The sequence below is a fragment of the Lichenostomus cassidix genome, chromosome 1 (assembly GCF_008360975.1).
Source record: "Lichenostomus cassidix isolate B80296 chromosome 1, HeHo_3.0, whole genome shotgun sequence".
In the NCBI taxonomy this organism is placed as follows: domain Eukaryota; kingdom Metazoa; phylum Chordata; class Aves; order Passeriformes; family Meliphagidae; genus Lichenostomus; species Lichenostomus cassidix.
The window spans coordinates 4,466,959-4,523,478 of record NC_139479.1 but is presented as its reverse complement, the minus strand read 5'-3'; the positions used below and the strand labels follow the sequence as shown (position 1 = coordinate 4,523,478).

The following is a 56,520-nucleotide window of genomic DNA, read 5'->3' as shown; positions in this document are numbered from 1 at the left end:
CTCCAGCTCCATCCAGCCTGGCCTTGGACACTTCCAGGGACGGAGCAGCAACAGCTTCTCTGGGCACCCTGTGCCTCACACAAAGAATTTCTTCCCACTGTCTAATCTAAACCTACTCTGCTCTAGTTTGAAGCCACTTCCCCTTGTCCTGTCCCTCCTCAAAGGGACTGGCCTTGCTGGCAGTGCAGATGGGAGCCTGAAGATCATTCCTGCAGATCAAAATGCTCCTACTGTGCACCAAGGGAAATGGCAGAAGGATTTGGCTGCAGATCCTCCTCTAATGCCTCCTGGGATTCCTCCTCCTCCTCCTCCTCCTCTGGGGAGGAAGGGAGAGCCCCACAGCACAGAGCAACCCTGGCTGTGCTGCCAGTGCCCTGGCAGTGAAAATACAGCAGCAGTTGAGATAGGGGAGCATTTGCCACACACACAGAGCTAATCCAGGCTCTTCTATCTCCTCTGGAGTACCTGGTGTGTTTGCAGAGAAGCTCATTTTCCAGGCAATTTATTGGAGACACCAACCTGCAGCTCCAGGGAGACTGCATGGTGTAAATGCACATTCAGAGGGTGAATTCTGATGGTGAAATGAACTTTTCTGGTGGTGAAACAAACTTTTTGCTGAGCTCTGAAGAGGACAGGGCTCAAAAATAAAGTTAAGAAGAAGAACAGGAAAATCCCATCTGGCAAATAGGCTTTGATATTGACCCCAGTGCATGGAGAGCAAATCCATCCACGATGCACAGCACAGGGTTCAGTTCTTTTTTGAAAGAAGGTCCCAGGGGTTGTTACTCACTTTTACAGTCTGCAAACACCATTCTCACTCTGCAAACTCCGAGTTCCTCCTGTAAGTCACGCCATCCCACCTCTCTCTCCATGTACAATGTGTCTCTCAGAACGATTATTGTCTCCCTAGTTAAATGTTAACAACTGGGATGAGAAAAGACCTTTGTCCTAGAGATAAACTCAGAGGTGTTACAAGGTTGTTGCACTGGAAATAATGGACTAAATTTCAGTATTGGAAGTAGTAAACACTCTGAGTTAGCCTGCATAGCTCATGTTTGAAAGAAAGAGCTGTACCATCCTAATTGGTACAGGCCTTTAATATTAATCAGCTTGTAACCTTTTCAGTTTAATTTTATGTATTTTCATGCAAAAGACGCCTGAATCTGTAGAACACCTACGTGGAGCCATGTGAATGTCTGCAATTCAGTGCAGTTCAAAACTGTGGGTGCCACTGAGTGTTCCCAATTTTCTCCTCAGTAAAAATCGTTTGATAAACACATGAATAGAAATGTAGGCTTAGAAATGCATTTTTTTTTCTGCCTTTTGGATGTGGTTGCCAGTGGATGAAGCTGGCTGACCTGTTGTAAGTCAGTGTTTCATGGAGGTGTTTAGCACTGTACATCTATCAGGCAGCACCTGGTGCATCCTGTGTGGGTGGAAAAGGAGCCTGAAGCAGAGGTCAATGAATAAATCACCATCCAGGGTGAAGGAATGACACACCTGGCAGGATAAAATGTACTGTAAATAAAGGGGAGATTCCTGTGCTTTTTGTCCACTGCAAACCAGGATCTCCCAGCTCTGGATGACTCAGCCTTGGCTCAACAACCCTAAAATGGGTGATGTGTCCTCTGCAAGCAAAGGAGCTGGGAAAAGTCACTGCCCCTGGAGATTTGCCCTTGGCAACACACACAGCAGGCAGGAGGAGGAGGATCAAAGTCTTGACTGAGAGGGAGAAAAAATTACAGCCTGGAAGAAATGAAATCGTCCTTTATGACACACACAGTGCCCTGGTGAACTTCCAGAAGTACACGGTGTTTTGGACCTGTTACCCTATAACCTTTAGGAACATACTTCTGCAGCTCTTTCCCAAGATACGAAATCACCTCCCTGGACCTGCTGGACAGTCCTGGAGTCACCCTGGGAGTCCAGTTGCCCTGGGCAGCACTGTGGAGTGGTGGGAGGGCAGCCCATGCCTTTGCTGCCCACCACATCCCACAGGGTCCAGAGGAGAGATCCCAGCCACAGCCAGGGCTGTTTCAAAGCCTGGCAGGGAAAAGTGGTGCAAAACACTTCTACTTGGGTTTGGTTTTTAATATAACATTGCCTGAAATGAATAATTTTTTTTTTGGAAGGGAAATAATAGCTCAAACACATAAGCATTGCTCTGAATGCTCATTTCATTTAGCTGAGGCTTGTTCAGTAAAGAAAATGAAATTCTGAGCTTTCAGATTTGTACTGAATTTTATTTTTTCTCATCAAAAGGGAAATCTTCCTAGAGAGGTGGTCAGTGCCCCAAACCTGATGGTGTTTAAGATGGATTTGGTCAATGCCCCTAAGAACAAGCTGTAACTTTTGGGGGACACTGGGGGACAAATTGGCTTCCAGGGCTTACCCAGGGCAGCTGCTAACTGGGCATTCCAGAAGGCAGGCTTAGGCAGACAAATTTGAGGAGGATTTATGTGTTTTTGTGTTGATTTTCTCATGCCATTTTCCAGCCTGGAGTGTGTCCCAGCTGTCCTGTGTCCAGAACACCATCAGAAAAAGCTCTTTTTCATATCAAATGACATAGAGGTGCTCCAAGTCCCTGTCAGCTTGGAGCTTTGGGGCAGAGGATGTGCCAGCTCTGCCAGCCAGGCAGTAACTGTGCTTCCACACAGTTTGGAAAACAGAGATTTTTCCTCGGAGACTTTATAGCAAACGTTGGCTGTGACAACACTGGTTTACACTTTCCAAACCCTCCTGGTTTCTAAGTTTGTCTTGCAACAGAGCCAAGAGTGGTGTTACAAAAATGTCTACAGATAGCTGGTTTATGTGTGTGCTTGTGCCTGAGTACACCTGTGATTCCTGACCATGTGCCAAAATAGCCAGAAAGCCTTTTTTTGTGTGTGTGTGTGAGTTTGACTCCTCACTAACCAGGAGCTAGATCTGCTTCACCATGAGGTCTGACCTGCTGGTGACAGTTCCATCATTTACAAGGACAGCTAATATGTGGGTTTGGCCAGAGGTTTTTATTCACTGATAATGGGAACTGTTGGGTTTTGCATCCAAAAGCCACAAGGTGCTTTATAAATGTGGGTCTCCCTGTTTGGAAGAAGAGGGAAGCCTTGGCTTGTGACTCACCCTAGGAGGGATTTGAAGCCAATGGCAGATAGAGGGTTTTTATTAAGTCTTGCTGGGTTTTTGTGCTATCACAGCATTCATGCACAGACCTCCAATGCCCCATCTTTTCAGAGCCCAAACTACACCTCTGCTTAAGCACTACCCCGGAGATGAGAGAGATATCACCTGCTGCTCTACCATCTTGCCTAGAAAAGGAACATCCAAACTCTTTTTAAACACCCTTCAGAAAGTCTTTCCTACATTTTGCTTATTCACAAGGGTGGCTCAGAAGGGCAGCAGCTGCCTGGTGTCCTCTGGACCACAGCCTGGAGCTGGGAAGTGTCTGATTCCAGAACAGTGATTTCCTAGATTTGGGATTCAGAGCAGCAGCCAGATGGTCCTACATGAGGCTGTCCTTGGGCATAAATCCTAGGCAGTGTGCTCCTAATCCCACAGACCAGCCACCAAGGTAAGACTTGTTCTTCAGGTGTTTCCAGAGAAAAGGGGTAGTTTGCAGTAAAAACCTGCAGTTTAAAACTGGAAAATTGCACAGTGCATGACAATGTCAATCCTGGCAGGCTCATACTCCCACATGGAGCAGATGCTGCTGTTATTGCTGCTCTGAGATGAGCAGTTTCCATGTACAGATACTCCTGTGGCATTACATGACCTGTGCATAAGCAGACACTAAATTTCCCTTGTAAATTGGTTGCTGTGGGGGTACTCACATTTTTAAAAAGCTGTTTTCTTCCCAAGACACGCAGCCCTAGTTTGATCTGATTATCAAACCGTACTGAAAAAACGAAGAGAGTAATGGGCTGTGGGATCTCACAGCTTTAAAAAAAAAAATTAAAATCCCAGAGCTCATCATTAGTTTCCCAGGCTAAATGGTGTGGAACTGTTATAACCCATTTCATGTTCAGCTTTGATCACAACTCCAGGAGTAGCAATGCAAGGCTGGGATGGATGTGGAACTGTCATGATGCTGGAAATCCCAACAGGTCACAAAAAGTCCTTTGTAAGACACCCACTGTAAACTGAAACAACACTGAGATCTAATATCCACTGTTATTCATTGCAATAGGGGGAGAAAAGATTAAATCACACTTGAGACATCTGTCTCCCTGCCTCAAAAAACTTCATTCTCATGCTAAGTCTAGTTTTAAAATGTCACCTTGGAAATGAGTGACATTTTAATGGGCTGATTGCCAAGATTCTCGAATCCTTTAATTAGCATATGAATCACAATGTTAAATATTGTGGGAAAAGCATAAGAAACTAGAATGATGAGAGAATGCCTTCCATCTCCCTTGGTTAAACATATCTTGGGAGGACTGTCTCCTAGAAATCTAATATTACAAAGACAAATGAGATTTAAAAATACTGTGGTATTCCCATTTATGCCATTAGCTGGTTGTGATTGCAGGGTTTTTTTTTTTACAGCTGCCTATGAATAGCAGCCTGGGTGTTGCCTGTTCTTTCAATAACCCTCACAGCACCGTGAAAACATCACCACAGTCACCACTGCAGCCCTCAGGATGGGTTGCATTCCCTTTCCCCACATTTCTGATGCAGCTCCAAGACATTCAGAGGGATTTCACCAATGCCTTCTGTTCACCTCTCTCCAGTAAACTGATTTTTGGTTGCTCCTAAAAATGGCAGAGCCAAAAAAAGCCATCAATTCCCCAAAATCCCTGCACTTCAGTTAGAGAAAGCAAGGAGGCTGCAGTGTGCTAGCAGCTCCTCTGTGCCAGGGCCCATGACTGGGCTGGTGGGAGTTAAGCACGTGGATAAATACTTGCTGGATTAGGGTTTGTGGTTAGAGAAAATCCTTCCAGCTGAAGCAAAACTTCCTATTAGGATCTAACCCTTAAGAAGTTTTAGTGGGAGGAGGGTGCAGCCAGGTTTGCACAGAAGGTTTTCTCATCCAATGTGAGGAGCTCAGTGCAGGACTTGGCAAGGCTTGGGCAATTGTTTATGGATCCTGCACAGCTCATCTGCTCTGGGAACTGATTTGGGACGGAAATCCGTTTGAAAGGAGATGTTAAATTCGAGTTACTTGTGCAAAAGTAGTGAAGGATTTCACAGCAGAACAATCTGGGTCACAACAGACTTTGGATTATAAGATTTAGTAAAGAGAAAGGGCACAAACCACATAATTCAGGTTCAACTTTCAAGCATCAGAAGTTTGAGGTGAATCAAAACTAGGGTGTAGTTCATCCATTCATGAAGATGTCTGTGAGTTGGACCTGAACTTATGCTTGGATCTTCCCATTTCCTTTGGGATCTGTTCAAATCCAGGGATCAGAGCCTTTCCCAGTTTGCAGCAGAAAGCCCAAAACCACAGACAAAGCTGCTTAAAGGAGAAGGCACCAGCAAAAACTAGCTGTGAGTCTGTCCTGGCTCTCTGGAAACTTGCAGGTAGGAACAGGGTAGAGGGATGGAAGTTTAGAAGTAATTTTGATCTCCCTGAGAGGTTGGAGAGTAACTGAAATAATACACTTTTGTGCAAATGAAAGAGACCAAACCTGGGAAATGGCACTGGGGGAGAAACAAGACTTGAACTCAGAATTAAGGTGCAGAAACAACAGAATGAATCTGAATTTCCAGAGCAGGAGGCAACCATGCCATAGTAACACCTGAAATCTCAGGGAAGACAATCTTTCTCAGCTGGGAGACACCAGGGGTACAGCTGGTGAACACCATGGCTGTGGCTTGACTTTCATGGTCACAAGGATGGTGGATTTATTTCCAGCCTTCCCTTTGGTGAGGCTGTGCCCAGGAATCAATCACAGCATTGTTCTGCTCACACAGCTGCAACTCCCAGGCAGAGCTTGGCTCCCAAACCATTACAAAACCATCAATGGGATTGAAGCTCTTCTGCTGCTGCACTCATGATGTACCACAGGAATAATTCTAAAGCTTCTCCTCTAAATAAAACCATCCCTCCCCTCTCCTGTGCAGCCCCTTACCTTGTATTCATGGTGGGAGCATTGGTCTTTAGGAACACAGACAGTCCTCATGTGAACACACACACTAAATGAAACAATAGCAACACCCATTTCTGTAGAAGAATATATTATTTAGCAGATCAGTTTAAAAGTAAAAAAAAAAAAAATCTGTACATCTTTGAAGGTGTCTCTTGTTGGGGTTTTTTTGTGTCAACAAGGATAAAAATGTGTTTGCACCATGGTTTTTTCAGCTTTGTGTTCCCTTCTTTGCTCATGCTGAAGGATCCCATGGTGTCCAGTTGTCCCAGGCCACAACTGACCCTGCAAACTCACTAAGGTTTCTTCTGATTTCTTCTAGTGTAGGAAAAAAAAAGAAAATTGCATCCATTATGCTGGGCTTCTGAATGTACTGTGAACACTACAAAATTCAGAGAATAATACAGAGAAATGTGTCATTAGGGCCTACTAGGCAAACAAAAATGTATGCCAGGACCCTTGTCAGTGTATAAGCATCTGGTGAGCTATGCTGTAATTAGCATACTGCTGTCATTAGCATCCTGCTGTAATTAGCATACTGCTGTACACATGGAGAGAGGATCTTGACTAATTCAGCTCCTGGTGCCAGTGCATCATTTCCCAGAAAAGGCTCCTTAGCTAAACTCTGATTTGTCTCTACAGACTGCAGGCGGCTTGGTCACCAAAAAGGCAGATCTGCTGAAGGTTGGAGCTGTGCAGTGTCCACAGGGAGAATCCTGCTGGGAGCGCAAGAATCCTGCCAGGAGGCTGTGGTGGGAATGCTGGAGCACAGGGATCCACAGGAGGCTGTGGTGGGAATGCTGGAGCACAGGGATCCACAGGAGGATGGGTGGGAATGCTGGAGCACAGGGATCCTCAGGAGGCTCTGTGGGAATGCTGGAGCACAGGGATCCTCAGGAGGCTCTGTGGGAATCACACAACCCAACACACAACCCCAACAACACACAACCCAACACACAACCACAAACAACGGAGCACAGGGATCCACAGGAGGCTGTGGTGGGAGCACAGGGATCCACAGGAGGCTGGGTGGCAATGCCAGAGTCCGGGAAGCCCACAGTGTCCGACAGCAGCAGCACCTCAATGAGGAGGCTGCAGGCTGTGGATCCATCCCTTCCACCTTTCCCTGCATGGTCCCACTTGGATTTTAACGTAGCCACCACGTCTGCTCAGCAAACACAGCATTTCTCAACACCAGAGCAGCCTCAGGGCTCATGTGTTTTTGTTCAAAGGCTGTTTGCTCTCACTTTTCTGTACTGCTGGTCGTCAAACCTTCACTTTTCTGTTTCTGCAGCTGGAATGAGGAGCAAAGCAGGATTAATACCCCTGACTCACACTCAGAGCACTGCTCTCCAGTGCTGCTGTGAGTCCCACGCTCTGCTCTCCACAAGGCATGTGCAACATTTCCTGGGAAATAATAGGCAGCAGCTTGGAATATCACAGGCATTGTTTCATCCAAACAGCTCTGGATGAATGTCCTGAGTGAACAGAACTCAGTCTTTGTCATCATCTCCTGTTCTGGGCTCTCAGATTATTAATTAAATCCTCTTGTTTCAGGATATTTTTGAAATCAAGCAGCTCCTATTTTTCCAAGACCTCTTGTGCCAATTCACTGCAATTAAAGCTCCATCAGTTTGTATAAAAATGCTGTTTTGACAGCTTCTGTTAACCAGAAATAAAATCTCAGCTCAACTTGAAAGAGGAATAAGACTCAGAAAGTTTGGCAGTCATATTTGAGTTCTTTTGCCCTCGTTTGAGAAATGCTCCTCTCTAAACTGAAAAACGCCTAAAAGACTTTGTTCTCCTTTAAAACTTAGAGTCCTCAAAGTCTGAGCTCTTTGATCAATAAGCCTCAGTGCTTGAATGCTGAGGGGCTTTTCCTCCTCAGCACTTGGAGGAGATGGGAGCTACAGCAAAGCTCCTATTCCACTCATGGATGATTGAGTGAAAGAACCTTCATTACCCATGAATCAAGCAGTATCAGCACCACTGCTGCTCCAGGGCATTTCCCAATTTATTTTAATGATGGAGTGGCTGAGAGTACCCTGTGATAGTACCTACATGATGAATTTTGTCATGTCAGAAAACCCCTGCTCTGTGATGCCATTTGGGCAGGTTTCACTGTGGGTCTCAGCAGGGAAAATGGCACTGAGAGAGGTGTGCAAAGAAGGGCTGCAGGGCTATTGTCACAAGCTGCAGGGAGCTGGACCTGCACCCTGACTGCTGCCCTGGGCACTGGGCTCTGCCCCACCAGCCTCCTCAGGCAATTCAGACATGCTGAGAGACAGCAAACATGGTCACAGTGAATTCCCACCTCCCCTGAGCCTTACGTGTCAAAAGGAGACATGGTCTCTAAATGAAGATCCCCAATGGGCCATAAAATGGCCTCACTGGTTGTGAGTTTAATCCTCCTAAGTGCTTTGCATGACAGGGTAATTCCTCATAAAATCCAAGCACATACTTGATGACACACACATGACTGGAAGCTCCTTCCCAGAAAATAAACTCATGCACTGGTGCTGCAGAGCCATGAACTGCCCAGCCCCAGTTTTGCTGCAGTGTAACCCAGGCAAACTCCTTCCCAAAGGAAAGCAGATCCCTCCAGAGAGAGCTTTTTGCTGATCTGCTCCCCTCAGGGGTTATCCCTGGGGTTTCTGCCTTCCTGCTGTTTCAGAATTCAGTTGCTGCTTAATTAAAATGTTTGGTTTATTCAATCATAATGTTTACTGTATCAAGGAGATAATTAGAGTTTACCTCTTTCATAGCATCATCTATCTGTTTTAACCCCTCGTAGTGGTCTCTGGATTCCCACAGAGGCTGGAGCATCACCTCCTCCACTTCTGGGAATAGCTAGGTGGGAACAAGAGAAAGAATATCAACATTTCCCTTTGCATTCATCAACTTGCTGCATTATTTCATTGCACATGCTGAAAACGGGGTGTGGAAGGTACATCCCCATTTCCCTGCATAACCAAACACCTGGTGGGACAAACACTGCAGCTCTGCTCTCCCCCTCTTTGGTTTCTGGCCTGGGTGACTGTACCTTTGTCACTGTTTCAAACATGGGGATGAGGACAAACTTCAGGAATCCGATCTGTGCTGTTGGTTTGGTGACTTTGTCGCGGTCCATGAACGGAGCCACCGGCAGCCCCTCGGATTTCTCCCGGTCGCTCTGGAACAAACCAGAGAGAGTCAATATTAATCTTGGCTAGAGGGCTGTGAGGAGAATCATGCACCAGGCAGATCAGCAGCCCTCAGATGCAGATCACAGAGGTGTTTGAAGATAGCACAGAGAGGAGAGATGTGCTTCCCTCAGGCCAAGGGATCTGCTTTGTTGAGAGCAACAATATTCTCTTTGAATAAAGAGAATTCTGTTCAGTGATTTCTGCTCAACACCAGAGTGAAAGGGTTCACCTCCAGTGAGCACTTTGCAATCAGGCACTTTGCAATGTATCCCAATTCCCCTTGCAAGCCCACTGGACTCGTGAGGTGAAATATTTCAGAGCATTCAGAAAGCTGGTAATGGCTCTTGCTGCTCTGAAAGAGAAGGAATAGTTCTGTGATTTCCTCATCATTCCCCAGAGAGTCATTATTTTCAGGTATCCAACCAGAAATTACATCTCCTTTTTTACTAATGATTAAAAGAAAAAAATGAGTTGCACCCATTTGCTTTCTGAGCAGGTTCTGTTGCTGGCTTCCTCGTTTGACTTTCTGAATTAGAAACTTTCCATGGAATCACAGAATGGTTTGGGTTGGAAAGGACCTTAAAAATCAACCAGTTCCAACCCCCTGCCATGGGCAGGGAAACTTCCACAAAACCAGGCAGTTCAGAGCTAGAATTAGACTGAGCTGTCAGAGAGCAGAGCATCTGTAGCTGAGGTGGGATTTAGGAAGAGCAGAAAATTGTGAAATTGTGCAATTGCATCTCTCCCTCACTCTCACCTGCATAAAATACTCCTCCAGCAAGCAATCTACCCAGGGCTCTGCTACTTCCATCGGGCGGACCTCGTTGGAGATGTCACAGCATTTTATCAGCACCATCTTCAGCTGAAAGAGGACAACACTTTAATGCTGCAGTCCTAAAGCCAACCCTTTCCCCCCATCCACAACCTTATAATGCAGTGGGAGGCAATGTTTTCAACCAGAAAGGACAATTTCAGGATTAAACCAGAGGTCTTAAATGATGTGGATCATTTCACCCTCTCTCAGTTGCTCTGTGTAAATCATTATCTCCTCTCTGCCTCAGTTTCCCTGTCTGCAGCACTGGGATGTCACAGTGGGATTTGCCCTTATCTGCTGCATGAAGAGATTCAGTCACAAGTGACCATTACATTCTTTTTGTGGAGCACTTGGAGGCAGCTGGGAAAAGATTTCCCTGGAAGTCAAAGACAACTGCACAGGGAAGTAGGGAAGACTGGAGTTTGTACTCTTGTGGATACCTTTTACCCCACAGAAAATGGGACTCCAGGATTCCTAAAGCTGGAATAATCCACTTAATAGAGAGCACTTCCAAATTGTAATTAATTTTTGGTGGGGCAGAGAATGTAGGAAGGATTCTTTTTTTGCTAATATATATTGAATCTTGGTTTTTAAACAAACAAAAGTTAATCTACAAGCTTCCACTTCATGCATAGAAAATAAAGATCCATAAAACCTCCTTACACAGGTCATGTGTTCTTCATTTGTGTAATCAAAATTTTCCATTTTTTCCTTGAAAGAGTCCAGTATTTCTGCATGTCTCGCCATGTCTGTAGCCAGGATTAATGTAATTATCCCCTAGAAAAGAAAACATGTTCACATGTTAGCTTGACATTCTTTACAAAGTCTGCTATTGAAGAGCCACTGCATTGTTCATGCACTGAATTGTTCATGCTGGAAAGGGAAGTTTCTGACTTGAAACTGCCAGGAAACTGGAAGAAGGTTATAAAGAGTTTGTGGTACATGAAGATCGTGGTATTATGTGATATTGCAGAGACACTGAGGTTTTTCCTTTCTGATTGACTAATTGTAGAAAAGCAAACTGTACAACAGGATGTTAAAAGCCACACTCTAGCGGCCAAGATCCACTTTCATCTCCTTGGAAAGGCACTGTGGGTTTTGCTGCTGACTCTCAGTGGCCCTGAGAAGAGACAAAAATCATGATATGGAAGTCAGCTGTGCCCATCCTCTTTGGATTAAGGGCTTTGAAACACTTGGGTGTGGCCAAGGAGCTCTGTGTCCTCCTGCTCTAAAGAGTTTATGATAGGAAATTGCATAGTTAAAGTTGTGGGTTTTCATACAGAACAATCCGTTGTGGTCCCATGCCAGTTTCCCACATGCTGGCAGAATCAGGATCTCCAACCAGCCCTTATACTGGTCTGCTCTTCATCTGGTGTGTAAGGAAGGTGTAATGTGGAAATTAAGACTGAATTTTGGCCCTCAGACCTCTCATGGGAATTTTAACATTGTTCAGTGCCTCAGAGATAACTGTGATGACTCCCAGTGCACCAGAGCCTTTTCCAGCAGTTCCACAAGTCCTCTCCTGTTGTAAATCTTTTCCCTTTTTGAAGCCCCTCTTAAAATTAATACAGTGCTCCCTTAAAGCATAAACTTCTGCCGTGAGAGCTTAATCCTTCCCCAGCCAGAGCTAATTGGCTCCTTCAACAACACAAATATCTACCATCAAAATGTCCCAGCCTTTAACAGCCAGGATGTACTCATTATTCCTCAGCAACGCATTCCAGGGAGTGCTGCTGGGGAAATTTTCCAAGAATCCCTCTCGGATCCTTCCAGCACAAGGGGATTTTTTAGCCCAACCCTCGAGGGAAAGTGAGTCACTCTTCATTGTGGAGCAGGGAAGTCTGCGTGTGTTTGTACCATCGTGTACAGGAACAGCACTCCTGTTGCTGTTGAGCCGCTAGCAGAGAAGAAATCCCTGGATTCTCAGCGTGGCATAGAAAAAGGAAACTTTATTGTTTTGATTTCAGCTTATATAGACTTTTCAGAGGTCACCCAGATTGGTCAGTCAGAAACCTCCCCCTAGGCCTGATTGGCCAGGCCTGAACTGTCCAAATCTCGAGACACTGTTCTAACAACATCCAAACTTTACCTTCGTTTATAAAACACAGAAGAAGTTCTCATGGGAAAGACCTGTGCTAACCACACACTCCCACCTGTCTTATCTGCTTGAACTGCTCCTGGTCGACGTTGGAGAAGATGTTGAACTCGGGCTGGGAGAAGATCTGGAAAGCCACGGCGCAGTGGTGGTTCTCCAGCGGGGAGATGTCGTTGTAGCGCACAGCCAGCTCCGTCCGCGCGTTGATCTGGTAGCTGAGGGCGGGAGAGCCGTGAGCCAAACCCTCCTGCAGACACCCGCCAGCTGCTCCAAACCTGCTGCTTGATCTTAGTTATGGTCTTTTCAGTGCTTATGCAGTTAGCTGCGGCTTTGGTTTTTTGGGTTGTTGGTGGGAAATCAGGTTTTCAGAGAAAATAGGTATTTACTGAATATAATCTCAGGCACTGATTCTCCTCTCAGTGGATAAATATTCCCCTAAAAGGTTTTTCTCCCCTTCTTTAAATTTTACCACATCTCTGTAGCTTAAAATGGCTAGATCAAAACCAGTGATCAAAACATCTGTTTGGGTTTAATTCAACCCCCACTAATGGCAAAGGCAGAGATTCTCACTGATCCCAGTCTGAGCTGGGTTCTGCCCTTATTTAATGAATGGTTACAAATAAATTAGATTCTCCCTTTTTCACTTGCACACAGAAGTGTCTGTGGGTCAACAGCAATAATTTCCTCACATGGTAATAAATAAAATAATAGGCACTTTATGATTTATAATTATGAAATAATGTGTAAACTAAATCCCTCCTTGCATTTTAGTGTAATTATTCCATTATGATAATTTATTGCTCTGTTACCAGCTGTAAAGAATTTTACCTTGTTTTCTCAGGAGTTGTGGGGGAGCAGCGCTGGAATAGAAATCTGAAAAATCCCATTTTCCTTACAGAACCAAGGAGAGCTGGCAAACCCCAACCCAGACCTGAGCTCTGCCTTGGCCCATGTGTGAGTGAACAGCAGAGCCTTGGGAAAAGGTCGTGGCCAGCTCAGGCTGTGAGAAGGAAAACCTGATCTACCAAAAAATGCCAACCAGTATTACTTTCCCAAAAAATTTTAAGGGAAGAGAAAGCAAGAGAACAGACTTACGTATTGTTATAGCCTGGATGGTCCAAGTCGTGGCACACTGCTGCAGTCATGAGAATCAAAATGTCAATCTGGGAGAATTTCTCCTGTAAAATACAAAACATGAGTGTAGTAGTATGATTTCTACTTCCCCTGTCTCCATAAATGAAAAGAAATAAAGAAACCAGACGTATTAACTTTTTTAGAGAAATGCACATCAGAGCAAAATGAAGCATTTTGCCATAGATGAATTTACTTGAGCCAAGAAAGAGAAATCTGCCTTCCCTTCCAGTAAAAATGACTCAGATGTGCCTTTGTTGCATTAAATAAGAGCAGCTCAGAGGAGGCAATTTTCTTGAAACTTGCCATTACTGCAGAGAACATATAAAAGCACTGAGACATTAGAACAGTCTCTTACAAGTCATTTGAGCACCCTGATTAGTTAAGGGAGGGCTGGAGGATGCCCCAGTTACCATTGCATTCTGCATTAACTAAAGTTAGGAAAAGAAAGAGAAAAATTAAATATTGTGTTCCCACAGCTTTTGAATAGCATGAACTTATATTAAAGCAAATCTTTCTTTATACTGCTACAGGCAAGAAAACAGAGTTAGGCCAGTAATTAATATGTTTAACCATGGAGAAGAAAAGGTTTTTTTTAAAGTGAATAAAAGCAGTTTTGTAAAGATATGAAACGAATATATGAGCGCAGATTATCCAGAGAGTGAAATGAGTTGCTGCCTATAGTTTTGGACAAAATAAAGGTTAAATGATTGTTATGCATGCAACATGACAGGCTAGAGGTAGAAGCACAGACACAAGCACACATTTGGAGAAAACCTCTTGTGGGAACATTTTGTGTCCCAGATGAAGAACACACCCACAGACTATGGTCTGTGGAGGGGTTTGGCTGTCATTCCTAGATGTTTCACTCCATCAGTGTACAAATTCTGGGTATTCAGGAGAGGAATTTACCTCCCCAGCAGCCTCAGGAAGCTGTGCAGGTGCTTGGGGTCAGGAATGGGATGGCTGGGTGGGCAGCCAGAGGTGGAAATGTGTGCCCAGGGAATGAACACATGCAGCCTCCTCAAAGGCCACCACTTGCCAGGAGGCTGGTGGGCTGTTTTGCAAGAGAAGTGGCCCAGGTTTCATTTCAGGATGGAAATGCAGGGAGGGTCATACCTGGAGGCTGCAGAGCGAGATCATGCTGTACATCATCTGCGTCACGCAGAAGCAGTGCCGGAAATTGTGGAAAGGGTTGTTTCTGTAATTGTCGTGGATACACAGCTGCAGAGAGAGGGAGTGAGGCAGTCAGAGATGGGAAAGTGTTTACCAAGCACTGCATGTCCTTAAAGGAATCCTGTGGAGCCCAGGATTACTCTCTGCTGGGACAGAGTGACAGCACAAGGCCCCTGACACTTTCTGCCTTCCCGGGTGAGATTTCTGTGTTCCAAGAATTCCTCAGCAGGTAAAACTCACAGAAATTCCCTCTCCTACCAGCCAGCGATGGGCAAACATCCCAGCACAGCTGCAGCTCAGTCTGAAGCCAGGACTCTCTGCTTTCATCCTGAATTTACATTTCAAACCTTGCAGTGGCTAAATGGTGACTTTGGGGAGTGTAAAGAGCTCAGAGCTCCCTGTTCCCCTCTCCTGCTGAAGGCAAGCTGCACCTCTGAAATCCTGAAGGCTGAAATGTGGCTGTTATTTCATTAGCCAGTGCTCAGAGGTGGCACTCTGGGATGTGTTGCTTGGCAGAGGCAAGATGTGAAGCACACCAGGCTGGAGCACACCTGGGTGGGTTTCCTGTGCCAGGCAGCCTGGGAGAGATTGAGCTGTTATGGGAGCCATTGTTGTGTGGTTTAGCTTTTTACAGCTGCTGGCTCTGTGCCCTCATTCCCCTGCCAGGGTAAAGCCTGTTTTTCCCTGTGTCCTGCCTGCTGCCAGCCAGGCTGGCACGGCTGGGTTAGCACACGCCATGGTCATTATTCCAATGCTCCTTTGGTTTCCTGCCCTGCACAAGGCAGCCAAGAGCCAGCAGCACTGCTGGACCCTTCTGAATCCTCCTCCCTAGGCTGGACCCCAGAGAATCTTCATGCACATGCCTCTGTTACTGAGCTTGAATTAATGACATGGACAGAATTCCCATTCCCTTTTCCAGCTAAATAGTAATTTACTTAATGAGTCCTCATGCCCCATCTCAATCAAACCCTTTAACCCAGGACTAGGATTAAAGACTTCCTAGACCTCTAGGAAACCTCAAAGCTCTAGATAAGCTCAAAAGAACTGTGGCATTTCAATGCTTATTCAAAATTTGGGGGAGATTCTTCACAAAAGCTGTTCAGATTATTCTGCAGCAAGGATTTCAGAAACGCATTCCATTATTTTCAAATGGCTAAGGAATGGTGTGAGATGGTTGTCAGCCAGGCTCACAGGTGGTGAGTACCTCACAGCCTACACGTGGGCACCCGTGGCACTGCACAGAACTGCAGGGATGTAATCTATACATGTAATATATACACTCAGCACCAGAGCCCAGAGCATCCCAGGGGACCCCTGACTCAGAGCACTGCAGGGATGGAGTGACAGGGTTGCATTAGTCATTCCTTCCTCCTGTTTCTGGAAGGTTTCTGCAGCCAGTGCACGTGGGAGCAAGAAAGCCAGGATAAGCATGAGGTGGCTTTTCCTCACCCACTGCAGCTCAAAGTGATGCCCATTCTGTGCCTGGGGAAGTATCACACTTTGAAGCAGAGCCCTTGGGGCTGTTTTTAATCATCTTTCTTTCTTCCAGGCTGGTGTTTAAGAAAGGAAACCTGGCCCTGTCTTACCTCTGTATAAAGCACACACCAAACTGCCCTTGCTGCTCAGAGGGAGGCTGTCTGAAATGTTAGTGCTGACAAATTGCTTGGAGACACAAGCTAGGAGAAGCTGCCTGCAGCAGTGTGTGTGGGTGGCCTGTTGGTGTGTGTTGACATATCACCTTGCTTCCCATGTTTTCTGGCTGTGAAACAGGAGGAGGAGATCTTCTGTTCTATCTACTCTGTGTTACCCTTGTTTGCATTGGGTTTTATCCCACCCCTTGTCTTCAGCTGCTTTGTAAGGTCAACACCACCAAGCTTTTTGTGTGTCTTCTTGGGAGAGAGATTTACCAGCTTTTGATCATTTTTGGTACCTCCTTTAATGCAGTCACACTGTTTTTCTAAAAAGGCTTCACCAGTGCTGGGAATAAGTTTCAGGTGAGCTTTCTGCCTTCTGTGGTGACACTTTATCCCTTATTTTAGGCTCTGCTCAGCCTTGTGCCTCGTTGGCTTCCTCCTGCAGCAGTGACAGCCCCATGTGCCTCCTGTAATTCAACATGTGATGAACCCAATGTTTTCTTTGTCTTTTCCAGCCACTTCCTGATTTTGTGGAATTTTTGGAAGTCTACATCCATTGTGTAAAACGGTGCCCTCTATTCTCTGCAAACTCCTCAGGTAATTAGAAGAGATTAATGAGATATAAGCCTTTAATACAGGAATCCTATGAAACATCTGTATAATGAATTCACACTGTGATGTTTTTAATTATTGACTCAATCAATTTGTCAGACACATTTTCACTAGTTATAATTCTTCAGGCTATCCCTGGATCCTTTTTAAACAATGGGTAAAATATTTACTGTTCTACAGTCCTCTAGGAACCTGATGGGCTTTTTTCCTAAGAAAGCCAATACATCCTTCAGCTTTTTAGCAAACACTTTCTTATCCTCTCCCTTGGACCTGAAAACTCATTGCTTTATAAATATTCCAGTGTTTCTTCCTTAGACATCTCACTTTTGGTATGATCTCATCTTTCTCACATTTTGCATCTCTGCAACATTCTCACATCAAAGACTGAAGCAAAGAAAGTTACCTTCTCAGCAATTCCTTTTCCTTCCTGACTTGTTCTTTTACTCCCTGTGATTTAGTACATTGAATGATTATTGCACATATTGGCACTTTTTAGCTATATCTGAAAACACTTGTCTTGCCTCCAGTTACAGTAGGTACCAAGAGCATTCAGCAGGAATGAACTGCTTTCAGTAATAGAAACCTCAGCAAATGAATGCAAAACAGTTAAAAAAAAGGAGTCATTTGTGACCACAAGAATGCAAACGTTTTCTGAAGTACTTAAATTTTAAGAATTTGTATAGACTGACTGCTTTCATTGGGATTACTCATGCAAGTTGTGTCAATCCCATGACTAAATGCCTTGTTTGTTGATTTTTGAATGTGAAAAATTGCAAACACCCATAACTTGAAATACTCACCAACCATCTCTTTAACGTGATAGGATTGATGTTGAAGTCTTTCACCAGCCCAAGGTCGTGGTACATGTGCTCCAAACAGCTCAGCATCTGCAGCCAGGAACAGGCAGGTTATTGCTGGCTCTGTAAATATCCCTTCAGGACACCCTGTGACATGAATTTCCCCCTTGCGAGCATCAAATAATGGCAGAGCCCTCTTTAGATGAAAGAAAGATGTTCAGAGATTGCATGATTAAAGGCAGTGCAAGAGGAGAGGCAGAGAGGGTCTGAAAGCTTTTTTGAAGCAGACACACTGCTGACGGCACAGGTTTTGTGCAGGGCTTTGAATATCACACCAGCACTCTTCAGTAATTGTGTATCACAGCAATTCCTGCTCACACAAAAAAAAGGGATTGCCATTTTTCTAATTCAGCTGGGATGTGTTCTAATGCTCAGTGAAATCAGTGGGAGATTTCCCTGGCTCTACAGAAATGGATCAGGCTCTAGGTGGATAGAAAATGACAGCAGAAAATAAGAGATTGTGGCTAGCACAGTTTTTCCCATGAGAAGTTTTCTTGTGTTTTGTAAATAAAGATAAAGTTTGGATGTTTTGGAACAGTGTCCCAGAACTTGGGCAGTACAGGCCTGGCCAATCAGGCCTGGGGGAAGGCTTCTGACTGACCAATCTGGGTGACTTTTGAGAACTCTATATATGTGATGAAATCAAAACAATAAAGGTCATTCCTTCTTGCCACTGAGAACCAATGCATTCATTACTCTGCTAGCTGCTCAACAGCGACAAGAGATCCCTAAAGAAACATTTATTTCAGGCATGTGTCAATACCTTCTTTCTGTATGACTTCTTGTGAGTTCCTCCCTCCACTAAGCTCAGGTATCTAGTTTAAAAGATTTCCCATTACAGCCCCACCAAACTGCAGTAGTTTTGTGATCATCTCATGGACACTGTAACTATGAGTCCCAAAAATGCAAGGGCAGGCAGCTCTTCTGAGACAACACCTGCTCTGAAGTAGGAAGGGGGTTGCAGGTAATTTAGCACCACCCCTCACATTTAATCATTGGGATTTGAAAGAGTTGGAAACAAAAGATATTGATAATCTCAGATGTTTGGGATCTTAGCTTCCACCACTCAGAAATGAACAGGGTTATCTATTGATAATCTCAGCTTCCACCACTCACAAATGAACAGGTTTCCTGGAGTTCAGGAGTTCAGGGATCTGCATTCCCATTTCTGAAGGACAAATCTGAAGGGGATGGAATGTGCTGGAAATTGTGTTCATTTCCATTGTGTTGGAAAATGCAGTTCTTAGACTGTAAAGTGATCCAGGGGTTTCAACATGATGAGTATAATGTCAGAAATACAGCATTGGAGACATTTCTAGTCAGTCTTCTGTTATTTAGGCTCTCAGAAACTCACCAGAAAAAATTATTTAATCTAATGAAACTTTATATTTATCCAGGGAATAAGCATCATTCGTGGAGTAACAACAGGGCTGATTTTGAGTCATCCAAGCAGGAAAAGACTTCCCTGCAGGACCTGAGGGACAATGCCATGAGCTGAATTCTGCTCAGATCACATGGACAGCATTTTGCTGAAGATCCCCTTGTCTTGGTAGAATATATGTTTTGCAATAGTCTAATAAAATACTTTCCAAGACAATAAACTTTACCCAGAAGTGTTGAATTACCCTTAAAAATGCAGCTGTTGCCAAGAGAGCTTTGGATGAGTGACGAGGTGACTCTGAATCCCAAAACTCCTACCTCTGAACACAGGAGAATCTCAGTTTTCATGTTTAGCTTTCTTGATCAGCAGCAAAAGCTTGAATATGGGACTCTTGTAAAGCTTGAAAAGTGAGAGGGCATTTGAGAAAGAGGACCCAGGCTTGCTGCAAAGCTCTGTTTACTGAGATGCTGCAGAGCACATTATTCATGTGCTTACAGACTGTGCTTGATGACCTGCCTGTCCCACACGGAGCACGTGGGCAAACACTCACTGCTAAACAAGCTCTGACAGAACTGAAATATTCTCTGTAAACATCGAGCAGAGCTGAAGAGGGTGAGATAAACCCATATGGTGCTCAGCTCTCCACAGCTTGTGTGGAATCTCATTTCTGAGCAGACTCCTCCTTGCAGGGCAAGTTTAATCTCCACATCCTCCTGTTTGCCTTGTTTATGCCACCCTAAAGTGTTTCCTAGTCCTCTGAAGGAGTTCCTGTGCTGAAGTTCTGTCCCTCCAGCCCACAGGAATCCGTGGATGATGGGGTTTTGTTTCTCCACATTTTTCCTTAATAGTCAGAACAGCAATGAGCCAGCAGTGTTATGACCCACCTGTCAGAGTGTAATTCCCTCCTGCTGCAAAGACCTGGCAGGAATTTATGGCCATGGTACAGGGAGAAGAGGTTGGAGAGGGAGCAGGGAGAGGAGAGCACCTCTGACCACACAAGGGGAGCTCTGCCAGCCTCAGCAAATAGGAGATGGACCTAAAGTCACCCTTCTGTTGTTCTAGCAAACACAGAAATATCCTTAGGGGAGTATGCTGTTCTGTGGATGTGGTGTGGGGTGTTTTCCCTCGTCATGCTGAGCCACAATGACTCTGCATGCACAACTTCTGATTGAGGAGGTAATTAAGGTGATTGCTAGAAATACCTGAGCTTTTCCCTTGGGAAAAAGCAGCACTAAATCTCTAATTTAGTCCTGTCCTCTCTTACATTTTTCTTAAGTGAGATTTGCTAGTATTTGCTAAATCTGGTTTTACATTATATTATAAGCTGTCCATTCTCAACATCCTTCTCCTTCACGTTTCTAAAGTGGTTTACACATGGACCTTCCAGAAACTTCTTCACTACAATTGATGAACCATGAACAACACCAACAGCAGCAAGAAAAAGAAGAAAATGAAGAAATAAGAAGATCCTAATTGGCTGTGAATGCAGCCTTGCAAACTCTCCAGGACAAACTGCAGAAAAAACCCTCTACTGAAAGGTTGTGAATCAATGCATGCACCTCTGCCTGCTGCTTTATTGATCTGAGTGGAGTTATTGATGATGTGCTTAAGCACACACTTCTCTGGGGATTGATTTGCTCGGATAAAGTGGGATGAGAGAACTCGTGGCAGTAATGACAGTGCACCAGTCGAGGGACTTGACTGGGAAGAGATTAAAGAGCAAATAAAGAGGAGCCAGGATATGGTAAGCAGCATAATCCACCTGGCATCTGCTAGGAAGAAGTACTGCATTCTGGTGTGGTGTGGAAATAAAAGAAAATGTAGAGAGAGTAAGGGGCAGGAAAAGGGGAAAAACCCTGCAGATTGTCTCAAAGGGCTCTTCTGGCCTCGCTGGCTCTCAGAAGGTGCCAACTGTGCTAATCCTCACCTCGTTGGGCTCCCACAGCCAGACATCAAAGGTTGGTTTCCTCAGGGCCTCGATGGTCTCCTGGGACAGCATGTACTGCAGACAGAAAGGCAGGAGGTGTCAGCAAGGGTGGCTTTGGCATGGCACTTGCTATTGGCACATCCCTGGGACTCCCAGGGGGTTTCATGAGGGGTTTAGCCACACTTCCCAAGGAGAGAGCCAGTGGTCTCTCCCTGTGGCCACCCAACCCTCCTCACCCTTCCCACCATCTGCTCATCAGGGCAGATCCTGGTGGGGCTGGGATTGCAGGGATGGGGAGAAAAGGGAGACTGGAGGGGTTAGGGACAGAGCCAGGCTAAATCCAGCGTGGGGAACCAAAGGCACAGGGCACAGACCCATCCCTGGCTGCTCTGGTTCTGCTGCCTGCAGAGCATCAGTGGCACTGCCAGTTAGGGAGGGGTGGTGTGAAGTGTCTCTGCTCGCAGTGCTAAATTAGCTGGTGGGTATGATATGTTTATTTTCAGATGATTTATGCTCTCGTTTGGAGTGTTTTTTCAAGAGTGCCCACAGTTTCAAATTGGTTGTCAGCCTGCAAGATTCAAATGATTTTTTATCATTAAGCTCGAAAGCTTAAAACAAAATCAAGCTCATTCACCAGCTATGGTTGTACACAAAATTAAAAAAAATGGAATGTGGAGGGTTAAAAGACATGGGGATATCAGGACTCTACAGATTCATCTTTTCAGGGCTCTATTTATCAGTGGTTTTTGGACTCAAAATCCTTGTGACTTCAATTGACCCATTTACCATGGCTGTCTCTAGTTTGAGTTTACTGTCCTGAGCAGGTGAATGATAATTTCTGAGCCATCAAATTGTTTGATATTTAATCCAAGGAAGAATAACACCGAAGATTAATCTTCCTCCTTCAGAAGGCAGGGAGTTTAGCATTTGCATTTGCATGTACAAGGTACATTTAGTTTGACTTTCTGCAAGAAAACTGTGGATTAGCAGTACAGGTTTGGTATTGTAGTGACAGCTTCTTTCAGCCGCACTGACACTGGACAAATCCAGCACCTGGCAACTGATGACAAATTTCACAAATCTCCAAAACCCCAGACTCCCATGGCCTAGGGATAATGCAGAAATACAAACTACCAGTTTGCTCTGCAGTGGGTCAGAGCAACTCTTCATAGCCCTTAATCCTAATTCAAGATCCTAATGCAGCAGTCCATCAGAGTTTAATCTGACATATATACTCATCAGGGGAAAAGGTCTGGCTGAGAACTGATGTGTTCTGCGAAATCATGTGTTACTGTCAGGAGCACAAACCTCCTGGGCAAAAGTTAATTAAAACAAATAGAAGTGCCACAGTCTCTGCTTCACTTGGAGGTCACTTTTGTGAGAATAAATGGCAGAATTTACAACTCGTTGCTCTGCAAGGCTCTGAAGACAAATGTGCACAGAGCCATGGCTGTGTCACGGACCTGCATCACTCAGGACAGGACCAGGAGGGTTCAGGGTGGCTGAGCCAGCTGTGGTGAGTGCAAGGAGATGCCCACAGTTAAACCATGATTTGCACGAGTGTGAGCTGGTGTTTTGTCAAGGTCTGAGCTGGGCAGCCATAATCTGGCAGCTTTTAATAATTCTTGTGGGCAAAGACTGCTGGTTCTGGGAGCAAAGACCCTCTGCTCTTCATGGCTTCAGCCTCATTCATCACTGTGGATTTGTACTTGTGCTTGCCCAGGAGGCATTTTTCTTCCAGCATTACTGTTTTCTCTAGCAAATACACTAACTCATTTTCACAGGGACAATGAATCATTTTGGAGACAATCCAATGTCGCATTTTCTCTTTGTTTCCCTAGGTGAAACATCTCCATAAATTACTTTTTAAATTAAAAAATAATCCATTAGGGGGAAACAGGCAGCAGCACTACTTTCAATTAGAACACAGCATTACAGGGAGGTTTTGATTGTTGCCATGAGCATGGAGAATAAACAAATATAACTAGACAAAAGAGCGTTAAATGTTGACGAATGCACAATGTTCATTAACATTTCAAACACTAATGAGCTTTCAAGTATTAAAGACTACTGAGAATTAAACTTTAAGTCACCGCGGGCAACTGACAGCTTTTTCCATTGGCTTGCAGGAGTTTTGGATCAGGTCTTGGATTTAGAATGACTGGGAATTAATGTCTAAGGAGTCACACATTGCAAAGCAGCACTTGTCAGGATGGCAGCCCTGCTGCAGGGTTATGGGGAGGGCAAGGATTGTGTGGTACCTTTGGGTAGGATGGTACATCTCGCCGGGGAGCTGGCCTCTTGTTTTCGTCCAAAAAGCTGTACTTGCAGGGACAGTTAGTCCTGAAATGAAATATTCATCTCTTAGCGTTGAGGGAACAGAGCCACAGTGCCTCAAAAAATGCCAGAAGTGCTCTGGTCTCCCAGTAGGCATCACTCAGAGAGTTACCCTTCTCCACAACCTCTCCCTTTTTCATGTGGTGTTGTTCAAATGCTTTGGTGGTGTGATCCTCTTTAGGATGTTTTCCCCATGTGCAACACCCCTGCTGCCCTTTCTCAGTCTATTTGCATTCAAGAGAGAAGCATCTGAGTTCAGGCCTGTATCCATGGATACCCAACCACTTAAACCAAATAACTTTCAGTGATCAGCTTGCTCTCCATGGCAGTAGTCCTTCTCCAGGGCTGCCAGGGACCACTGCTGGCCATGGACACTGCTGATATAAACCTGTGCACATTTACTGCTGATTTACCCACTGAGCCTCAGTGCAGCCTACAGGACCTTCCACTTTGATGGTATGACCTCCTTGGCTGCTGCCTTTCATGTGGGACAGCAGCAGAGAGGCACAGACTTGGCAGACACCTCTGCTTGGCTCCTGGAGGAAGGGAGCCACCTCCAGCAATTACAGGTAATTAACACTTGCCTGGTCATCAACACCAGCCAGTTATCCACTCTTCTTTCCTCTGCATGTGGAAAAGCCAAGCTGATGCTTTCCCACCTGAGCAGAGGAGCAGGGGGGACATTGTCACTCTCCCCAATTCCCTGATGAGCTGCAGTCAGGTTGGGGTCAGGCTCTTCTCCCAGATGACCTCAGGCTGTGCCAGGGGAGGGGCAGGTTGGACATCAGGGAGAATTCCCTCACTGAAAGCACAGTCAAGCACTGGAATGGGCTGCTCAGGGCAGTGGTGGCATCCCCATCCCTGGAGGGGGATATTTTGGGAACAACTGGACGTGGCACTCGGTGCTCTGAGCTGGGTGACAAGGGGAGGGTCAGTCACAGCTTGGATTCACTGCTCTAGAAGGGCTTTTCCCAGGTAGTTTTCCACATGGACTTTATTAACTCTCGTGTGAGGCTGACCTTCTTGCATTTTGCATTTAGAGAATCATGGAATGCTTTGGGCTGGAAGGGACCTTAAAAATCCTCCAGCTCCACCCGCCCTGCCATGGGCAGGGATGCTGCTCACTCCATCAGGCTGCTCAGGGCCCCATCCAATCTGGCCTTGAACACTTCCAGGGATTTATCCCTGTAGCCCTAGCATTTGGATTATCCTGTCTCAGTTTTCCTTTCCCTGCCAAAGGAAGCGAAAAGAAGCCTCCCAAAAGAAGCCAAACAAAGCATTCCATTAACTGCATTTGTCCATTTTTAAATTTTTTTATTTTAGTTTGAATGCTATCTGATTATTTATTTTGAATTGTATCTCTTTTTAGTGATTCTCCTCTCTGTTGGGAATTAGTCCAGGTCTCTTTTCTCCTCCTGACATTGATGTCTGCTGTCATTTCTGATGGCAGTGTCTGCATCCTGTGAAAGTTATGTCATTTTACAGTTCATGGTGGTCAGCTGACTTCAACCAGCTGCCTTTTCCTGCCCTGTTTAAGGAGATTCTCAGTTGATGAAAAGCTGTCTTAATCGTTTCTAAAGCTGTTTCCTCAAAACTCCACTGTGTGGGGTATTAGCAGGATAAAAATAGTGAGATTGGGGCATTCCTTGCCCTAATTGGAGCTGACTGCCAGGGTTAGCTGAGGGTCAGCCAGCTATCTCTAATTCCCAGCTGCAGTAGGATATTTGAAGCCTTCATCCCAGCACACTGGGGGACACACCAGAGCCAGGATGCATCAGACCTTCACAAATGTAAAACTGTATCTGCAAATGATCATGATTTTAAATGATACCATAATGCTATTAGCATCTGCCAGTGGTGAGCTCGGAAAGCAGAGAAGCAAAAAAAAAAGCAATTTGAGGAGGATGCAAATGGAACTGATTTGCTCTTCTAAAGAAAGAGATGCACAATTTACTGTGCTTTTATAAACCTGGCTGCTCAACCTTAATCTCTCATTTGGTGATGAAACAGCAGATACAGGAATAGCTAAACATACATACAGCTCTGTACACTGGGAACTTATTGAAGGAATATAGGCACTCACATATTTATTTACATTAATTAAATTTTGATGCAATCCCTAATTGCAACTGCATTATCTAGTTTCTCACATCATACCCATTATCTAGCAAATGGCACTGCACAAGGGATGACAAGTCTAAATGACAGCAAATACATTTCCACTTCCCTGGGATGCCTCTGTTCCCACAGCAATCTCATGCCAGGGGGAGAGGGCTTGCTCAGCCACCCTGGAGAGAAGCAACCCTAGGCTGGGGTCACCATGGGCTGGTGGCACAGCTCCTGTGGTGGCTTAGGAACAGGGAACCAGCAGCTCCTGATGGGAGCCACCAAGGAGTGTCCTCTCTCAGTCCCATATCCACATCCAACTGCTGCTTTGAGACCCAAACCCACAGGGTGCAGATCATCACGGGCAGGATTTTGGGCAAGCAGGAGGAGTTTCTGAGCAGCTGGGGGGTAGAATACACAGCTCAAGAGGAGCTGTGACAGAGCCACATGGACACAGCACCGAAGTGATGCTGAGCAGAGCACCATCCTGCTCATCCAGCTCCTGCTCTAGCCATGAGTGTGAGCTCAGAGCAAGCCAGGAGGGTGCCAGTGCCCAGCTGAGCCCCACACCCATTTCCAGCACAGCTTTCCAGCCTCACAGCCCGTGCTGATCTCTAGATTTTGGAGCCTGTCACATCTCACTCTCCGTGGAGATGACACCCAGCTGGAGCTGGCTGCACTGAGCAGATGCAACACTCCCCATTCCTTCTTTTCTCATTAACAGGTTGTTGTTTATACTACAAAATACAGATTGGAAGGTGACAGGAGCTGGGATGGCAATGAGTCATGGCTGCTGGGACAATCTCGTACTTCCTGGTGTGGTTTGGTGTCAACTGAGCCAACATGAAGTTGCCACAACTTCTTTTTTTTTGGACCTAATTCCCTGTCCACCTGTGCATCACTGTTCAGCTCTCCCAGCTCCCTACCACAGCAGAAGAAAAGGCACATGGGCACACACGTTTCTCACATCACACCCAGCACAAATCAGCACACATGCTCTTGGCATTTGCTGCCAGCCCAGGCTTGGATTTTTCTAATCAGATTTCCCCACACACCCCAACTAGAAATGATGCAAGTCACAGGGCAAACTGCATTCCATCCTGCTGGGATAAATCTGAGGCACACATCTGAGGTTAATAATGTTACTCTGTGTTTATGCTAATATGACAGCTAATATGAAATTGGCCTTGGACTTCATGGGAATGCATTATCATTGTGCCTCCTGACATATCAGGATGGCAACATTAATAAAAGCCAGTGATAATAAAGCCTGAATCTTTTAGTACATCTCCCACTGCCCTCAGCAGGAAACAGATTTGATTAAAGGTCAGACAATTTGACCCCAAGAGAGACTGTCAAGACAGCATTGTTAAATTTGCTGAGAAAAAATCCCCTTCATACACACATTTCGAGCAGCAGGGTATATTCCTCTTCAGCAACCTTCCCAGAAGTATTCCCAGTCTCACAGTGACAATTTGTTTGTCCTAGTGGGGCACTTCAGTGGCACAGGGGGCACTTTGCAGCTGGGACCACGTACCATAAGAAATGCAATTTTTTCTGCTGGTGTTTTAATTACAGCAAAACCAAGCTGCACCACCACAATGAGCTCTTGCGCTAGAAAGCAAATTCCCAATTTCTCATTGAATTTGAAACGGATGATTTATAATAGCATGAGATCATAATTAGAGGAGCTGCTACATATTTATTTGGTAATTTCCCAGAATATATTGGAGCTGATTCGAGTGTTAGCTGGTTCCCAACCAAAGGCTGCACTGTGCAGAAGTTCTTTTCCCATTCCCCCTCTCCCAGTAAATCTGGATGAAGGATTCCCATTCTGTACAGTGACAAATAACTCCCAAGACCTTTTCCTCTATTCCCATGGCCCAAGCTAATTGAACTGGTGAATGGCTATAAATCTTCAAATGTTAAATTAGAGCCACTGTCCTTGATGGTTATTGGTTCCCTTGCTCTTTTACTTCTAAGCCCAGGAGATAACTTTGGAAATGTTGCATTAGGGTTTGAAACCAGAGATGTACTCCTGTGCTTAGGTCCCAAGCAGAACTCACCTGCTGCTCCTTGCTGCCATTTCCTCCCTCATCTTTTTAATGTCGCGCTTGCATTTCTCAATCTCCACCACTTTCAGGCCTTCCACTGTCAACAAAGCAGAACAACAGGGGTGTTACCATGGCAAAAAGGCACAGGATCTCGATCCACAATGCACAATTTCAGGGAGCTCTGGCAGTGGGGTTATCCAGCTCTCACAGGCTGCCTCAGCTCTGCCACGTGCAGGTGCTGCCAAAGCCAGAGATCTTGGAAACCCACAGGAGTTCTCTGCTGCCAGTGCAGAAAACAGCCACAGGGTTTTAATTCACTCAGTGGCTAGAACATCTCGGCTTTTCCACAGCAGCAGGCAGCTCTCCTGGTGCCTTCAGTTCTTGGCTGTGGAGCAGGAATCAGAGGAAATCCTGAGCAAAAAAAGCCCTCCCATGATGGGATGATAAGCGCGGCTATGCAAACACGTCCCGGTAGGATTAGACTTCCCATTAAGATAAAAGGTTTTAATTCGAAAGTTCATGCAGAGCATTAAGGAGCTCTGAGAGGCATTGCTGGATACAGAAAAACCAAAGTGAGAATGCAGGAGGGAGAGAAAAATATTGAAAATTTGGCTCTAATGACGGATTTCTTTCTTTCTTTTTTTTTTTAAGTATTGAAAACCTGTCACTCCTTTTCACTGATCAATCCCGTAATCAAAGGTTATTTCTACATGCAGCACAGAAAATCCTATATTTGCCTTCTGCACGCAATTGCAGAGAGCCACGAGGCAGAAAGTTTGATTGCCTTTTTTATGCAGCAGGGCACTTTATTCCACGTGAGAACCCAACACAGCGAGAGCACGAGAATGATTCTCCCTCTCCTTTCCCCCTGGTTGAACTCTCAGCGTGATCAAGGACACAGCACCATTTATTGTCATGTCATCCACACGCAATCATTTCACAGCTCGTTTGTTTACTGAACTCCTTGTTTTAATGGATGAGCTGTGGCTCCCAGGGCAGCTCGAGGGAACTGCAATGGGACAATCAGCATTCAGCAACTTTCTCAGAAAATCACGGTCTGGATCACACTCATCTGGAGAGCAGCATGTAAGTGATAAAGCCCTGCCTTGAAGGGCACAGCTCTGGAGATAAGCAGAGGCCTTGGTTTTGTTTTCTTTATGAGATTAACAACAAAGATTGCAGCTGGAAGTGGGGAAAGGGAAGGAGATGTGTATGAAATCAGCACAGAATGCCATGCATCAGGAGAGGAAAGGGAAAGAGGGGTGGTTCATGCTTTAAAATCCCATTTAGGAATTTATATTTTTTTGTCTCTCATTGTTACAGGCAACTGGTTTGGGTGATCACAACGTGGTGATACAGGATGTCCTGCTTATTGGATATGTTCATTCAGGACACCTGCCTGCACTTTTTTGGGTGCTTTGTCCAACTGCTGATGATCAGCTGCAGGCCCTGTGCTGCATTCACCTGGCAGAAATTCACATGTAGCCCATTTGCCAAGGTGTCTAAATGGTGGCCAGTGGCTATTTGAAGCAGTGGAAGACAAGCAGAGTTATCAGAGTGACAGGGAAGTGGGGCAGGCAACTTCAGCAAGCAGTTCTGATGCAAAATGTCAGCCCTAAGCTTTTTTTTTTTGTGGAGCATCTCTTTAGTTTTCATCCCAAATCGCTCTGAGGGAGCAGAGAATTTACATAATTATTTTCTTAAGGCAGATGTGAAATGCTTACAAATTGCAAAGGGTTTTTTTGCCAGCTTCCTTATTCATATGTGGGCTGCTGTGCAGAGTAAGTCAAGCCACAGGACAAAGCATTCCCAGTGCTTGCTCTGCATGGACTCATTTTCCAGGGGGAAGTGACAAGTTTTAGCTGGGATTTAAACATCAGCTAAAAGATTTGGCTCCCTGAAAACACATCTCTGCTGTGGTCTCCAGGCAGGAATGGGAAGGAAGCTGAGAACATTTCATGTGAGGTGCAGATGCAGTGCTGTCAGGAGTTCTTATCCCCACACACATGTCCCCTCTGGGGAAGAAATCCCAGAGAGCACATGTGAAAGTGGTGGAAAAGGGATGTCTGAAGGAGGCAGGAGAAAAGCACAAAATAAAAGCACAATTCTTTCCACATTTGGCTTGCAAATGATAAATGGCCTTGTCATGTGCACTGATTAAGGGCCCATTATATTATTCTGCAGCAAGAAATACCTCCTGAAAAGACCCTGTGCTGTCTAAAGAAATCCTTGGGCAGAATCCAGCAGTGAAACACAGCTCTTGGAAAACCTCTGGGAGCCCAGCTCGAGCAGGGAGGTTGGACACTCCCTTTCTCCCACAGTTTTGCTTCTCAAACACCACAGCCCGGGGGGTTATTTCAGAATGCTGCAGAGTGGGCTCTGCTGCAAACTCTGCAAGTCCAATTTCGGTGCACTGCAGCCAGGGAGCTCCTTCCCACAGGCTGAGGCTGCTGGAGCCAGGACAGCCTGGGGCAGAGTGGCAGCAGATTGCTCCATCAGCTGCTGATTCCATCAGGGAATGATGGAATGTGGGACCCACAGAGGGAGGGAGAGAACCCTGCTTTGGGGAGCAGTGAATTCAGCCCACCTGCATGGCACAGCAGCTCTGGGCAGGCTGCCTTCCCTAAACCAGCATAAAGTGCTGGAGTGGGTGAGTGCTCAGCTCTGTCCTGCCAGAATGGCATGAATGCCTTGGTTCTCTCCCTCCTCTGCCAGTGCTGAGAGGCAGTGTGTGCCAGGGATCCCAGAGGGTTCACCAGAGGCCAAAAGCAGCCCCTAGCTGGCTGGGAGAGATGCTTGCTGGGGCTGCCAAGGGGATACAAAGACTCACGGGCTTACCTCATTTGCTCTAATCCACAGCATCTAGCCCTGAGGACTGGAGCTGGTCAGAAGTTTCACTGAAAATGCAGAGTGATCGAGCTAATTTTTTTCCCTTTTTTTCCTTTCCTAATTTTTTTCCTTCTTTTTTTGGATGGAAAAATAAATCAGCAGAGCCTTGGGAGAAGCAGCAGCCAAACAGACAGGGAGGAATTCATATCTAGGTTCCTTTCTGGGGGATAGGCAAGCTGCAGGTTTTGCCCCCTCCATGGACATCCCACAGCACCAGGAGCCTGAGGCTGGGGTGGCCCTAGGGAGAGGTTTCCCTGCAGCTGCTCTTCAAAAAAAGGACATTTCTTCCTGCTGGCAAAGGGATCGGTCTCCCCAAGCAGCTGCAGGGTCAAGGTAGCTTCTGGTCAGGGGAAGTTTCAGGAAAACAACTTCTTCCATGAACCAGAAACTCTATTTTTTTTTTTTTTTCCCCAGCCAGCTCTAGTGGGAAAGTGCTCTCTGCAGCTGCAGTGCTGGGAAAGGCTCTCCCTTTCTTTCCAGTCAGTTTTCCCTGCTCCTGACTTCAGTGCTGAGCATCTGCAAGGATGTGTCCTTTGGAGCCAAAACTGGATGGCAGTGATTTATCCATCCATCCATCCCCCTTCCCTGCCTCTCTGGGACCTGTGCTCTGCATAATGCACTGAAACAACCCAGAGGCTGCACAGGAGGGAAGAAAACAGCCCAAAAACCAGAAAAGGAGCTCGTTGACCAGGTGAATTTAACTTGGTTGTTGCCCAGTAAAAATATGGTCGTGTTAGAGTGCAAGGATCTGGCTGACAGAGGGGAGAGGGTGGAATTACAGACCAAATGCCCCAGGGAGGATGGGATCAGGTGCCCCAGTGCTAGAGGATAAAGGGATGCAGAGGGATGGGGTCACTGCTGGCTGCAGAAGGAGGTGACAGACACCTGGGACAGGGGGGACACAGCAGGGCTGGCCAGGGGCTGCAGGGTGGAGATGGGAGGTGGGTGGTGGAGCCCCCCTGCCACAGAGTCATGGGAGCAGCAGGATGTGGCCCCCAAAGCTCCATGGAGAGCTCAGCAGCCCCTCGAAGGGGAGAACAGGAGGTGCTCTGGACCCTGGCAGCACCAGCCAGCCCCCCCTGGTCCCCCTGCCAGTGCCACCATGGGTTCCCACCGTCCCCACACCACCTTCTGGGCTCAAAACTGGCCAAATCACAAGCAATTAGAGAAAGTGGAGAGGCTGTGAGGAGCAGGACAGGTCAGAGGGCACAGCAAGGCACCAGTTCCCACTGTGATAGGAAGAAAGGGACACTCACATTCAACCTTTTTCTCCAGCATTGCCAAGTGATTAGCTACTTCCGTTTTCAGCTCATTGATTTTAAAAACCCTGGAAAGAAAACCCTCATGTATTAATGTTATACATTTAATGCTCTACCTAACATAGGTGCTAAGGACTTCTGCTAGGAATGTCCATATTTGTGTCTCTATGATTGATCTGCCCAGCCACGTTTGCCACAAAAAGAAAAGCAAATTTTCCGTGGAAATGCTAACATTTGGGCAGAAAATACACCCGGGTTTAATTTGCAGAAAAATTAACAGCAAGTGGTTTTTTTTTATGGCTCTAGGAATGTACTGTGGCTCTACAACACTTCATCTCCCCCTCTGTCAGCAGTGACTTGCTACTGTACCCCCCAGGGAAGCCAAGTTAAATTGATAATGCTTCGTCTAAGAGCAGCGTCTTGGTGTCTGCACACCCTGAAACCTCCTCCCCTCCTGTCGAGTTATGCTGCTGATTTGCTGGGCTGTGGTGGGACTGATCTGTCTTATTGAGACCAGCTGGGATTAAATAAGCAGCTACACAGATGTTGAGAAATCCTCTCGGAGGAGAGACATTTTTGGGTGATAAAGGGGAAAATGGAACAAATCCGATGATTTGACTGTTCAACAAAAAAGCATTTCTTTTGCTTCCTGAGAGGGAAGGAGCATTTACTACTTGATCTCCTTTTAGATCAAAGATAATCACTGAAATTGCTTTTGGTTTAAGCTACTGTATTGCTGTCAGCAGGAAATAATGTGTCACAGACCTAAATTTGGCAGGCAGAGGGGGATTTGAAAGATGTCTTAAATGCCCCTCTGCCTGCTGTGAAAATTTCACTTCGGGGTGATAAAAGAAACAGCATTTTAAATTAATAATGAAGTTCAGTTTCTTACCTCGAGAACTGCTCAGCAATCTGTCCCAATAAATTCTGAAACAATTCTTCTTTCTCTGGAAAAAAATAGAAGGGAGACATGATAGAAAAAAACAGAGGAAAGAAAACACCCTCAACCCCTCTGCAAAGTGGTGTCCCCAGGCTTCCAGTTTTGATGGTGAGGCCAAAAAACTGTTTTGGTCCTTTGTACAATGTCAAGGAATGACTCCTTGTCTCACCTGCCTTCTCTTGCTGCAGATTACAGCCAAGGTTTCTCAGAAGTTTTATTTTTGGGAGGCTGGCTCTCTGAGGGGCAGCTTTTTTTAGGGCAGCACTCTCTGGAGAGGAGACCCCTTTCCCATATCTTGGGTGGGACACCCAGAACCACAAACAGCTTCTGAAAATTCCTGCTCACAATCAGTGTCTCTGCACCATCAGCACTCTGTGACAGAGTGCCCCTGAACAGCATTACAGCTCATGAGCACAGAAAAACCCCAGCCTGCCTTTCAGTTTTATCCTGGAGCCCAATTTTTCTGGTGCAAATTTCTAAGGATTGTGCTGCTGTGCATAAACTCAAGGCAAACATGAGATGCCAAAGTGTTCCATCCCTGCAGAATGGGCTCTGCCTTTCCTGCTCTGTGGGATGGACACAGCAGGGCACAAGTTTCCCAGCCCCTTTTCCCTGGAGAGCACAGCTTGGGCAGAGCTGCCACAGGGATCCTGTAGGGATGTCGTTGTTCCCTGAGCTCCTGCAGCACTGGGAGCACTGGGAGTCTCCCCAGTTCCCACTGCCAGCTCCAACCTTGGATCTTTTCTGGCTCAGCAGGGTCAGCCTGATGAAACTCCAGCCTCTTCCCAAGGCAGTCGCAGGGAATCACTAACACAGGGAAAAGCAAACAATCCCTCACAACACTGGATTTTGAGGGAAAGTACACTTTAGGAAGAAATATGACAGTAATATTTTCCCATCTTTTAGTGTGTCCACACAGGCAGGGGAAGCATTTATCTGCTTTGCTGAGCCCTGAGCTGCTGGTTTGGGATTGCTCCTCTCTCCCCCAGCAGGGAATGCAAACTGCTCTGTGCTGCAGTCATTCCTGCACTGGGGATGTGCTCTTAGTTCCTCATGCTTGAGGAAAGGAAACATTGAGTGCACTCATAAACACACTGCAGATTACAGAACACCTATTTATACTCTGCACAGGAACACCCCGATGGCATTGCTGCAGATACTTCTTGTCCTTCCCGGAGGGAACAGCATGCCTAGCAAGTGCAATCACCCAGGCAAAACAGGAATACAGCCCAGCATTTACCATTTATTTCTAAATAATAGCTCTTGTACCTGTTGAAAGGATTTGCAGACCCTCGGGTATTAGAGATGTCAGCAATACTTGTCAAGAGCATTCAAACTGCTAGCCAGAACAATTTGGCTGTCACCCCCTGTGTCTCAAAACTGGAGCAAGCATTCTGTGCTCTGAAAGTCTCAGAGCTAATTCCCTCTTTTTTAAAAAAGAAAATTTTATTTTTCTTTTCCCCAACTCCCAGCGGAGTGGCTAGCAGAGAAAATGGAGAGATTAGCTCCTCTCACAGAGACCCATTTTCCAGTTTTCCCACGAAACCCAAGCGCTGAAACAAAGCAAACGCCGCGTCCTATTTAAGAGAGGAGGAAAACTCACCGTGTGCAGCACCTGGGGTGGCACCGAGTCCAACAGTGAAAACAAGCAGAGAAAAACCTGTGTCCTCTCCCTTCGATGCTGCTCAGCCCTCTGACAGTGCCTGGAGCATGCCAGAGACTAAGTTCCCTATAAACACTGTTCCAGTAAAAAAAAAAACAACCCAACAATCTTACTTTCACTCCCTCCCCCTGTCAAAACTCACTTGGAGTACTAGGAAATTCTCATCCAGGGAGCAGTCAGCTGCAATCTGATGTTTATGGATGTAATAAAAGACTTTCAAAATGAAGATGTATGTTTTTATAACCCTAGGGTGCAGTAAAGATATATGACTAAGAGTGGCAGTTCGTCTCATCTTAAAGAGACAAAGATCCATTTCTCTGCCCTGTTCCTTTCCAAGGGGAAGACCTCTGGTAACCCCTGTTTCTGAAGAGAATGAGACATTGCTCTGACATCATTTAGCCTCCCTTGTCCTCCCCTTTGTAGAACAGGAGGGTTAAGTGTGTTTTTGCTCCCTTCATTACCCTCTGTCATCTGTTTTTTTATACCCCTGGGCAGGGCTGATACCCCAGGTGCACACAGATACCTTTTCCCTCGGATTGCTTCGTTTGTTTTGCTGCCATTCCCTCTGTGAGAAGGAAATCCTGCTGCAAGCAGCCCTGCCAGCAGCTCTGGGGGCCTGCTGCAGCATCCCCCAAAAACCCAGAAACTTTCTTCTCCCCTCACCTCCCACCAGCACCGTGGATGTGCAACACTTAAAATGCAGATGTTCGGCAAGCCAGGCTTCTGCACAACGCTCAGGGTGTTTTGCAGCTGAGAAATGACATTTTGAACCCATCCCTGCAATGGTTAATGCTGGGCAGGGACAGCCAGCTCAGGCTTCCCCAGGCTTCCCCAGGCTCATTCCCTGCTCCCTGCAGGCACAGGCACTCCAGCTCTTTGCCCCATGGCCCCTGCCAAGCTGGGCAGGGAGCTTGGCCAGGACACCGTGGAGAAAGGAGCCATTCTGCCTCGTCCCCAGCAGGTTCTGGGAAGAAAGCAGGTGCGGGGGAATGTGGCAGCAGCGTTTTTCCTGCGGCTTCCGCCGTGGCCAGATTGGGGCTGGCAGGGAGAGCACACCTTCCCTGCCAGGCTGGCACCAGGTGCCCCTGCTCTGGCACAGATGGCTTGTCACCCACCGGCAGGTCCCCTGTGCCTCGCACTGCCCTGCCCAGCAGTGCCTCTTCCTCTGTCCTCTCACCCGCTGGGATGACAGCCAGGGATCCTCCTCCATCCTCCCACTCTCCCTGGCTCCCCTTGCCACGCTGCCAGCATCAACAGGCTGCAGGCAGGGAGTCTGTGGGGTTAGAGGGGTGCTTTGGCTTCCCCCTGGCTTTTCTGCCGTGGTCAAGAAGGGCTGGGAGGGGATGGGCATTGCCTTTTCCTTGTCAGCATCAGGCTGGTGAATTCCTGCCTTATTTCTCACAAATGTTTCTGCCTCTGGCTTCTCTCTGTATTTCGCTTTCTGTGGTTTGTTTGGATCTAGGCAGTCAGAGCAATTAAAAAACCCCACAAGAAGCCAGGTGGACAAAAGCCTCGGGAAGGGGTGAGCTTCAAGCCCAAGCCCACGTCCATGAATCTGTCACGTTGAGCCCCAGATTCACACAGCAGCTCAGGTTAATTTGGGCTGCTGCATGCAAATTCCCCATCAGGTGAGTGATCCCGAAGCAGTTGGGCACATCCCAGTGCACATCCCTGTGGGATGCATGTAGGTGGGAGGAGGATTTTTCTCTCCCAGTCTCTGCCTCCTCAGTCTTGCCTGAGCTGTGAGTGTGAACAAGACTCCGAAAGGAGAAGAGGGAGATGCCAGAAGAAGAAGATTTAGGCACAGTGACAAAGCTCCTGTCGTTTTACCAGTACCAATCTGCACAAGATCTCGGGTGTTGAATCACCCAGGGGGAAAAAGCATCCCTGCAGCTCTCCAGTGCCATCACTGCTGGGCTTTGCTGCCCTAACTTGGGAGCAGTAAGAAAGTCCCTGTGTGTGTTTCCTGCCTGTTCAGGACCACTTGACCTCCATAAAAGCTCCTTTCTCTGCACTATCAGAACCACAACAGGCTTCAATTTTATTCCTCAAGAGCATGGTGCTAATAGGGTTTGTTCATTTAATTGTCATCTCTGTCAAATTGCAGAGTGCCTGAACCCTCCTAATGAGAGCCACAACACAGCCATCAGTTTGTAAATTTTGGAGCCAATTCCACCAGGAGGACACAGGCAAGAGCACTTGTGCTGTTGGGAGACAGAGGATGCTGACTCAACGGGCTTGGAAATTTAAACACCCCCAAGAGAAGGGTTTGGCACTGGGATGTTGGTACTCTGCTGGAATGGCCATGTGCCTTCTGGTCCAGGGCCACAGCAGGAGGGACAGAATGTGACCCAGCAGCTCCCCAGGCTCAGAGCCAGCCAGCTCAGACCTCCCCTCAGCCTCACCTAACCCTTGCAGACAGCTGACCCCTGACATGGTGATCACCTCTGCATCCAGCTAGAATAATAATTCTTTTATTTCCAACCCTCTCCTGTGAGTATGGCCAGGAAATGAAGAACTGTTTCTTAGCAGTTCTTAACAGATATCTCCTCTGCTGGATGGAAGTCACTGCTTATATTCTTCCTCCTGAAGGATTATATTTCCCAGTCCCACCTTTCACAGCCTTTGCTCACTGGAGTGTGTTCCATTCTTTTGCAGCTGCTTGGGACTCTGCTGAAAAGAGGTGCACTACCTCCCACCACTGTGAAAATTGGGGTGACCCCTTCTTGGCATGTATTTGGGTGAGTTGCTTTGGGAAGCAGAATCACGCAGCCAGAGCTGTCTGAGAAATGAAGACTAGAACAGAGCTGGGTTTTTTAAATTTTAATGAAGAGGAACAATTTCCCACTCTGTTTATTCTTCCTACTGTCAGCAAAATGTCAGGAATGCTTAAGATTAATGACAAGCCATTTGAAAGAGAAAAAGATACCAAGGAACATTAGTTCCATCACACTCAGCTCAACTTTCTCCCTCTTTCCATAGCAGACTCTGTCTTATGTTTTGACAATCTATGGCCAGATTTTTTTTTCTTGCCCTTTTAAGCTCAGATCTTTGGAAATCCCTGCTTTATAAAATGCAGGGAGGGAAGAGAGATCTTGCTGACACAGTTAGCTGTGCTCTGCACAAAGCAGAGCCATGTGCTGTCAGCTGGGGATGAAAAATGAGGGCTTTGGGAGAGTGAGAAAAGTCATACATGGTCTTATAAAAATATACTGCTAGCTTCATGTTGGGGGAATAAAAAAAATAAATTTAAAGGAGAGTAGATTTTCTAGAAAGCCCCTCAAAGCTTCCCAGCTGGCATTCCCTGGTGGAGCCATGCTGGCCTCGTTTCTCTGTCATGAGGCAAATGAGGCTGGCTAGTCACACCAGCTGGGACACAGAGCCACGTGCTCCACCCCACCTTTTCTGATGTGATAATGCAAACAGACCGGGAGAGTGGTGTTGTTGCAGCAGAGTTTGTCACAATAAGGAAATAGTTTAGCCCACAGCTCCTTTCCCTCTGCAGTCACACGTGTCCCTTGGCTTTGACTACCTCCTTCTGGCAATCGCTGACATGGGACCTGTTTATGGCTTGTCACAGATCTCACCGAGGTTGGGTTCTTCCCTGTTCCCTACCCTCTGTGCTCTCTTTGCTCTCTGCTCACCTTTGCTCCCTGCATGCACAGTCTCCCTGCTGTTGACTCTCTGTCTTCCCCACATCCTTTCCAGATGTTTCTGCCAGCCCAGATGCCTCAGAGAGTGGCCTCAGTTCCCTGTGCCTCCCCTTCTGGAGGTGCTACATTTTCTTGCATAATTCAGGAGCCTCAGCAAGACGAGGTGGGATCAGCAAAACCTCATCTCTGCTATCCCAACAGACTCACCCATTCCTGCAAACTACTTATTCCAGGCTTTGTCTCACTCCTGCTCTGCCTGTGCACTCTGTGTTTCCAGGACCATCTTAACCTCTTGTCCTTTGTCTCTCCTATCTGCTCCAAAGGGTGTCCCCAGCTGATGTCACCTGTCCTCCTGCAGCAGCCAGCCTCTCCCTGTGGCTCCAGAGCACACAGGCTGCCCTGATGTGAAGGGCAGGAGACTCTGCAGCTGCACAGATGAGAGAAACCACGAGCCAGATGCTCGACAGGAGTTGCCCCAAGCAAATGTTCTGCTCCAGTGTCTGAGAGCTGCTGGCCTGAGCGTGATCCTGGCAGGCAAAGGGAAGTGGGAGGAGTGGCATTTCACCCCTGCCTGTGGAGTACAGCAGTGCTGTGGCTGGGGAATGTGCTCCAGATGTGTTCTTTCACCCAGGCACTCTTTAATCTTGTCAGGTGTATTTAAATATTTATCACACTTAGAGCTACCATGCCCGCAACAGAAATTATGTTCTCTCCTCAGCCATTTGGAAATAACACGAGGCTTGAGTGTTGTGCTCAGCTTTCCAGCAGAGCTTTGCTGAGGAATGAACAAGTTTAACAAAACACTGCAGGACAGGCTTTCATTTGTCTTGCCTGAAAAAACCTCACTGCTCCGTGCAAGACTTTCCCCAGGGCATCAGGGCTGCTGAGTCAGACCCAAGCAAGGCACTGGGAAAGTCCCCTGGACCTCAGCCATTCATTTAATCCTCAAATTCATTGACATTTGGGCACATTTTTAAAGCTTTCCTGCAGAACACTGTGATCAAACACTTCTTATTCCACTGCAGCTACAACCATGACACTGACATCTTTGGGTTTTTGCGTCATGGCCTCATTATTTCCACATGCAAATGTTTGCAAATTCAGCTCTAGCAAATTCAGCTTTAGTAGATTCAGTTCAAAGGGGTCATTTTACCTGAGAGCTGCTCAGTCCCAACAGGTATCACTTTGTATGGAGACCTGGAAGAGTCAGAGAGGGTTGATGTTAGCAGCACTCAAAAATGCAGTTTGTATCTCACATCTGTACTTCCTGAGAAGCATGGAGAAGTATTTTAATATATGCTAAGCTCCCTTAAAACCTGGGAGTTTCAATAAGCAATGGGCATTTTTCTGAACACACAACCCTCTGATTTACTAGAAACAGAATCACAGAATCATAGAATGGTTTGGATTGGAAGGGACCTTAAAGATCATCCAGGTCCAACCTCTTGCCCTGGACAGGGACATCTTCCACTATCCCATGTTGCTCAGAGCCCCATCCAACCTGGCCTTGGACACTTCCAGGGATCCAGGGGCAGCAACAACATCTTTTTGTCGTGTGCTTATGCACTGTCCTGTGCAAGAGCTCCCTCCCAACAGCTGGAGCTCCTTCACATGGCATCAATGAGTGATAAATCATAATGGAGCTCCTTCACATGGCATCAATGAGTGATAAATCATAATGAAATATGGGCCAAAGCCAGCAATGAAGAGCCCTGAACTCATCAAAGACTTGTAGTTTGCTTTTCAAGTCATCTGCTGGTTGTGCCCAGATGTTTTTTCCTCAGACAATTACTCCTGCTTTAAGAACAAGTGAAAATCTTCCAAACCAGCATTAGTGTTGCAGGCCAGCATGCATTTCTCACTGTCACCCCCCTCCTTCTGCTCACCTCCCACTGCCCACAAAAAGCATCTGCAGGCAGACACCTCCTGTGCCTTGGTGCTGACCCTGTTTTTGAGGAGCAGGAGGCAGCAGGGTTTACCTCTCAGTGTTTGCAGGCATCGTGGGATCAATGGACACCATGCAGTTGTCTGCTGTCAAGAGGGAGATGGTTGTGTTCCTGAAAAGTAAGTGCCAAAGAGGATTATTTGACCTAGAAATGCTGATTGAAATTCTGTGCTGCTGCAGGTGATGCAGAGCCATCTTCTCTCCTGCAGATGCATCTTTTCTCCTGGCTCCTGGCCTGGAAGTGTCTGGCACCTCAGTTACCTCAGGGCAGGACAGGGCAGGCTTGATGCTTCACCCATGAGAAACGTGAAGTGTGATCATCTTTGGTCTCAGAGCAGACCTTGCTCCCTGCTAATTCATTTATTCTCTTGACTCATTGACTAATAATTTCTGTTAGAAAGCTGAGTTTTGTGGTACATTGACTCAGCAGCTACCTATTGACTCACACTATACAAATTACTTTTGGTGCCATGAATATCTTGAAATTGTTTAGTTACTCATTTACCAAAACAAACAAAACAAATATCTTGCTGAATATGACATATTTTTTATATAAATACTATGATAACTGTGATCTCATAGGCTCAAATTCAAACCTTGAAGGTTTATTTTGGCTCCAGCATCCTGGTTGAAATGCAATTTTCCTTTGGAAATCTTCTGATGAAAAAATAAAATGCCAAATATGCAGTGAACACCCTGATTGTGAATGATTAAAACTGCTGAACAAAGTTTCCTGGGTGATGGAGTGGAAGTATTTGACATCATAGGAAAATGAGAGTTATTAACCTTTCTAATGTCAAATGGGAGGAAATAGAATAAACAGCAAAGGGCATTAATTCTGTCCAGCAGCTTATGCAAATTCTGAGTCAATTTTATCTTTCCAGAGCTGGAGCCATGCAATAAAACCATGATTACAAGACTGCCTTATTTTTCTCCTGCACTTTTCCTGTATTGTAAAGTTGTGTGTCCAGAGATAAAGACTTTGGCCCATTGCATCCAACCTGTGCTGCTCGAGGTCCTTATGCAGACAGCAGATTTCCCTATCTAGAGGTGATTAAGGGTTCTAGAGGTGACTTAGGGACTTCCCTGATCCACTGTCTGGAGGGGGTGCAGAAGTAGATGGATGGATGGATGGATAAATTAGGAAATACATGGCCTGGGCAATGGACTTGGGGATATTTATGTTTATAAAATGGTTCAGCTGGAGAGTTTTGTGCTTGACTATCCCATAACTGGGATTAGATTTTAAAACATCGAAAGAGAAAGCTTATTACCCACTGGCAATGCTTCTTTTTGGCCCCAGTTTTTCTCCTAAAAAACAAGTTCTGAACATGTGGCCCCATTTCACTCAATATGGGCAAAAATGTAATACTGAGATACAAGTGGCAAGTGTGCCCAGCTCAGGGCTGGGCTTCTTCACTTGCTTTTATTTTAGATTATTTCTCCTCTGCTCTACTCTATTCCGCTCTGTTCCTCACGTGCAGCCAGCACCAGGGTGGCTCAATTCCCTGCCTCCACACTTTCCCAGCTCTGGATTGCCCCAGTTTCTTCTTCCAGCAGACTGGAACGAGAGACAAGCCTGAATAGCAGCTAAATAAATCATTGGGGGCCTGTCTTTAAACTGTTCCCAAAGGGAAGAAACGAAAATGAAATGAATGTCACAAATGCCAGACCTACCTCGGCAGCCCTGTTGCAATGCAGAAAAGGTCCATAATGTCTTTGGAGTTGCAGTATTTACTAAAGATCACCTTCCAGAGGGAACAGCAGCAGAGGGGGAAAATGAAGGAAAAGAGAAAGGATGGTTAGTTCCCAGTGAGATATGAATACTGTTCAGGAATGCACTGGGCTAATTTTAAGGCACATCCTGTGATTTCAATTCTCTGATTTGATTTGTGAGCTGGAATATTTCTCTCCTCCTGTTTCATACCTCTGTCTCTGTCGATAAAGCAAGCAAGCTCTGGAGACCTGAGTGCTGTTCAGAAGTGGAGCAATAACCTGTGTGAACTGAGAGCACAGGGCTTCTCACAATGCAGGATGATAACAGCTGCAAATTTAAGGATTTAAGGGCTCAGATTTAGGAAGAACTGAGCAGCACATGTAGGAGATTTCCCTGACCCCATTGTGTCACAGCCTTCAGGGACACAATCCCATGCCACAGTTTCTCCCAAGACTCCTGAGTCCATCAGGACTTGTAGGTAATGGCAGTCCCTGTTTGAGAATCTCTTCTGCAACTGGGGCTCAGGAAGCACTTTAATAATAACATTATTGTACTTTTCATCAGTCTCACTGCACCCCTGTGCAATATTTAAGCTCTGCAGTCTGGAGCTTGTTTATGTTAAATTACTTGCCCAGTATCTTATCACTGGTGAGTGGCAGGCCAGAAACAGAACCCAGGAGCCCTAATTTGATGTCCTGTTGGATTCAGAGACAGCACACCGCCTCTGAGAGAAAAACACTCAAGAATTCAACAGCACTCTCAATGAGGAATCTCCCATTTCAATAAATGTGTGTTTGTAGGATGTTTGTCCTCATGACTGAGGTCCCTGAAGTTGCTTTCAACCCAAACCCACGTCTCCTCTGTGGGTGCATGTTGCACTATCAAATCTTTCAGTGCTCTAAATCAAAAGTCTTGCTCCTAGTGGACGTATTGGGGAAAAAATAGTCATGGAATGGGATCTCTGCTGCCAGTGGAAAAAGCAAGTGTGGGTGGAATGAAAGGAAAGTGTAGACATGAGAATACAGAGTTGAGTTGGAATGTTTCTCCAAGCAGAGCAAGAAAGTGGCATTTTGCAGATGAGATCTGAGGCACAAGGAGATAAAGGTCAAAAGTCTCCTCTCCTTGCAAGTGCCTTGCTTGAAATGTGATTTTCCATACCCCACTACCACCCATGGCACGCCATATGCTCAGACACATTTTCTGTTGTACCCATCGAGGGGTGTCCATGTCCACAGCTCAGCCTGGATGCTGGTGACCCAGGAATTTAGGAATTTGTCACCCAGGATGACTGCTGGGAGGGGGCAGTGGGGCTGCAGCCACTTACCCTGGATTGAGCAGGCTCTGTGTGTTCAGTAAGGTGAGGAACACACTGGAAAAATAGCATGTCACCATCTGATTAAAGACTCTCCTGAAAGGTGGAGGTGCCAGGAGGTAATTAAGCCTGCAGCCTCACTCTGTCAGCCTTGACTTTCAAGTGCTTTAATTCCTAAATTGTCACAGCACTGGTGTGACACGGTTCCCCTGTGCCTCCTCCAAGGTGTCTTTCAGACTCCAGGGGACATCCCTGACCTGGACGTGTCACAGGGTGTCAACTACACCTCTGTCACTGGAAATGGGGAAGCCATGGAGATCCCAGGGGATGTCCTGGTGCTGATGCCTGCTCAGAGGTCAGGCCATGGCGAGCCTCAAGTACCAGGACAGCCTGTGATGCCTGATGTTTTTTGTCTTTTCTTTTTATACCTTTCTTGTACTTTTTTATACATTTTTATATCCTTTCCCTTTCTTTGTACCCATCACAAACATTCCTTGTGCCTTAGCCCTCCATGTTTATAACCCTTGTACTCTGATATTTAGCTTAGTTTGGGAATTCTCTGGAAGGGAAGATGAAACATTCATAACTATCTCAAAACTAGAGGCTCCATCCTTGGACAGAGCCTCCTCTCTGGAATATGTTTGTGTAAACTAGGCTGTAGTCTCATTTGGGGGTGTAATTAGAATAGGGGGACAATGACTTCATTTATTAAGTTTCTTATTGGGAATTTTAGGTAGATATGCTAATTTTTGAGGTCCATAAATTCATATACACATTGTACACAGAGTGTGCTCTCGGTGTGTTTCCACCTCTGATGAGTTGTGCACCTAGGATCCTATTAAAACCAAGGTAATACCCTTTTCCCCCTATACTGCTGTGTCTGCCTCTTATTTTTACCAGCTTTAAGGCATCACCTAGACAGCATGGCAAGGTCAGGTTTGCCCTGGTGGTCACTGGCACTTCAGCAAAGCTTTAACCTTCAGTTGTCACTGGTGCTGAGGAGATCTCTTGTTGAGGAGCAGAAAGGCTTGCAAAGTGAGGGCCTTGCTGCCCTTGTAAAATCCTTGCTCACTTCTGTTACTTTGGCTAGCTAGAAAAGCATTCTGGGAATGACTCAGCTAAACTAGAGGTGAAAAACAACTTCCATAATTGTAAAACAATTATTAGAACCAAGAAGTGCTCACACTGTGGGGCTGGTGATGGGTTACACCTGATGCTGTTCCTATCCTGGTCTGTGGTGTTGGTTAAGCACATTTGTTGTGCCTCACAAGTATTTAAACTCATAACAAATGAACAGTTTAAGAACCCTGGATTTTTGCAATAAAATGTCTTTGCCATACCATGGTGGAGTCCATGTGTGCCATTAAAAAACACCTTACACTGCACCCTCTTTACTTCTGAGCAAAGCATCAGGAGTTTTGTGACAAAGAGGACAAAGGTGGTCACTTCAAGAGGTGGCTGTGACCCCCACCTGCACTCACACCCACCTTCCCTGTGCTCTGCCCAGGTGAGATTACCCCAGGCATTAATGCATAAAACATGCAGGCACTTGATTGCTGAGGCAGGTAGTAACTGCTGCTGGGGAATGGGTGTGTTTTAAAAGTCTCTGTTGCCCAGTGATTGACCCTTGGTGATTAAAACACAGAAGCAATCACGGCAATAAAGCACATCCAATGGAGTTCAGATTGGGCTGAAATCCTGCTCCCAGCAGAACACAGCATCCTGACAGACTGACAGCTGCTAAAACTGGCTGACAGAGTGCTGCAGAGTACAACTGGTACATGCAGCAGCTGAGCAGAGGATGTTAATTGTGGCTGAACAGAGGGTGAAGGCTTGTGATGTGCCAGGAGTGCTATTTCAGCTATTGAGGTCTCTTATTCTGGAAATCAATTATTATTGACCAGGACAGACAAGAAAGGAAAAGATAAAAAAAAATTATTAACGAACATTAAAGGTAAGAAAGTTGGCCTGACTCATAGAAAGCAGTAGGAGCTTTCAACACACCGAGGATGAATTTTAATGGTTCCTCTTACTCCATCAAGTAGTGAAAGAGTGGGAAGAGAAACAAAGGCTGTGATACTAGATCATGAGCTCTCTCCATACATGCTTTTTAGCTTTCCATACTTGGCATTTTTACTTAGGTTTGCTAAAAGTGGATTTGTGAATCACCCACTGCAGTTTCATACTCATCTCAGGATGCTTGTCCTCAGCTGGCTGTTTTCTTTTTTTTTATCAAAAAGCACATGCTATTGAAGTTTCCTTCTATTACAGCGTGCAGAGCTTTTCTGAGCATCTCCCTTCTGCTCTAAAACACAGCAGCCAGCCTCAGATGCTCTGTGGCAATGTGCAATTGTTCTGTCATTGTCTGCAGGTTTGCATTCCCAGCAAAGCCCATGCCAGTTGTGCTGATGGAATACGATTGGAACGTGCTCCAGAGGGATGGGAGGACAGCACTGAGTGCTATTGATGGCTCCAGCACAGTACAGGAATCCTATTTGCCCGGAGCCCATCGTCACTGGGGGGACATGGGCAGCAGGAAGGCAAGTGGGGACACTTGGCTCGTGGCCACACTTCAGCCCTGTGGGACACGTGGGTTCCCCTGTGGCCTGCAGAGGTTGATCTGCAGCTTTGAGGACAGGCAACTCTGCTGGCACTGCCTGCAGAGGGGAACATCTCAGCCCTGTGGAGATGTCCCTGCTTGGGCAGGAGTCCCAAAACTGCTCAGCCAGGGTCTCCATGATCATACATTTTCGGCTCTTTTTGGGGATCTGATCCATTAATTTCATGTCCCTTCACATCCACAAATTTCATGTCCCTTCATATCTGTCTCAGCTGTCTCTGACCCCCAGTCACACTGTTTGGGTCCCTATGGGTGACAAGCCACTGCTGAGAGTGTCTCCCAGCTCCTCATTCCCTGCATTAATGCCTGATGCTGGAAGATATCCCTGCTTAGGAGAGGATTGAGACCTTGCTATGGAGCATGACAGAGGCCAAAATCAGGAGACCACAGCAGTTCCTGCATCTGGGATAGTGGGCTAAGATCCTAAAGGGTATAGGGTTTCCTGTATAAGGTTTCCTATATAGGGTTTCCTGTAATGAAATTCCAGGTTTCCTTGTGATACACATCAAAACAGCGCATAGTCATGCAGGTCAGCCCAAAAAATCCAGGGATGAACCTCCAGGGATGAAGCAAGAGAGGATACAGGGACTCTGATACTGCCTGGTGGCACGAAAGTCTCCTGCAAGAACAGCCAGCACAAGACACTCAGCCGCCAGGGTCATTTCTAAAAGCAAAGGCAGAGCCAAAACCGTGTCTGAGCAAAGTCACAGCAATGACAAACCACGTGAGAAAGGCAAACAAAAGCCTCTGCTTCAGCTTGCAGATTAATGACTAATTGCCATGAAGAAAATCAGCCACATGTAAACCCTGTTAACTCCATTTCCCTTGGATTAGTGCCAGGAGGAAAAGGCTGTATTCCTGAAAAGTGATGCAGCATCTGCAAACAGATTTTTTTTTTTCCCACTGAGAGTTAACATGATTTCATATTTCTGTCCTTGCTGTTGTTCTCAAAACCTCTGGGATGGTGGATGGCCCATCCCTGGGAACATTCAATGCCAGGGTGAATGGGTTTCTGAAGAGCCTGGTCTATTTGAAAATGTCCCTGCTCATTGCAGGGGGTGGAACTAGACCTTTAAGGGTCCCTTCCAACCCAATTCTATGGTTCTACCACATGTAGGGGAAAAAAATGACAGGAAAAACAGCCTTTTCTGAATGTTTATCTTGTTTGTTTTGAGGAGTTTCCATCAAGACCAAGAGGCAGACATTCAGTTTAAGTGGGGAATGTTCTGTCTGCCTAGGAAAGCAGCATGACACAAATGGGGGGAAAGCAGGATGAATAATAACTGAGGCTTTTTGGAGTGGAAATAACACTTTGATGAGGCATGCAGGGACTGCAAAGTAGGACAGTGTGGCTCGATGGGGATGCCTGGTTTCTGGCCTGGCCTTCACTTCTGTGGGACTGCTTTCTTTCCTGGAAACAGGGCTGCATTTTTTTGGAAACATTTTCTCCTGAAATAAGGAGCCATTTTCTCTTCATCCACAGTACCCACCTCTGGTCTAGGACAAGGATTTGAAAGCTTATCTCAGGAGCTCTGGTGCTCTGGGCTGGGTTTGCCACTATGAGAAGAGCTCAGATTAAGGACTGGGATGGAGATTTTACTAAAGGACCATTGTGCACAGACACTGCAGCCAACCAGTTTACAACTAATCACATTATATTTTGCTTTCAGATAGGACGGGTAAAAACACAGCTTACAAATCCAATTTTTGTTCTATATTTGATCCTCAGAACAGCTAATCCTCTCTGTAAACAGCAAACCTTGTACAGAACATTATCCTGTTCTGCTGTCCATAATTGGGTTTTCTTACAAGAATTTAACTTCTGTTTGATTATTTTTATTTTACCCCAGTGAAATTCCTAAATAAATAATTAAAAAATATTTTTGAAGCTAGTTACCCTCAGTTTTTAGTTCTACTTCTTTGTTCTGGTTTCAGCCTGCTGTCTTCAATACTTTAGCACTTGGTCATGTCTTTCATTCAGCTCAGTGAGCAATGTTCAGAGTCCAGGCTGAAATTGCAGAGTTTAAACAATCTAAATTACAATCTTTCACTAATGAGATTGGGAATGGCGTGTCAGAAAAGATTCTAGTAAAACTCAGTTATGTATCTTGCATGGGCTCTGAAAATTGCTGGATTCACAGAGGATTTCTGAACTATCAAGGCAGAAGGTTGATGTGAAATTTTTCATTGTGATTTTCCCCGTCTCTCCAGTGGTCTTTGTTGTCCACAACAAAATGAAGAAGGACCCAGAAATTTTAGGTATCCCTCTGTAGGAATCACTGGAAGGAATTCATAATCCTAGAGGTGTAAGCAAATAGGCCCTCCTCAAAAAACACCTGTAGATGATCTATCAGTCATAATCCCCAATGTCTAAAGAAGCCTTACCCAAAATCCCATATTTAAAAACATTCCAGCTTTTCCCATTCTATGAACTCAGATGCAAACAGCACCAGCCCAACTACACCCAAACTATCAGTCACCTTTTCAATTCCTCACACTAATTAACAGCTGATATTCAGAAAACCACTCATTTATCTGAGCCTCGCATGTTAGGCTGCATTAAAAATAGTCTGCCAGATTGGCCATCTGCTTGATGCAGTGGGAGCTTCTCTGAGAGAAGCACAGAAAATGAGTGCATGTCTGTGTGGGGGGGAGAAAACACGAGAGCCCTCAGCTGAGTGTCTGAGCAAAAGTGAAAGCTCTCCTGAACTCTTCAAACACTGCCTTTGTTAGAGGATGAGGAGTGTGGTGGATATTTAATCCCAAAAGCCAGAGCTCTGTAATCCTGCTGATTCACACTTAGCTGTGGGAGGGAAGTGGCTTGAGAATGTTCATTTTGACATGAAATGTACATGTGGGGTTTGTCTGACGTAATTTAACCATCCACAGGCTCAGCATCTCTCAGGTCTCTCTCTGCCAGGTGCTCTCTGTTGCCAGCAGAAAAGGAGAACAACCTCCAAACTGAAAATTAGCCCTCGTGTCTCCAAATCCCACTTTAGGATGAGCTGAATCATCCCCTGGAGATGCCACCAGCCTCCCCAGGGACTATGGGGGAATCTGCATGACTCTCCTGGAGCACTCATCACTCACTCTGGGGTGTGTGTGGTTAACTGGGGTGAATCCTGTTCCTTTCCTGATCATATACATTGCTCTAAATTAAGAAACAGGAGCTGCTAGACAGAGCTGACATTCCAGGATCCTGAGGCATGTGGTAAGTTGCAATTCCCACCCTGTAACATCCCTGAAAAGAGATTTTCCTCTTTTTAGGAAAGAAAAAAGTCCACAATACACTCCTCGATGTGTGAACCCAGAACAGTCTTGGACACTGTCCATAGAGAAGGGCAGCATGGCAGAGGTTGGCTCTTTCACTGTGAGCAAAGAAGGATCTCAGTAATTTTTAGAGTCATTTGGGCTCATAGAAGAAGGGAGGTTACATTCAACAGAGACTTGGTGCAACCTACTGACTACACTAAGGGACATATTGCAAATACTCCATCTGTCAGTACTAATTATTAATGGCAGAACACAACAGGGAACCAGCCAGGCTGATTGTGAGGGGCAGAGCTGAAAGTTTCCTATCTTCTGCAGCAGAAATAAAAATATTTCATAAAAGTATTTCGACCTTTGGCAAATAACACAAATGTCTACATTCTGGCTTTTCTTAACAGAAGAAGGGCACACATTTGCTGCTAATGGAGTACTAAGTGCAATTAACCCTGCAGCACATGAATGCATTAGGCTTGAAATGTTTTGTAAACTGGGTAATAGGGATGCTTTAGCACCAAATGTTCTCACTGGATGCGAGTGAAGCTGCTTGTTTCAAAACTGCTCACAGGATTAAAGTCTGACCTTGGAACTGGCTTGGTTATATAGGACTGTTAGAAGGAAAATGTTATTTAAGGGAGTAAGGAAAAGCAGGTTTGGACAGAGACCAGCAAAAGGCCAACTTGCATCTGTAGGAGCAAGTTCAAGAGGAAGGTTCTAGAAACAGAATAGTTTGTCTTGTTTGTACTGAGCCAGAAGAGGTGTGTATGAGGAGCACAAGTTGCTATATTTGGCTGGTCTGACCCTGTAGGTAACAGCAGAGTTACCTATGAGAAAAGTGTTAGACTGAGAGTGTTAAACTTACACTTTGTCTGGACTAGTGTGAACATAAACTGTAATAAATGTAATAGACTGTGACTTCAGAAAGATAAACAGCAGTAAACAAGCCTTGCTGGGTGATGGGTATGGAAGAATTTCGGAGCTGTGCTGGAATTACAGAGCAGTTCTGGGATTATGGTTTGGTCACCTAAATGCTCTGAGGAGACCCCATTGGGGAGTAAGCAAAAGGGGAATTAGGGGAGAGAAAAGCCCATGTGTGACATTATCTTTCACTTTTTTAAAAGCATTGGTTTAAGCCATTTTTACTCCTAAAAGTGTTTATGTGCTGCAATGTGACAGTTCAAGGAACCTGCTGTTCATTTCGTGCTGCTTTACGAAAAGAACAAGCAGCCACTTTGAGTTCACCAGGGCCAGCTGAAGTGGGAAAGCCAAGGTTAGCCAAGACAACTGGCAAGGTTCAGGCTGTGCCACCTTGAACCCTCCACACCCACAGAGATCTGCCAGCACTAAAAAATGGCCTTGATCCCACAAAAACATCCTTTCACCTCACTGTGCTAAAGCAGGATTTGTCCCAGAGCAGGCCCCAGAGATGTCCATGTCCTGACTGCCATGAACAGCCCCCCTGTGCACCCCTGTGGTGTTTGGCAGCTGGAAGGGTGTTCCCCTCAATCCTTAGTCCAAACAGATATAGGATGAGTTCCATGGGCTTGCCTTGCTGTGCTGAGAGACCCATCAGGATGCAAAATAATTTCATCGCCTTGAAGAGATCATCATGCCATTATTTTTTTTCTGCTGTGTTTTGTTTTTCATCTGAATCCAGTTCTGCAGGGTAAAAATAGCCTGGTGAGCTTTGAAAAAATCTGTTGGCTTTGCTAGAATCTGGGCATTTATACCCAGGTGCTGCTGCTCCAATTAAAAATAAAATCTCACGTGGCAGAAGCGATTCCTGCACACTGATGTTTGGATGCAACAACCACGACACCAAAGCTCAGTCTGAGCCTTGTCCTGTTCTTTGGGGACATCCTGTTCTTTGGGCTGTGGAGGGCTCAGTGTCCTGCAGCACAGGTCAGGTCAGCAGACACCCAGAAAGCTTGGACTCAATGCATTTCTTTGAGGGAAAAAATAAAAGAAGGTAATTGTTCTGTTCGACATCCAGAATGAGTCAGTAAACCAGGAAAATTACTCCAAAATTCTTTCCTTGCTTTCTGAAGAGGAGGAAAATACCACCGAGTGATTTCATAGAATCCTTGACAAAGGCAACAGGCCTCTTCTTCTTTTTCCAGCTACTTCAGGCTCTGTAACCCTCTGATTTTCCATACTTGTTACAAATATGATGTTGATTAAGACACTGGAAACAGAAATCCTCTTGAAATAAGCATTTTTCTCAGAGGAACTCCTTAAAACTCTGCAAGTAAAGCCACTACCTTGTGACATTTAAAAAGGAGAGCCATGAAGCCACCCAGCTGGGAATAAGGCCACAGGCTGGCTCTGCTCTGCTACCATTTAAATCTCAAAGGTCAAAAGAAAATGTTCCCAGTAGTTTCTCCATGGAAAAAAAGATTGGGCATGAATGGGGAACATTTTTCTCCTGATGGATTTTAAATTCAAAACAGACTCAATAGGAATCTTTTTTCAAAACACAGCCAAAGGGTTAACAACAGTATGAAGGAAAATAAGACTCCCAACCTGGCTTAAATTTGGCACCTCTCCACTGATGTTGGGGTTTGGGTGCTTGACCCCATCTAGTGGCACTGCAGGAACCAGGAGAAATCCCAGTCCATGGTGGTTTGTTGAGATCACCTAACCCTACATGAAACCCCTTCCCTTCCCTTCCCTTCCCTTCCCTTCCCTTCCCTTCCCTTCCCTTCCCTTCCCTTCCCTTCCCTTCCCTTCCCTTCCCTTCCCTTCCCTTCCCTTCCCTTCCCTTCCCTTCCCTTCCCTTCCCTTCCCTTCCCTTCCCTTCCCTTCCCTTCCCTTCCCTTCCCTTCCCTTCCCTTCCCTTCCCTTCCCTTCCCTTCCCTTCCCTCAGCCACTCTTCACCCAGTTTCCCCTCCAGACCCTTCACCATCTTTGTTGCCCTCTTTTGGATACCTTCCAACAGTTTAATGTCTTTTGTATATTGTGGTGCCCAAAACTGCCCCAGCACTCGAGGTGAGGCTGCCCCAGCCCAGAGCAGAGCAGGACAATCCCCTCCCTTGCCCAGCTGGCAATGCTGTGCCTGATGTCCCCAGGACAGGGATGTCCCTCCTGGCTCCAGGGCACTGCTGGATCCTGTTCAACTTGCCATCAACCAGGACCCCCAGGTCCCTTTCCTGGGCAGTGGACTTCAGCCTCTCATTCCCCAGTCTAAGCACACAACCAGGGTTGCTCCATCCCAGGTGAAGAATCCTTTATTTTCCCTTGTTGAACTTCATATGGTTGGTGATTGCCCAGCCCTCAAACTTGTCTCTCTGCAGGACCCTTGAGGGAGTCAACAACTCTCCCAGTTTAGAGTCATCAGCAAACTGACTTATATTCCTTAGAGTCCTAAGTCCAGGTTGTTGATGAGGGTGGTGAAGAGTATAGGGATGAGCACAGAGCCTTGTGGAACCCCACCAGTGACTGAATGCCAGCCTGATGTCACCCCATTCACTGCCACCCTTTGTGCCTGACACGTGAGCCACTTGGTCATCCATCACACCACAGCTACCCAGCTGTGGGCTGGACATTTTGTCCCGAAGGATGTTGGGAGAGACAGAAATGGACCTCAGCCCTTCCTCTGGGCCATGTGGGTCTGCTTTCAACCCAGGCTGGTGGTGCCTCCTTTATTTTAGTGACTCCTGAGAAGGATTTCCAAGCCAGCCAACTCTTCTTTCATAACCACCACGTCCCTCTGCCCTCCCTGTGTTCTCCTCTGGACCTGCCAACACACAAACCTACTTAGTTTAATCCCACTCCCCTGCTGCAGAGCACTTTCCAGTGTTCACCTGCAGGGCACAGGGTCTCGGGGGAGGCAGCGTGAGGCTCCCTGCGCTGGGTTTGTCCCTTCATTTACCCCAGCGCTGAGGTGACACAACTTCTCCCAAAGTCAACAGCACACCCTGTGGCCGCACCGGTGGAAATTCGGGATGAGGCCACGGAAACACAAAAATTGCCTCTGAACAGTTGCCACCACAAGTAGCAGGGTAGGATGCCCAATTCTATTGCACGATGCCCAGTAGGGCCAGCTGGAGTTGGAGCTGAGCCCTTTCCAACTCAACAAGTGCTGTTACAGCCAAGCTCCTACCTCGTTACTGCTTGACAAGAAGCTTAGCATTGATTTAATGAGTTCCCTTTAGAAGCCTCCAATGCTGCATTCCTTGGAAGATTAAGGGCTGTTGCTTTTTCTTTCTTTTTTTTTTTTTTTCTTTTCCCTTTCTGCTTCTTTCTAATGATGTTGTTACTGAGAAGGCAGGAGAATCTGAGATATGCCCTGCTTACCGCTGGGTGAACCCCATTTACACGGCATTTTTTACTTCAGGAATCCTTCCAAACATTACCCAGGCGGAATTTTACATCTGACAAAAGAAACAGACAACATTTATGGAGCTTAAACCTCCTGAACACTGCCTGAGTTTGCACTCGCTTGCTCGTGTGACTGTGCCTTTCCTGTGCCTTTAGTGTTGAAAGTACTCTTCAGAGCTGGTTGGAGAAATTATAGATTTTTTTAAATCCAGCACAGATTTCAGACACTGTGCATTATAGACATCTATGGAAACACTCACCACCCTTTCAAAATCCCAAAATATTTTTGTTCTTAGCTGTGCAGGTACTGGGGAGCTCCACACTATCCATACTTCTTGAGGCCATGAGGCAACCTATTTTTTAAACCCCGGCAAAGGGGTTGTCCGTGCTGGCTCTGCTGGCTCAGCAGAGCCAGCACGGACAATCTACAGCACCAGAGGGAACATCATCACCACTGAGCTACGTCCAAGATGGATCAGGATGATGGATCTGTGCCTTCCCTGGGGAATCCGGCACAGATCTGGATTCTCCAAGGTCTTGTTCCCGAGGACACAACTTTCAGCGGTCGCCGTGGGTCCCCAGGGCAGTGGCGGAGGGGATTGGAGGCGTGTGTGATGGGATGGGACTGTGAGCATCATCAGCTCTCCCTTTGCCTCGCTGCTGCCGTCACTCATACAGCAGAGGGGAGGGAAGGGACAGGGTGTCTTTGCTGTTTCTTTCTTAAGAAGAAACGAAAGGAGAGGCTGGGTGAACTGAAAATTTAGAGCAGCGAGACCGGGGAGATTTGAATTTTGCAAATCGGAGTTTGCTTGCTCCGGAGCCTCGCAGCAGCTCTCTGTTACAGAAAAGGCACTTGGTTTGCGGCCAAAGAGAAGGGGGGGAAAAAAGACTTGCAGAAAGGCGTCGGCACCGTTTCTGTTCAAAAGCAGTGTGCTGTCAGCTCGGCAGAGTGCGAGCTCTCCCTTTTAGCCAGGACACATTTCTCCCGCAGCTCTCCCTGCGCTGTGAACCGTGCTTAACCAAACCAGGCAGGCGAATGGCAGGGAAAGTTTTTAATTATCGGCATTTACGAGCAACTTGGGCAGAGGCGGCGGGGACCCCGCAGCCCCGGGCGATGCAGAGACATCGCGCAGAGCCGGGCGCTTGCCTGACCTTCAGCCCGGCCGGAGGGAGATGCCCACGGCCAGAACCCCCCGGCAGGCAGTGTCCGAGGAGCTGGGCACGCCGTGCTTCCCCACCGCCTGCGGGGAAAGCCTCGCCACGGGCTAAACTTTGTAAACACGGCGCGACGCCGCGAAACCGAGCATCCCCACGCCGGCAGGGAGAGCTGGCAGCGAGCTCGTGTTGGCAGCGCCCAGCCCTCCCCTCTGCCAGCCTCCCCTTCCCCTTTACATAAACATGCGTGTACAAGGCAGAAGCCGCTCGGGATGCCCCCCTTTCCCCTCGCGAAGGGATTTGCAGCCCGCTGGATGCTCACACGAGTCGCGGCGCAGCAAACACCTCCCGCAGCCGCCGCGGCCGGAGACGCCACTTGGTGAAAAACAGCGAAAGTACCTTTTGAATTCTTCCATCAATATCCAAATAAATACATTTGGGCCGGTAAGTCGAGGAGGCAGATCCCATCTTGCTACAGCTGGGCTCGCACCGGGCTTGTTTCCAGCGTCAAGCAGAGCGGAAAATCAGGTTTATCCTACCCAGCCGAGCCACCGCTGCCTGGCAGTTTGGTGTCCCCGCTCTGCTGTATCCCACTGTACTCTCATTCTGGGAAGGTCCCTCCTCTAACATGCATGCATTTTGCTGTGCCTCTGTCTCTCTCTGCCACCTCCTTTTAGTTTTGCTTCCCTCCACATCCAGCTGCTTCGGACAGGGAAAGACACAGGCTCCAGATGCTGCCTGCGAGCCCCCTCGCCATTCCCATAGCAACAGCCCCTCTTGGCTTTAAGGCTGAGAGCTGCTGGGCATCCGCATTCGGGCTCTGACCCTGGCATTGACCAGCTCCTGTTATGCACAAGACCAAGTGGCATTTGTCCCTCGGGGGGGGCTGTGGAGGAGGAAAAACCTTCCTCGTCGGGGTGGTGAGAGATGCCATTTGATTTTACGCTGAAACAGGACCGTAATTATTAATTAGTGCACGGTGCGAGTGGTGTCCCAGGGTCCCACCTGGAGGTGCCGAGTGCTGGAATTGTCCTTTCGGACTCTCACTGCCGGCCAGGGCTTGCACCGTCTCAAGCCAAACTCAGCAGCTCAATTCCCACATCCCTCCCGTTATGTTTACAAGGACAGAAGGAAAAAAACCAGCAGCTTTTCTTTCTCTGCAAGGACAGAAGGAAAAGCAGCAGCTTTGTTTTTTTCCCCTCTGTAAGCTCCAAAAGCATGAAGAAAGCATAAAGCCCATGCTCTCGCCCACCGCCACCCCCGGCGCCAAGGAATTTGTTATTTAGGGGAATGTGAAGTCGCCTGGCAAAGGCGTCTGCCATGAGCAAAGCAGGAGGGAGCAGAGCGGCCGGCGGTGTGCTCCCGGAGCACATGAATGCCGAATGCCAATCTGCCGTGCCGTGCCGGGCCGGGCCGGGCCGGGCCGGGCCGGGCCGGGCCGGGCCAAGCCGTGCCAGGTTGAACCATGCCAAGCCGAGCCATGCCGTGCCGAGCCGAGCCGGGCTGAGCCGTGCCGGGATGAGCCATGCCGTGCCGGGCTGGGCCATGCCGTGCCGTGCTGGGCCATGCCGTGCCGTGCTGCAGTGCCCTGCCCGGGGCAGCCGGGGGGAGGCAGCGGGCAGAGCTCGGGCACGGCGGGGACAGAGTTCGGCGGCACTGGAGAGGCTGCTCAGCCGGCAAACAGCCCGTCCCGAATTTTGGCTCTCCGGATTTCCTGGGGTTTCTGATGGAGGGGCTGCAAAGGCGTTTGCTGGGCTCAGCTGTGTCTCACCTCGGCTGCAGTGCAGAGGGGTCGGTGGTGCTCTCCCTGCCCACCCCAGACCCTCTCTGTGAGACACAGCTGAGCCCAGCAGAGACCAAGGGGCTTGGCTGTGGCTTGTGCTCGGCTGTTGTTTGTCCCTGGCTGCCCCTGCAAACGCAGACAGGGGATTTGTAGGGTTTGGAGGGCTGAGTGGGTCGCAGAGCCAGGCTGGGGGTCAGAGCTGGGCTCTGTGGTACTTACAAAGCAAGAGGTACTTCTAAAGCTCTCAGAGCCAGCAGCAAGGTGGCTCTGCTGGGAAGAGCAAGCCTTTGCCTCACATCCTTCCTCTGGCACTGGAGCAGGCACTGCAAGTCTTTCAGGAGACCTGAAAGTCCTGGGGGTTATCCTGTAGGCTGTCCCCCCAGCCTATCCCATATCCCACTACCCACTCAACCATGCTTTAGGTAATTTTGCAGTTTATCCCACAGACTATCCTATAAACCATCCTGGAGGTTAATCCCTTAGATTATTCCACAGGCTACCCCCATGGCTGTTCTGAGGTTCTGCACAGCTTCTCGCACTTCAACAGCCCTTCCACACCAACCCCACTGCTCTGTACATCAGCCAGGACCTCAGTAACCATA

General features: G+C 46.8%; 1 protein-coding gene across 1 annotated transcript; it reads right to left on the bottom strand.

The window, feature by feature from the left end:
* Window positions 1-7,110: 7,110 nt before the first annotated feature.
* PDE9A (phosphodiesterase 9A) lies at window positions 7,111-54,985 on the bottom strand. The gene is made up of 18 exons (XM_085044287.1): window positions 54,535-54,985; window positions 41,422-41,492; window positions 39,779-39,856; window positions 38,953-38,996; window positions 32,436-32,490; window positions 31,541-31,611; window positions 27,408-27,492; window positions 23,160-23,241; window positions 20,899-20,973; window positions 17,534-17,620; window positions 14,431-14,535; window positions 13,276-13,358; window positions 12,239-12,395; window positions 10,749-10,862; window positions 10,029-10,133; window positions 9,130-9,258; window positions 8,841-8,936; window positions 7,111-7,380 (listed from the first exon to the last, which is right to left on the bottom strand). The coding sequence occupies exons 1-18, from the start codon at window positions 54,601-54,603 to the stop codon at window positions 7,330-7,332; spliced, it is 1,557 nt and encodes a 518-aa protein (XP_084900413.1). The 5' UTR covers window positions 54,604-54,985; the 3' UTR covers window positions 7,111-7,329.
* Window positions 54,986-56,520: the final 1,535 nt, after the last annotated feature.

Bases quoted from the DNA above. Each gene is read 5' to 3' on its own strand.
- PDE9A (XM_085044287.1), bottom strand. From the start codon at position 54,603: ATGGGATCTGCCTCCTCGACTTACCGGCCCAAATGTATTTATTTGGAT. The intron at 17,621-20,898 runs GTGAGGATTAGC...TCCTGGCTGCAG, and splicing joins GGCTGTGGGAGCCCAACGAG to ATGCTGAGCTGTTTGGAGCA. The intron at 13,359-14,430 runs GTATGACCCTCC...TGTATTTTACAG, and splicing joins TCTCGCTCTGCAGCCTCCAG to GAGAAATTCTCCCAGATTGA.